This window comes from Myodes glareolus, chromosome 5 (assembly GCF_982192425.1).
Source record: "Myodes glareolus chromosome 5, mMyoGla1.1, whole genome shotgun sequence".
Taxonomy (NCBI): Eukaryota; Metazoa; Chordata; class Mammalia; order Rodentia; family Cricetidae; genus Myodes; species Myodes glareolus.
The window spans coordinates 79,308,255-79,380,343 of record NC_142030.1 but is presented as its reverse complement, the minus strand read 5'-3'; the positions used below and the strand labels follow the sequence as shown (position 1 = coordinate 79,380,343).

Below are 72,089 nucleotides of genomic sequence, written 5' to 3'. Positions count from 1 at the left end.
GATATTAGAAATTATGATTAGTGTTATTAAATTCTTAATTTTTATTACTAAGATTATTTGCCTGTCTATTCTTTTAATTGCTAATGTATGTGACATGGAGATTAGTGAATTTTTCTCCATATAAGCGTGATTACTATGTTAAGGATGATTTATGTTATACCAATCACCTTCTAAGTTATTTTTGAAATATCGTATATGCTGCAGCATTACTAAGTTATGTCTTTTGAGGTAGGTTTTCTGATTCCACGATGTAAGAAAGTACAACTTCAAATTGAAGTTTCTCTTAAATTTCTGTTTTAAAGTGATTTTAATTAATTAATTTATTCAATGTGTATGGGTGTTTTGCCTGTATGCATATCTGTGCACCTCATGCATGCTTCATGCTAATGGAGACCAGAAAACATCAGGGCCCCTGGAATTGGAGATACAATGGTTGTAAAACTCAATATATGTGCTGGGAATTGAACTCAGTTCTTTGGCAGAGCAGCAGGGGCTCTTAACACAGAATGATTTTTTTTTTACCATCTCCCAGTTATTCCAAACTTTCTAAGAACTTCAGTATTCTGCATAAAAAAAATAAAATCATGTAGATTAAACCACCTGGTTCCTCTCTAAGACACTGACATTTGTTAGAATACATATAACATTAATATTAGCAATGTGGGAGATTAAGATAATAAATCATTTCACATGATTTTTAAAACTCAGCAATTGTTTCTCATACTCATTAATTACCATTAGCTGACATATGCGTCCCATCTCAATCTCAGTTTTTCCAATAAAATCTTCAGCAAAGTAGAGATTTTGCATTAATATATCAATCTAAATATTTGCCGAATGGATTTTGTTTCAGTGCAACATCAGAAAAAATAACAGCATACTGTAGATAAAATAATAATTTTAATTAATGTACTTTAAAATATCTAAGCTGTCTATGTGAGTATAAAACAACTTGAAACTTTTCTTTTTTTAATTTCTTTTTTTATTTTTTCATTAAAAAATTTACACTTCCTCCCTCCTCCCAATTCCCTCCCACTACCCCACTCACCATCCTCCTTCCCCCTCCCTGCTTGAGAGAGGGCAGGGAACTCTGCCCTGTGGGAAGTCCAAGGCCCTCCCTCCTACATCCAGATCTAGGGAGCTATGCATCTATATAGACTAGGGTCCAAAAAAGCCAAAACATGAAATAAAAACAAATTCCAGTGCCTTTATCAATGGCTTCTCAGTCAGCCCCCATTGTCAGCCACAGAGTGGGGTTTGATCACATGGTCCGTCAGTCCCAGTACAACTGGATTTGGTGAGCTCCCATTAGAACAGGCACAGTCTCAGTGGGTGGACAAACCCCTCGTGGTCCTGACTACTTTGCTTGTCTTCTTCCTCTTTCTGCCCTTCAACTGGACCTTGGGAGCTCAGTCCATTGCTCTGATAAAGGTCTCTGTCTTTATCTTCATCCGTCTCCAGATGAAGATTCTATGGTGATATTCGAGATAATCATCAGTGTGATAGTGAGGTAAGGACAATTCAGGCACCCTCTCCTCTGCTGCCCAAAAACCAAGCTGGGGACATCCCCATGGACATCTGTGATCCCTTCTAGAGCCAAGTCTCTTGCCAACCCTAAAATGGCTCCCTTAATGTAGGTATCATCTTTCCTGCTCCTATATTCGCCCTCTTCCATCTCTACCTTCCCAATCCCCCAAGCTCTCTCCAGTCTTTCCCTTCTCCCTCTCCCCTTCCCCCAACATCACCCTCACCCCTACCTCCACCCCCATACTCCCAACTTTTGCCCGGCAATCTTGTTTGCTTCCAATATCCAGGAAGATCTATATGTTTTTCTTTGGGTTCACCTTGTTATTGGGCTTCTCTAGGCTTGTGAACTATAGGCTTAATGTCCTTGGTTTATGGCTAGAGTCCACATATGAGTGAGAACATACCATATTCATCTTTTTGGGTCTGGGTTATCTCACTCAGGATAGTGTTTTCTATTTCAATCCATTTGCATGCAAAATTCAAGATGTCATTTTTTTTTAACCACTGAGTAGTATTCTAATGAGTATATATTCCACAGTTTCTTTATCCATTCTTCCATTGCAGGACATCTAGGTAGTTTCCAGGTTCTGGCTATTACAAATAGTGCTGTTATGAACATAGTTGAACAAATGCTTTTGTAGTATGATTGGGCGTCTCTTGGGTATATTCCCAAGAGTGGTATTGCTGGATCCTGAGGTAGGTTGATTCCCAATTTCCTGAGAAACCGCCATACCAATTTCCAAAGTGGTGGCACAAGATTGCATTCGCACCAGCAATGGATGAGTGTTTCCCTTACTCCACATCCTGTTCAGCATAGGTTATCACTGATGTTTTTGAGTTTAGCCATTAAGACAGGTATAAGATGGATTCTCAAAGTTGATTTGATTTACATTTTCCTAATCACTAAAGAAATTAAACATGACCTTAAGTATCTTTTGCCCATTTGAACTTCTTCTGTTGAGAATTCTCTGTTCAGTTCAGTACCCCATTTTTTAACTGGGTTAATCATAATTTTAAAGTCTAGTTTCTTGAGTTCTTTATATATTTTGGAGATCAGACCTTTGTCTGATGCAGGGTTGGTGAAGATCTTCTCCTATTGAGTATGTTGCCTTTTTGTCTTACTGACAGTGTCCTTTGCTTTACAGAAGCTTCTAAGTTTCAGGAGGTCCCATTTATTCACTGTTGCTCTTGTTGTCTGTGCTACTGAGGTTATGCATAGGAAGTGATCTCCTGTACTAATGTGTTGCAGTCTACTTCCCACTTTCTCTTCTATCAGGTTCAGTATGGTCAGATTTATATTGAGGTCTTTAATCCATTTGGACTTGAGCTTTGTGCATGGTGATAGATATAGATCTATTTTCATTCTTCTGGGTTGACATTCAGTTATGCCAGCATCATTTGTTGAAGAAGCTTTTTTTCTTCCATTGTATTCTTTAACTCCTTTGTCAAAAATTAGGTGTTCATAGGTTTGTGGGTTAATATCCGTGTCTTCAATTCGCTTCCCATGGTCAATGTCTCTGTTTTTATACCAATATCAAGTTGGTTTCATTACTGTAGCTCTGTAATAGAGTTTGAAGTCAGGGATAGTAATGCCGACTGAAGTTCCTGTATTGTATAGGATTGTTTTGGCTATCTTGTTTTTCTTTTTTTGTTTTTGTTTTTCCATATAAAGTTGATTATTGTTCTCTCAAGGTCTGTGAAAAATTTTGTTGGGATTTTGATGGGGATTGCGTTTAATTTATAGATTGCCTTTGGTAGAATTGGCATTTTTACTATGTTGATCCTACCCATCCAAGAGCATGGGAGATCCTTCCATTTACTGGTATCCTCTTAAATTTCTTTCTTCAAAGCCTTAAAGTTCTTGTCAAATAGATCTTTCATTTCCTTGGTTAGTGTAACCCCAAGATACTTTATGCTATTTGTGGCTATCGTGAAAGGTGAAGTTTCTCTGATTTCCTCTCTGCTTCTCTATTCTTTGTGTATAGGAGGGCTATTGGATTTTTAAGAGTTTATCATGGATCCTGCCACATCACTAAAGGTTTTGATCAGCTGTAGGAGTTCTTTGGTAGAGTTTTTGGCGTCATTGATGTACACTATCATATCATCTGCAAATAATGAAAGTATGACTTCTTCCTTTCAGGTTTGAATCCCCTGGATCTCCTTATGTTGTCTTATTGCTATTGCTAGAACTTTAAGAACTATGTTGAAGAGATATGGTGAAAGTGGGCAGCCTGTCTCATTCCTGATTTTAGTGGAATGGCTTTGAGTTTCTCTCCATTTAATTTGATATTAGGTGTTGGTTTGCTGTATATTGCTTTTATAATACTTAGGTATGATCCTTGTATCCCTAACCTCTCCAAGACCTTTATCATAAAGGTGTGTTGAATTTATCCAAATGCTTCTTGAGCATCTAATGAGATGATCATATGGTTTTTTTTCCTTAAGTTTATTTATATGATGGATTATATTGATAGATTTTCTTATGTTGAACCAGCCCAGCATATCTGGGATGAAGCGTACTTGATCATAATGAATAATCTTTTTGATGTGTTCTTGGATTCTATTTGCTGGTATTTTATTGAGAATTTTTGCATCAATGTTCATGAGTGAGATTGGTCTGTAATTCTCTTTCTTGGTTGAGTTCTTGTGTGTACCTTTGAATCAGGGTAACTGTAGCCATAAAAAGAGTTTAGCAATGATTCTTCTGCTTCTATTATGTGAAACACATTAAGGAATATAGGTATTAGCTCTTCTTGGAAGTTCTGGTAAAAGTCTGCGTTAAAACCATTTTGTCCTGGGCTTTTTTTTTGGTAGGTTTTTTAGACAATTTCCATTTCCTCATGACTTATAGGTCTATTTAAATTGTTCACCTGGTCTTGATTTAATTTTGGTAAATGGTATTTATCTAAAAACAAGTCCATCTCTTTTACATTTTCCAACTTTGTGGCATATAGGCTTTTGTAGTAAGAAATAATGATTCTCTGAATTTCCTCAGTGTCTGTTGTTATGTCCCCCTTTTCATTTCTGATCATGTTAATTTGCGTTTTCTCTCTCTGCCTTTTGATTAGCTTGGATAGAGGTTTATCAATCTTGTTGACTTTTTCAAAGAACCAGCTCTTTGTTTCATTGATTCTTTGGATTATTTTCTGTGTTTCTATTTTGTTGATTTCAGCCCTCAGTTTGATTATTTCCAGTCTTCTACTCCTAATGAGGGAGTCTGCTTTTTTTTTTTAGAGCTTTCAGCTGTGCTGTTATGTCTCTAATGTGAACTTTCTCCTTTTTTTATGTGGGTACTTAGAGCTATAAACTTTCCTCTTAGCCATACTTTCATAGTGTCCCATAGGTTTGGGTATGTTGTGTCTTTATTTTCTTTGAATTCAAGGAACACTTTAATTCCTTTCTTTATTTCTTCCCTGACCCAGGGGTGGTTTAGTAGTTGACTGTTCAGTTTCCATGAATTTGTAGGTTTTATGGGGGTAGAATTGTTCTTAAATTCTAACTTTCTTCCATGGTGAGCCGATAAGACACAGGTGGTTACTAAGTTTTTTTTTTTGTATCTGTGGAAGTTTGCTTTGTCACTGAGTATGTGATCAGTTTTCAAGAAGGTTCCATGAGATGCCGGGTGGAATGCTCTATAGATGTCTATTAAGTCCATTTGATTCATTACCTTTGTCAGTTCTCTTATTTCTCTGTTAGGTTTCTATTTGGTTGACCTGTCCATTTGTGAGAGAGGAGTGTTGAAGTCTCCTACTATTAGTGTGTGGGGTTTGATGTGTGCTTTGAGTTCTCGTTACGTTTCTTTTACATAAGTGGGTACTTTTATATTAGGGGCATAGATATTCAGGAATGTGACTTCATCCTGGTGAATTGTTCATGTTATTCACATAAAGTGTCCTTCTCCATCTCTTCTGATTGATTTTAGTTTGAAGTCAATTATGCTAGATATTAGTATAGCCACACCTACTTGTTTCTTAGGTCCATTTGCTTGAAAAACCTTTTCCCAACCCTTTACTCTGAGTAAGTGTCTGTCTTTGTGGCTGATGTGTGTTTCTTGTAAACAGGAGAATGTTGGATCCTATTTTTACATCCATTCTCTTAACCTGTGCCTTTTTGTAAGTGATTTAAGTCCATTGATAATAAGTTATATTAATGACCAGTGGTTGTTAACTCCAGTTATTTTATTTTATTATTATGTTTTTCTTGGTGGTAGAGTTTGTGTGTTTCTCTTCTTTGAACTGTGCTGGTGGAGGGTTGTTAGATGCCTGAGTTATTTTGAGTGTTGTTGGTTTTCTTGGACTGTGATTTTTCTTCTATTACTTTCTGTAAGGCTGAATTTGTGGCTACATATTGTTCAAATTTCTTTTTATCCTGGAATAACTTGTTTTCTCCATTGATGGTAAAAGAAAGCTAGGCTGGGTATAGTAGTCTGGGCTTGCATCCATGTTCTCTTAGTTTCTGCTGCACCTCTATCCAAGACCTTCTGATTTTCATGGTTTCATAGAGAAGTCAGGTGTCATTCTGATAGGTTTACCATTATAAGTTACTTGACCTTTTTCCTTTGCAGCTCTTAATATTCTTTATTCTGTATGATTGTGTTTTGATTGTGAGGGTTTTTTTTTGGTTCAGTCTATTCAGTGTTCTATATGCTTCTTGTACATTCATAGGATTATCCTTCTTTAGATTGGGAAAGTTTTATTTTATAATTTTGTTGAATATATTTTCTGAGCCTTTGAGCTGTAATTCTTCTCCTTCTTCAACCCCTATTATTCTTAGGTTAGGTCTTTTTATGGTGTCCCAGTTTTCCTGAATGTTTTGTGATGAGAATTTGTTGGATTTGCTGTTTTCTTTGATCATTGTATTTCCTCTATAATGTCTTTAGCATCTTAGATTTTTTCTTCTATCTCTTGTATTCTGTTGGTTATGCTTGTCTCTGTAGTATCTGTTCATTTACCCAGATTTTCCATATCCTGCCATCTCTCAGTTTTTGTTTTCTTCATTACCTCCATTTCAGTTTTCAAGTCTTGAACTGCTTCCCTTACCTGTTTGATTGCTTTTTCTTGGTTTTCTTGTGTATCTTTGAGGGATTTATTATTTTCTTATAACTTTTTGTTAGTCTTCTCATTCATTTCTTTAAAGGATTTTCACATCCTGTTTAATGGTCTCTAACATTTTCATAATGTTAAGTCTAAAGTTAATTTCTTCTGTTTCTTCTAGATTAGGGTGTTCAAGTCTTCCTGTTGTATGTTTACTGGATTCTAGTGTTATCGTGTTGCTTTTCAGATTACTTGCGGAATTCTTGCATTGGCACCTGCCCATCTCTTCCTTCAAATACTGTTAGGAGAGTCTTGGTGGCTTGGCTCAATCTTTGCTGTGGCTACCTGTGTACTTGGGGGTTCTTCACGGTCTGCCCTCTTTTAGGTCCCCTCAGCACTGGAAATATCTCTCAAATCCTCTCCACCCTGAAGTAGGCACTCCAGATGGATCTTCTGGTATAGGATCAGGGCCACTTGCTGGCCAGGGACCTAGTAAACAAAAGGGCAAGCTTGCTGGGTACAGGCTCAGTATAACCAAAAAACTCCTGCAGCAGTTACACTCACCACTTTGTCCCAAGACCCTCAGCCCCAAAGCAGACTGAGTTGCGGGATCCTATGACCCTGCAAATGGGAGGGGGTACCTGGGGGCAAGCTGGGATGGGATAAGAGAGATAGGCAGTAGTCGGGGAGAGAAGTCCCTGCAGAATGACCAGAAAGTTTAAAGGATTTGAGGGTGCCTGTGCATCTGGCCAGCCGGTTGGGCACACACTCACCTCTCCGGATGGATCTTCTCACTAGTGAATTCTTGTCAAAATGTCATCCAAAAGAAAACATAAAATTTATAAGAAAAGGAATGTAATCAATTAAATTCTGAGCTTAACCTCAAAAAGATATTCTTGGGACTAAATTTGAGATCATTGTTTTCTACATGGTCATGCATGTTTACATTTATTCATTTATTTGTTAATTTTTAATAATACATTTTTACTGCAGGCATCACAATGTAAAAGTTTGAAAATAATATCAGTTCATAGAATTTTAAGATGTTCATCATGATTTTTCTAATGAGTTTATTTCAGAATTTTGTTATCATGTATGTGATTATTTAAACAATAATTGCTCACCACTTTATCTGAATGATATGGCTAAAGCCAATATGTTAAGTAAACTTCTTTGAATACAGTATAAATTCTAGGAATGTCTAATGAAAGGAATTTTATAATGAATCACATCATGTGAGTGATTCCAAAACCTCAACAAAAAATCTCCAGTCAATGACTTTGCTTAAAGTCTTTTAATTTGAGTTAGTCTTCGATGTGGTACTGGCTGACCACATATTTACTCTCCTTCTGACTCAGACATGAAATCCCTGGGGTGAGACCTTTCTGTTTTTTGATGCTTTAAAAAGCATAGTTCTGTGGACACGTAATGAGTCAGTAGTTATCACAGTACTTAGAGAAGTTACTGGACATATTCTGAAGCAGAAAATCATGAAGTTGGTACTTTACTACATTTTAGGAAGATGATTTTCTGTAATTTCATACAAAATTAAGGCAAGATATTTGCAAATTTTCATCATATGTTATTGAAATAAGTCATATATGTCTGTTCATATATGAAGGTCATTAGGCATGCTATCCTATGATAGATGGCCCTGTCTTATTCATCTTTGAAATTTAGCTATTTCATAGTGACTGAAACATTGGTGAAGTATGACAAATATAAAGGAACTTTGTTGTACTCTGTGACTAAATAAAAATGAATGAAAACAAATGTGTTCCGAAATATGATATTTAATATTTAGCTTATTCCATGTGTCATTGATGCTGGTTTTAGCCAAAAGTATCAATCAAATAAAATTGATCATTAAATATCTGTTCAATCATTCGTCATTTTACAGAAGATATGTTTCAGTCTTTTACCTTTTCTTTCTATTGTTGAAATTACTTCAGGTGATACAGTAATGCACATTTTGAATATGTATTTGATTAGTAATAATTAAGAAATTGAGGTGAATATAAGACAAAATAAGGTAATAAAAGAGAGAAAGAAAATTAGTACATTTAATTTTAGTAAGTTTCACAGGTAAGTGTAATCATTTTCATGAGACATATCTTCAGTATGTTGTTCTTCAGTTCTTAAGTAAAAATATAAGAAAATTTAAATAATTATTTTATTTTCAACTTTAGGAAATATTGATTCAAATGTTTTTATATCTTCTCATTTAAACAAAACATCATTATATATTTTTTATGTAATGTAAAATTATAAACAGCTTTGATATGAGCAGCATGTATACATTTTATTAATGAATAACTAATTATGCACACAGAATATTTGCTGATGTGTAGTCAGGGCCTCAGATTGTTGTGGCTAAAATTTGTTTTATATATCAAAGTCTATTTTTCCTTATTTGGTACTTTATAAATATTTCAAATCTTAATTATAGTTGGAACACTGAAAATGTTTTGTTCTAATTTGAAAATCAAAATAATGAATTTTTCTACACTAATTTGCTTATTTTACTCTGAAAAAGTGCCACAATCAGAGTCTAAATTTACATGTGCCTCATTGACAAATTTTCATTCTTTACAGAAACACTGTGCTGCCTTCTATATAAAGTACCTTTGATTCCATGTGGCTAGACAAAAATTGACCTATTATATATACAACTAACAGCCTCAGTATTAACTTTTGTTTATGAACTTAAAGAACTGAAAATTCTAGAATTAAACCAAATCTATGTACGTACTTACATTTAAAGGCAGTCTTCTGCTTAAATCAAGAGGCAAGTAAAAGCATGAACTTTATTATCAATACCTGCAAGTAGTTTCAGAAATAATTTGTATGTGAAACAAACAAAGCATAAAAAGCATTCCATCATTCATTTCACTTGTCAGAACATCTAATCTGTGTTTTCTGTGTTTTCCTACACTTCAAATATTCCTAAAATCTTCTTCCTTCCTTCCTTCCATCCGTCCTTCCTTCCTTCCTTCCTTCCTTCCTTCCTTCCTTCCTTCCTTCCTCCTTCTCCTCTTTCCTTCCTTCTTTTCTCTCACCCAATCTTTTCCCTTCCTCTTTCCCTCCTTTCCCTCCCTCCCTCCCTTTCTTCCTTCCTTCCTTCCTTCCTTCCTTCCTTCCTTCCTTCCTTCCTTCCTTCCCTTCCTTTCTTCCTTCCTTCCCTTTTTCTCTCACTCTATTTTTCTGTTGTGGGATATTTGATCACACTGTGAAACTCTGAGACTGGGATAATAAAATTAATCTTGCATCAGGGAGGAGAGTCTGCAATTAGTTGGCAAGAATTAGTCATAGAGTATATGGAGGACCCAGGGAGAAGGATAGAGACACACACAGGAAGTAATAGGCAGGGACTTAAGAGATTTCTTGGTCTTTTTCAACTTGGTTGTGTAGAGAGAGAAGCTCTCGTGCTGGGTCTCTGGGCAATAAAGAATAGTCACTTGGTTGCTTCTCAGCTTCTCTGAAATAGAAGGGTTTTACCCCAATACCTGACTCCCAAATCTTTGTTGATAAGTAGAACAATAGATACTTAGTTAAAATCTACAAGTTGAGGTCATGCAAAGCCAGTCTCTCCAGACCTCTGCCTGAGTGGCCAATGGGACACTATCTGTGGGATTGTGTGGCTGCAGATGGTAATGAAAATATCAATAGTTTCAGATACTGCTCCTAAGCTGATGGAAAACAACTTTCTCTCTTTGTCTCTGTTTATCATGCTAAGCATTATTAAATTTAGAGTCTCATACATGCTAGGCAAAAACTGCAGCACTCAGCTATATGCCAAGCCAATGAGTTTCCTATAAAAATTTTTCTATTATTAGACCAATGTACATTCCTAATAATAATCTGGTTTCTCTTCTTCATATTTATTTGTCTTTCACAGATAATTTTTTAAATATTTCTTTGTATTTCTTTTACTTTCATTGAAAATAGAAGTTTTTCTCTATACAATATATTCTAATTACAATTACTTCTCCCTTATCTCCTGCCATATCCTCCCCACATCCTCACCCATTTATCTTCAGGCTTATTTTTCTCTCTTGGAAAAAAATGGGGGGGGGAAGAGGAGGAAAAAGACTTAAAGCAAAGAAGAAAAAAATCATAAAAAATTCATACATAAACAGACATATTCTCTCTGTGTCTGTTTCTCTAAAAACACAAAATAGAAATCCATACTATACAAGCAAAGAATCAGGAAGATTTAAAAATAAAATCCCCCAAACAAAGCAATTTGAGACAAAAAAAAATTTTAAATCTAAATATACCATTGTGCTTCTTTTGCCTTGGTTGTCTGCTGATAGGCATGGGACCTACAATTAGGTGTGGTTTATGTGCCTAGTGAGACTCCAATGATGAAAACTAACTTTTCATTTGCAAGTGGTTATGAGTTGGATATACCTTCTTGCTTAGGAGTGGGAGCTCCTGGATAGTTCCCTCTCTCAGCACTAGGACTCTGGTTTGCAGCAGGCCCAGTGGATGCTATCATAGTCTCTGTGAATTCAAATGTGCATTGTATGAACTCTGTGAGTTTATATATCTCTGTGATTTCATATGTGCATTATAGTTTTATTAAAACCAAAGAACAGAAGTAACTAGAAACCCCAAGTTCTTGTCTACAAAACTTGAAGCTTGTAGATGTTTGAGTTTCTGGGGATTCAGAGTGTAATGGAGGGAACTCAGACAGGGACTTCTGAGATCCCATGTTAGTTTCCCCTCATTGTCATTCACTCAGTCAGAGTTCTGTGCTGGCTGTACATGTTTTCCTTCTACCATATGTCTAATTTTTCTTCATTTTTTTTGTGTTATTCCTGTCAGTGATTGTAAACCCTCTGAGTTCCAGACATACTGCTATGTTTTCAACACAACTCACCAAATATTTTATAATTTAATAAAAAGTGCTACAGTTTGAATATGACATGTTCTTTATATGTATGACTACTTAGTCTCCAGCTAGTGACGCTGTTTTGGGAGAGCGGGTCTTGCTGGAAGAAGTGGGCTCTGGAAGCATGCCTTTAAGTGTCAGAAGTTTTCCTTCTTTCTGCTCTCTGAATCCGTTCAGCATTGTGGGCACAGACTCTCCCACATGCTGCTACAAATATAACGACCCTACAATCTATTAAGCGGAGAACTAGGGACTGAAAACATGAGTCAAAAGAAGTAATTACCTTTTTCAATTTTGGGTGTGCTCACATGTAAGTGGATATGTGTACCTGTACGTGTGTATATCGAAGCCAGAGAGGATGTTCTATAGCTTTACATTCATTATTTTTATTTTTTATTTTTATATTTTATGTATAGCGGTATTCTACCTGCATGTATGATCGCACGCCAGAAGAGGGCACTATAAGATGGTTGTGAGCCATCACATGACTGCTGGGAATTGAATGCAAGAACTCTGGAACTTTATCAATGGCTTCTCAATCAGCCCCCCATTTCATCCACATTCAGAGAGTCTGGTTTGATCGCATGGTCATTCAGTCCCGGTTCAACTGGATTTGATGAGCTCCCATTAGAACAGGCACACAGTGGGTGGACCAACCCCTTGCCGTCCAGACTTCCTTGCAAATCTTCTCCCTCCTTTTGCTCTTTAATTGGGCATTGGGAGCTCAGTCTGTTGCTCTGATGAGGGACTTTGTCTCTATCTCCATCTGTTGCCAGGCAAAGATTCTATGGTGATATTCGAGATAATCATCAGTGTGTTAGTGGGACAAGGTCAATTCAGGCACCCTCTGCTCTGCCACACAAGGACCTAGCTGGGGACATTTCGTGGACACCTAGGATCCCCTCTAGAGTCAAGTCTCTTGCCAATCCTAAAATGACTCCCTTAATGTAGATTAACAACTTCCCTGCTCCTATACCTGCCTTTCCTCCATCTCCACCCTCTCACTCCCCCAAGATCTTTTCAGTCTTTCCCTTCTCCCTTCTCTCTCTCCCGCTCCCCTTCCCCCAAGCCTACCCTTACCCCATCCCCACCCCCATGCTCCCAAATTGTTTGCTTCCAATTTCCAAGAGGATCTATGTATGATTTTCCTTGGGTTTACCTTGTTATTTGGCTTCTCTAGGCTTAATGTCCTTTGTTTATGGCTAGAGTTTACTAATGAGTGAGTATATACCATATTCATCTTTTTGGGTCTGGGTTATCTCACTCAGGATAGTCTTTTCTATTTCCATCCATTTGCATACAAAATTCAAAATGTCATTATTTTTTATGGCTGAGTGGTACGGGAGAATTGACTGTATTCTGTCAATCATGTTTTAACTAAACGCTGATTGGCCAGGCAGGAGGTATAGGTGGGAAAACCAGACAGGAAATGGAAATGATGGAAGGAGAACAGGAGAATTCTGGGGAGGAGGAAGTTGATTCCTCCCACTCCTGCCCAGACCACCGAAGCAGCAGGATGAAGCTGCCCCACTGAAAAAGGTACTGTGCCACATGGCTAAAATAGATCAGAAAAATGGGTTAATCAAGATGTGAGAGTTAGCTAATAAGTAGCCTGACCTAATGGGCCAATCAGCTTTATAATTTATAGAGATCTCAGTGTGATTCTCCTCTGGGACTAAACAGCTGGGGGGCAGGGCAGGACAGAAAAACACAAACAAGTCGGCCCCCTCATGTTACAGCTGAGTAGTAGCGATGGATGGAGATAGAGACAGAGTCCCACATTGGAGAACTGGACTGAGCTCCCGAGGCCCAGATGAAGAGCAGAAGGAGGAAGAACATGAGCAAAGAAGTCAGGACCACAAGGGGTGCGCCCACCAACGGAGACAGTGGGACTGATCTAATGGGAGCTCACCAAGGCTAGCTGGAATGAGACTGAACGAGCATGTGATCAAATCCGTCTCTCTGAATGTGGCTGACAATGAGGTCAAACTGAGAAGTCAATGATAATGACATCGGATTTTGATTCTACTGCATGTATTGGCTTTTGGGAGCCTAGTCTGTTTGGATGCACACCTTCCTAGACCTGAATGGAAGGGGGACCTTGATCTTTCCACTGGGCACGGCACCCTGATTTCTCTTAGGACTGGAGGGAGAGGGGTAGTCGGGGGAGTAGGAGGGATATAGGAGGATGGGAGGAGGTGGAAATTTTTAGTAAATAAATAAATAAATGGAAAAAAAAAACTTCTGGAACTGAGTAACCAATGCTCTTAACTCTCCAGCCTTCATCCAGCAACCGATAGAAGCAGATACAGGGATCCACAGCTCGCACTGGGCCAAGTTCTCGGAGTTCAGTTGAAGAGAAGGAGGAATGATAATGTATATATTGATATTATATATACACACATATAATATATGATAATATAATATGAGCAAAGGGTTAAGACCATGACTGGGATACCCACAGAAACAGCTGAACCTGACCTGAGCTAATGGGAGCTCACTGACTCTGGACTGACAGCTGGGGTACCTCCATAGTCCAAAACCAGGCCCTTTGATTGTGGGTGACAATTGTGTGGCTGGGGCAGTCTGTGCTGTCACTGGCAGTGGGACCAGGATTTATCCCTAGTGCTTGAACTGAATTTGTAGCCCATTTTCTTTTGGAGGAATACTGTAACATGAGGGCCGCCTTGTTGGGGTTTCTGTCCAGCCTGGTACCCCACAGCAGGCAAGCCCCAAAGAAAAATGACACAGAGATCTCCATAAGTTATAAAACTGATTGGCCCATTAGCTCAGTCTTCTTATTAGCTCTTGTAGCTTATATTAACTTATTATTCTTATCTATGTTAGCCACATGGCTCGGTACCTTTCACAGAGGGGCAGGTCACATGTTTCTTCTTTGGTGATTGAGGCGCGCATCCTGACCAGCAGGAATGAACGCCACCGAAAACGAGAATTCCTTCCCTGGTCACATCTTTATTCGGAGCCCTTTGATTGAGGAAAATTGGGGGAAGGGAAGATAGAGCAGGGACGAGAGAAAGCTTAGAGAGAGAGAGTTGGGCCCAGAGGCAGCTGCTTTTAAACGGTGGAGAGGCTTGAATGCTGATTGGTTAATGCCATTCTGCTGTTCTGAGCATGTGCAAGCAAGGGTGCAGGCAAGGGTGCTCAGCCCCACATGGCTAAGCCAGGTATACATACCTCCAAACTGCAGGACCACCTGTGCCTCCAGGTGGCTCCCAACAGGTGATCTGGGCTGGACTGGGAGGAATGACCTTCCTCCTTCCTAGCATACTCCTGTTCTCATCGCCCTGCCTCTACTTCCTGTCTGGTTGACCCACCTATACTTCCTGCCTGGCCAATCAGCATTTATTCAAAATAAACAGATTGACAGAATACAGACAATTCTCTTGCTCCAGGATACTTTGCTGAGGCTAAATATATTGGGGAGGGCTTTTGTCCTTCCCTAAAGGGATGTGTCAGAGTTTGTTGACTCCCCATAGGAAGCCTTACCATCTCCATGGAGTGGATGGGTGGTGGGGTGTGAAGAAGGTGGGAGGAGTGGGAAGAGGGGAAAATGTGGGAACTAGAATAGGTATGTAAAATGCAAAAAGATCATTTTAAAAACATTAAAAATGACAACTTCTATATTTGTATTTATCAGGTATCTTATCTTGGTGAACTAAATATCTAACACAGACATTGAATCATTTTGAAAAAAAATATTACAAGTTATTATAACTGGCTTTCATGTCAAACTATCGCAGATTAGAATAACCTCAGTAGGGAGTCTCGTCTAAAGTATTACCCTGAATGATATAGGAAGGCCACCCCTATGAAGGCAACTCCTCTGTTAAGATGTCTGTGGGAAGCAGGGAGGTAAATAAAATATTTTAGAAGGCAGTTCTCTCCCTTGCTCTTTTCTCTCATGGCCTCTCCTATTGTCAGGGAGTTGGTTTACCCCATTTTTGCTTCTGCAGCTAATTCCTTCACTGATAGAAGAACTAGAGTTTCCAACTTTCATCCTGGAAAGGAAACCAGCAGTTTTCTAGGAACTTCAGAGCTTTGAGGCACAAGATTAGGACAACTGAGCATCCTGCCTTGTAGATTGGATAATTTCCAGTCCATTGATTGCATGCTAGTGATACCAGCTGTTCCTAGACTACTATTGAGGCTCTCAATCTAAAGGACAGAGTACCAGGTTCTCAGACTCAGGAATGATTTGGCTGTTGCGACTATTTTAAAATTTGCTTGGTAAAATCTGAATAAACAAATAAACAAATACATAAATTAGTAGTGTGGGTGTATTTTCCAAAATAAAGCTAGTAAAATCAAATCATAAATTTCATAATCAGAATAGAAAGCATGTGCCAACTTAGTTAAGTATATAGCACAATTATATTCTTTGGAAGAGACATACTTCTTATAAGAGATATAAATCCACCTAAGAAAATAATAAAAATCACCTTTCCAGAGGCTCTTTGAAATATATGGTAGTTTGTTTCTATATTTTAAAAAGTATAAATTATTAACATTAATATCAGTGACACTCTATAAATAAGATTTTCTATCTCAGTATCATTCAAAGATAAGTGCATGGAGATATTGGGAAAAACAAATGACATCAATAGACAAATTTGAGCAATTTTTTATTATTATAGATGCTAGAATTTGTTTACAAATTATCAACTAAAATGATAGCATTTAGTTATCTGAAAGTATACCATATTTAATACATGTACAGGTCCTGTAACACATTATAATTAAATATTTCTGTAATATGGATATATATGCCAATTACTGCATAATATAGTATTAGGCAAGAATTTTAAGAACATAATAGTGGGAAAACACAATTGGCTGATGCTGATGTTGTCAAGTTTGTAGATTTTTCTTATCATTGCTTCTCAATTTAAATTTCTAACCCAATTTTAAAATTCCCAATGTGAGACATAAAAAGTTTTGTGGAAGCATGTGGTCATCATCATCCAAGCACTGATTGGTGTTATTTCAGTGACACATTCATTTGCTGGGAAAGAATGTTGTCTTCTTAGTGGATATGTAGAGATATGCAACTATGAACATGCTCCAGTGACCAAGAATGTATCTCCATCTAATGGGGAATATTCATCAGTTAGAGTAAGTGTGAGTCCAGTCTCCCATATCTACCTGGGTTATGACTAATCTGTTTAATCTGTAGAGGGAAATGTGTTTCATGCAATTTTTGTTGCTGGTACCAATGCTGAAGTGATAGCTATTCTGGAGTCAGAATTAGTACACAACAACCTATGTCCATCCTTCCCCATGATAAGAAATAGACCATCTCTATATCCTGCAACCCATCATTAAATGCAATATCATATGGATATACAGTTATCTAAGTACATTTTCTATACCTAGAAAAAATGATCCAAACTAAACCTGATATAGCTGAAATGTTTACATTTTACTTCAACATGTTACAAAGCTCTTCTAGTGTCTTTTTACTGATGGTTAATGAAGAAATAAAGGCTTTTTTAATATTATGAATAGAATATCAAGATACATTTTTATAAAATATAGTGGAAGAAAGAGTGAATTATTTTAATGTAAAAATTATTACATTTTAAAAATACTATTGCCTGGTTATTTTAAAAGTATAATTTTTTTTACTGCACGCAAGCTGTGTTTTAGAAGCAGTTACACACATTTACCACCAAAATAAGGAATATTACTTCTACTTATAACCAAATGGCAACATCTGACTTTACATCTTGGAACTCATTGTAGGTAAATGACCGTGATCGTCTCCTAAGATTTGTTCGTCTCTGAGGTCTTCCTTCTATCAAATGTATGTAGATTTCGGATTTCAGAAAGCGTTTGTAACTGTCTTGTTCCATGAGCTGGTAGATTCTGCTTTGTGCCGCATCAAAACTTTGGAGAGTAGGCTGTGTGATGCTCTTAGCAATTACTTCTTTGGTATGAAAGTCAAGGTTAACCTGCATAAATAGGAAGAAGGTATAATTATAGGCTATCTAATACAACGTTTTTGAGAACATCTCATTGTCTTACAGTGTTGGAGGGGATATGGTATGTTTGGATATGGGGTTCATCCTCCGACTGTCTAGGAATATAGTCATACACTCTAGGTTTCTTACCTGGCTCTCCTATCTCTTTATTAATATTCATGCTTATTCCAACTCTGCACAATTGAATAATGGAATGGTAGCTTTCATATGATCATTATTTTAACTCACTCATTTTCACAGTGGGGAGCTAAAGTCTCAGAAGTTAAAGAGTTTAAGTTATAGGGAATGAGAAGCTTGGGGCTTGGTTGATCCTTCTGTTCAAGCTGCTACTTTTTTAAAATCATGTTATTTTTTTCTACAAGCAAAAATGTGTTGACAGATGAATAAGTATTTAACATACAATCTCCTATAATTAATTTTATTATATTCCTGTTGATGTATTTGGAATTAATACTATATTTTCAGGAAGCTATCCTGTTTTCCACTTATGGGTAACCATATAACTGGCTATATTTTTACATAATTAAGCAAACATCCTTTCTTAGATCAATATCTTTATATAGAGAGTATTGCTTTATGGAGTATGTAATAGTATTAAAGATTTTCCAGAAATTTGTTAATATAAGTATAATAATCAGGGTTTTGTTGCCACCCTGTAGCACTATTGGACAGTGATGGAATCTTTAGGAGGGAGGACTAGCTCAAAGAAGTTAGGTTCTTGAAGTCCTGCTTTGAGAAGGTGCTGGGATTCTGGTCTCTCTCTCAGTTTCTTTCTACTTCTTCCTATCCCCTGCTACCCCTCTCTACTTCCAGACATCATAAAGAGAGCAAGTTACTCTACCATGCATTTCTGCCATTACATTTAGATTTGTCACAGTGCCCAAACCAACAAAACTACATGTCCTTTGAAATGGGAGACAAAATATTTTCTTTTCTTTTTCTTTCATTTGAATGATCTTAGGTATTTGTCTAGTAAGCAAAATGTAGCATGATAGTGATAATTTGTAGTTGAATATTGAGAGCATTGGTTCCACTCTTTGATGTAGAAATACTGCTATACTGTTTATTCAATATAGTTAGAAACATCAAATCATTTAATATTTAATGACACCCAACATCTGCTAAACTTATAGTCAACTTATGGACTGTACTCATTTAGTTGTAATCAAAAGAAAGGACAATTGTTTTTCACTCAAAACACTGCCCAAGTTGAGTTACATCATTTTTCTATTAAATACTTTCCTTTGTGCTGTCCTAAGATGACAAAATAACTTCTTTGGGCAAGCAAAATATTACATAGGTAGATAAAATTATTTTTAAATTATATTTATTAATTTGAGGATATGAATGCTATAGAATAGTGTGAAGATCAGAGAACATATTAGGAGAGTTGGTTCCCTTTTTCCACAATGTGGGGTCTGGGCATTGAATTTGGGTCTTCAGTCTTGTAGATGAAAACCTTTAACTACTTTTAATGGTGCTGACTTAGTATAACCTTATAAAGTATTACATGATTTATAAACAGTGTTCAACATATTTATGTTAGTGTATCCTGTCTTTATCACCTTCAGAAATCTTTAGTTTCTAATTAGGAGTTCTTTCTACTAATGTAGTTAATAAGGATTATAGAAAGAATCAAAATGTCGCAACTTTATTTACTCTTTGTCTAACTCTGAAGATTGATTTTTATAGTTTTAATCCACAATAATGTTATATTCTGTCAATAAGTAAAAATCTGCAATTAACCAGTTTAACTTTAAACAATCTTGAGCTCTCTGGTAGAATGAATGGGGTGAAAACAGAACCCATGAATATGTTAAGGAGTCACATGTGTTTTAATTTATCACTGTACCTCTTTTGGAGCATCGTTCTGAATGAATTTCTCATATATTGCTTTGGCCTTTAGGATGACTTGTTGAGGTTCCTTGCATTTCTTGAAATCTTCACAGGCTACCCAAAATTCAATGTTTTCCTCACTGAATTCAGTTTTAAGAAATCTAGTAAAAGAATTCAGTCCATCTGCCGAAACCAAATAATATTTTGTTACTATGAAACAGTCATACTACTTGATATTAAAACATAGGCAAGTACTAACAGTAGAAGTTAGTCTCCTCATTCTACATGGCCCTGCACCTTTACTCAGTATGTGTGAGGTGCTTCATATAAAATAACTTTTTGAACAAATGAAGGAGGGCACTGTTTTTATGAAATAGGGCTAAACTACACGTACATCTAAAGCTTCAGGAGTAAAAGGAATTCTTCTACACAGCCCAATTTACATCTCTTCTATTTATGACACAGAAGGATTGTTCTATAGACTTCCGAAGTCTTTTCTCTTGGATTCTGTTCTTCCCACCATCAGACCATGCTTCTGGTACTGGAGACCCTCAACTTCTGTTTCCATTGTCTCTACATTTCCAAATTCTACACTGTCTATCTCTTTTTCCAAGTTTTTCCATCAAATTTACACTGCTTGCCAGTTCCGAATATGAACAGGCTCAAATTCTCAGGCCTTACATATTCCATGAGACTTCTCACATGCTTTGAAGGAAATAATTCATGATGGAAAGAGAATGAAATAAAGCATAATTTAGTATATGTATTTGTGAAAATTCGGAGGAATATAAAATCAAATACTATTTTCTAAATATTTTATGAAGTATATATTTTAAAACTAAAAAAATAAGATACATATGTAAAGCAGCAACTAGACATTTACCATTTAAACATTTAAATACATACTGTTTCTGTCCTTTTGTCTTATATACCATAAGTGCTTGAGACAGTTAATAAGTTCTAAAAAAATTACCTGGACTCAAAATTATGATTGCCTACCTCCTATGTGTCTTTGAGTGGATTTTTTCTTGACACAGTCAAGTTTCTGAATATTTAAAATTAAGAAAATGATCTCCACCGGACAGAGCTAACTGGTAAATTGGATGTGCTGACCTTTGCAAAGTGCTCAAAAAGTGACTGGTACGTGATAGCTACTCCATCGTGGTGGTGGTGGAAATGACGAGGATGGTAATATTTGTGGTCATTACAAATAACTTATGTTTAACCATGAAAAGCTTCTTTAGGTAAAATGTAACAACCTTCAAATTCAACTATAAGACATTCTGACTTTAAGCTTGTGTTTTTTCAACTGCTTTGGCTATCTTTTCTTTTTCTGGTTATGAGACTTTTTCAAATTGAGATTATAGGCTGAAATGGGAAAATCTAATGAAAAGACAGTATTGTTGAAGAAAAGAACTACACAACATACTGAACATGGAAAAATTCAGTCAGTGCCTCCATAGTACTTTACCTCCACAAGCTAGTATTCTTGGCTATATGATCATACTGTGAACCCTAAGTTTGTATTAATCAAATACAACCTGGGGACAAGAGGTGGAGCCAACAACTAGCTGACAAGAAGCATTCATAGAGATAGGGAGTCTGGAAAATGGATAGAAAAATGCACAGGAAGTAGTAGGGAGGGACTTTTGAGTGTGGGTTGTTCGCTGAAAAGGAAGGTCAGCTGGCTGCTTTTAGCCCTGTCAGAGCCGGACAGTTTTTACCCCAGTATCTGACTTGCAAGGCTTTATTGGTAAAATAAAACAATTAGGGGCTTAATTAAAAACTGTATTTGGCTGCAGAGGTGGTTCTTTCAGGACTTGCCTCCACCTGAGCAGTGGGGAAGTGATTGCAGGGTCCCAGGCAGTAGCTGAAATAGCAGTAGATTCGGGTGTAGCTGCTTTGCTGAGGACAAAGCAGAATGCTACCAAAGTAGAAATGCAAACACAAAGCCAGCCACAAAACTCTTTGATCTACAACGATGTTCTGCCTGCAAGATATGCTAGTACAAAGATGGCACAGAGCTTGTAAGAGAAATCAATCAATAATTGATTTGACTTAAGATCACTCTATGATATGAAAACAGTACTCAACACTGCTTGGGTGACCAAGAACCTGAGACTAGAGAGCCCAGAGATCTAGAGTAAAAAGAAATACTACTGTCTACAAATGAGGAATGTAGCAATAAAATGACTCATGAAGACATTCTGCTATACCCCTAGATCAGCGCCTTGCTCAGCCATCATCAGAGAAGCATTTTCCTGCAGCAGATGAGAACAAATAGAGGGACCCACAGCCAGACATGCCGAGAGTGAGGGATCCTAGAACACTCAGTCCTAAATGGGATGTCTCCCTCAATTCCTCCACTCAGGGACAAGAGAATTTGGTGGAAAAGTACAAGAGCCCGAGAGACTGGAAGACACCAAGGAAACAAGGCCCCCTAGATCAACAGGACTGATGCAAATGTGAACTCACAGAGACCAAGGCAACATGCACAGGGACTACATTGGACACTTTGGAGAGGGTCCAAAGTTAAAAGAGGAATTGAAGAGATGCCTCCATCCCTAGTACAGAAAACCATCTTCAGTTGACAACCACTTGCAGAAGGATATTTAGTTTCTCCAAGAATGCCTTACTGGGAAACAAACCACTCTTAAGGGTGGGTTTCATACCCAGCAACAGTCAACAGAAAACAACTTCTTTAACATCTTTGGAAGTTTCTTGTTTCATAATGTGTCAGGGCCTTTTCTTTTTCCTTTTAAATTTTATCTTTTAGTTTAAATTTTTTCTCCCTTTCTAAATTCCCTTTTAATTTTTTTTTTAAATTTCAGGCCCTTTCTGTGTATATAATGGCTTCTGGTTTTGTGTTTTTATAGGATTCCTGTGAGGTAAAACAAGTAAGATTTTGCATCTAATCTGTTTCTTGTACTTTTTTTCTTGGGATATTTTTTGTCTGTTTTCTATATTTATCTAATTCCTATGTGTTTGTTTTAGTTTTTTCTTATTATATTTTATTTTATTATTATCCTTTAGAAGTCTGTTTCTAGTGAGAGAAAGAAAGGGCATGGATATGGGTTTATGTGTGAAGAGTAGAGGGAGGGAAAACATAATCAGGATATATTATTTGAGAAAAAAATCTATTTTTGTTAAAAGGAAAAATATGCAATAAGTATTTTTATGCATTTTTATGACGAAAGAAAATATCTATTAGAGAATTGTAATTAGTAAGACAATTCAGTCTATATTATCCTGTACGACTCTTTTTATCTTTCTGTCCTCAATTATCACCTCATTTTATCTTTTCTTGGTCTCCTTTTTAGACAGTAGGATATGCTGGATGACATGGAGACAAGAGAATCATAAGTTAGAGTTCATAGATTTTTTAAAATTATGTGAAAAGTTACATGTACTATATCTTGATAATTTATCTTTTAAACATAGGTTTTCATTTGTAATTAGCGCAAAAATTTGAAACTGCTTGCTTGTATTGGAGTGGTGTTGTAGAAAAAGCATCGAGAGAAGGGAAATATACTTCATGCGGACTTTTAGATAAACTTCCTTAGAGGAAATGACTTTTGAGTTGGAATGAAAGTATTTTTACATACTGTCTTTGGATTTTGTTTCACTTTCTAGTTATAAAATGGTTCAACTATGTTTATAACAGCATTGTTTGTTCTAGCCAGAACCTGGAAACAATCCAAATGCCCCTCGACCAAAGAATGGATAAGGAAAATGTAGTACATTTACACAATGGAGTACTACACAGCAGAAAAAATAATGACATCTTGAAATTGCAGGCAAATGGATTGAACTAGAAAACATCATGGTGAGGTAACCCAGACCCAGAAAGACAATTGTCATATGTACTCATGCATTGCTAGTTTTTAAACAAAAAGCAAAGAAAACCAGCCTACAAATCACAATCCCAGAGAACCTAGATAACAATAAGGACTCTAAGAGAGACATACATGGATCTAATCTACATGGGAAGTAGAAAAAGACAAGATCTCCTGAGTAAATTGGAAGAATAGGGACCATGGCAGAAGTTTGAAAGGGAGGGGAGCAGAGAAAAATGTATAGCTCAATAAAATCAATACAAAAAAGAAAAAAATCTTTTTTTTTTCTGTTGCTACAGGTAAGTTGTTACGTGGGGAAGATTTGTCAGCCATATTTGAACATTTAGACAGATGTATAATACTGAACTAACTTTTCCTTTAAAATATTTCTTTTTCAAATTCAAAGTCTTTTTTTCTCTTCTTTCTCACACTCATGCTCAAGTCCACACATACTGTGGTGGTTAGATTAAAAATGAATCATATAGGTACATAGCAAGTTGCGCTTCTAGGAGATGTGGCCTTGTTGGTGTAGGTGTGGCTTTGTTAGGGGCGAGTGTCACTGGGGACAGGCTTTGAGGTCTCAGATGCTCAAGGCCTGCTGCCTGCCTATCCAGATATAGAACTCTCAGTTCCTTGAAAGGTGCCTTGTCTGCCTGCATGCCACCATGTTTCTTATCATAACAGTAATGGACTAAGCCTCTGAAACTGTATGCCAGTTCCATTAAATGTTTTCCTTTATATGAGTTGTCATGGTCATGGTGTCTCTTTATATCAATATAAACCCAAACGGTGGTTTGAATAAAATGATGCCCATCGGTGCATCGGGAATGGCACCATTCGGAGATGTGGCTTTGTTGGTGGAAGTGCATCACTGCCGGGTGGTCTTTGAGGTCTCAGGAGCTCAGGCTTGTCTAGTGTGGCATTGTCACTTCCTGCAACCTGCAGAATCGGATGTAGAACTCTCAGCTACCTCTTCAGCACTGTGTTTGTCTACACACCACTTTGCTTCCTAACATTATGATAACGAACTAAACCTCTGAACTGCTAGCCAGCCCCAATTAAGTGTTTTTCTTTATAAGAGTTGTCATGGTCATGGTGTCTCTTCACAGCAATAGAAATCTTAACTAAGACACCAAGAAAGACACATAGTTGTGGCAGAGTTTCCTGCTGGCCTGGCACCAAAGAGTTGACAACCAGCACCAACCCCTGTTGGGCCAAACTGGTCTAGTTCTGGAGTTAGCACCCAGCCCTAATCCATCCTTTATGTTACAGATACCTTTGTTGTCCTATGTGAACCTTGTCTGAGTGCTTCCCATGGATTCAAAGCTGTGCAAAACTTGGTTAGAGGGCAACCCAGAAAGCTGTGGTACCTCCTGAATCAGATATTTGCACCAGGCATTGTATTTAGGTTGTTATGGGCATATGGGATATACTGGCTAAAATGTAAATATAGGAAAACATAAAATTGCCCTGGGCTACATGAAAGGGTTTCAGTCCAACGGGGGTGAGATCTTTGCAGTTGTAAAGTTTAAGTTCATTCTCAAACTGTCTCTGAGTCTTCATTCACAAACCCGTGTGAACCCATACACACTTCAATATTACACACACACACACACACACACACACACACAAGCAAACTATCCATATAGTCCTCAAAATACAAATGTAACATATTAAATCTTCATGACGACACTTGTATTTATATTTTCAGGATGAACCTTTGATATTGGATAATTAGGGGCACCTGGGAGGGTTTTGAGAAAGTAGAGAAAGCGAAAGACAAATGATGTAATTATAATTCCCTCAAATAAAAAATTATTTGTAAGATATAATTCACTTTAATAAGGTTTTAAAACATCTTATCTCCATGTCCAGTGTCTGAGCTATTCTCTGAATCTGTCTGTCATGTTTTAACTTTCTCTGTTCTTCAGTAAGCTTCAACTTAAGAATTCAGAAGGTTGTATTGTTCTACTTTCTCTTCAGTGCTGCCTGCTCCTTTTTCTTAGACTCTTCCTCCGTGTCAACATTTTTTTCCCTGAAACTTCTCTTTCTTGTTGTACTTTTTATACTTTTTTTGAACTTGAAGGAGAGAAAAAACTTCAGAAACAATGAAACTTTTCTGAACTAAAAGATTTATTGGGGGGGGTTGTTGAGACAGGGTTTCTCAGTAGTGTTGGAGCTGTCCTGGAACTTTCTCATATCAAATCACAAGAAATTATCAAAAGAAAAAAATCTCCTGACATCAAATATTCCTCTAGCTAATAAAGTCTGTTTTCTCTTAGAAAATATAAAATTTTTGATTAATATTGATGAGTTTTAAACATTAAAAGATTACAATTGTTTCTTCAATACTATCAGTCATAATTAATCATACTAGAAACACATTCAAAGATAAAAGGAGGCTAAAGGAACTTTTGACCACCAGGCCATCACTACAAAAGAAACGAGAAGAAATGTGTCAGTCTAAAGAAAAAATATATAAACAACTAAAGAGACTACAAGAAGGAAAGAAATTATGGTATGACAAAAGAAAGGCTAATTAAACAAAAGCAGGTCTATGCTATAGGACAATGACAAATACATATCTTTCAACAATAACTCTAAATATCAATGGACTCATATTACCCATCAAAAGAGACAAAATAGTACATTGAGTTTGAAAACAAATTCCTTCTTTTTGTGACCTTTAAGAAACATACCTTAGCACAACAGAGAATCAAGGACTTACTTGAAATAAAAATATGGAAGAAAATATTCCAAGAAAATGCAACCAGGAATCAAGCAGGTATTTGTAGTGATACTTCATTTATATTTTAATAAATAAAGTTTGCTTGAAGTTCAAAGAGTAAAAGAACCACACTGATCAGGCAGTGTTGACACAGACTGTTAATCTAAGTAGCCACATTAGTTTGCCATAGAAACCAGGTGGTAGTGGTGCACATGTTTAATCTCAGCACTAGAGAGGAATATAAGACAAGAGGAGACACCTCTCACTCACAATCTCATTCTGAGATTCTTGGAAGCAGGATCAGCATTTTAGACCGAGGTAGAAGTAAGAGCTAGTGGCTGGCTGTTTTGCTTTTCTGACATTCAGGTTGAACCCCAATTTCTGTCTCTGGGTTTTTATTAATTGTGCTACAGGTATTGTTCATTTAATATCTGACATAATAGACTCGAAACCAATTTTTGTCAGATGTCATATTTACTTAGATGGTGGTTACTTCATATTGATCAGAGTAACAATCCATAATGAAGAAATTACACTTGTAAAGATATATTTTATAAATTAAATCCATACAGTTTTCTTAAGGATACACTGCTAGTTCTAAAGTCATAAAACAGTCCCAGCTTAGTGTGTAATTTAATTACCATGTTCTAACCATTTAGTAGAAAAACTACACAAAACATGAATAAAAATAATAACTCCTGGTTTCAAAAACATCTAAAGTAAAATAGACCTAAACAAATGATTATAGAATATTCCACCCAAATATCAAAGCATATAGTTTCTTCTCAGGACCCTATGGAATCTTCTTTAAAAGATAGGGCATATTAAAACACTATGGAATAAAAAAATAAACATAAGAAATTGAAATGGCACTCTGTTTTCTATTTGACCAAAATGGAATAGAACTTTAAATCAACAGCATGAGAAACTACACAAAATACTCATACCTATAAAGATTAGAAAATATACTAGTGAGTGATTAATAGGTATTACAGAAATCAAGAAGAGAATGAGATATATTCTACAATTAAATAACAATAAAACCACAGAACACTTAAATATATGGGAAATAATGAATATAGTTTACAAAGGAAGTTTATAGCACTAAGTGTGTACAATGAAAAGAAATATCAGAGATATTAAATAAATGGACATGTGGTAAATTTTTATGCATTAAAATAAGAAATAAATACAAACAAAAAAATGAGAACAAGACAATCCCAAAACAATGGATAGAGAGAAATAACAAAGTTTGGAACAAAATTAACAAAATAGAAATAAAAATTCTAATCAAAGAAATCACTAAAATGAAGAGTTTACTTTTTAAATGTAAATAAAATCGAAAAACTCCTACTTAAGTTACCAAAAGAAAGAGAAAAAGTGACCCAAATTAGCTAATTAGAAATGAATAGGGAGACATTAGAACACATACTAAGGAAATCTGATGTATCACAGAAAAATATTTTAAAGTTTTTATTTCAATACATTGTAAAATCAAAAAGAAATGGATTCACTTCTAGCTGCATGTGACCTACCAAAATTAGACCAACATAACGTAATTATTTAAACACATCAATGACCGTCAATGAAATAGAAAAAGCAATTAAATATGTTCAAACTAAAGAAATTTTAGGGACAGATGAATTCAGCTTTAAATTCTACAATAACTAATACTGGTGTCACTGAAATGATATAAAGTAGAGAAGGAAGAACACTTCTGTACTGGCTGGTTGTGTGTATAAACTTAACACAAGCTATATTCATCAGAGCGGAAGGAGTCTCAGTTTAGAAAATGTCTCCATGAGATACCAGCAGTAAGGTCTTTCCTCAATTAGTGATCAATGGGGGAAGGTCCAACCAATTGTGGGTGGGACATCTCTGGACTAGTGGTGCTAGGTTCTGTAAAAATACAGGCTGAGCAACCCATATGAAGCAAGCCAGTAAGGAGTTTCCCCTTCATGACCTCTGCATCAGCTCCTGCCTCCAGGTTTCAGCCCTTCTTGAGTTCCTGTTCTAATTTCCTCCAATGATGGACTATGGTCCAGAAGTGTAAGCCCAACAAGCCCTTTTCCTCCCAGTTTGCTTTTCCATTGTGCTTGTTTGTTGCAGCAATAGAAACTCTAACTAAGGCAACTTTTAAATTCTTTTTACAAATCAAATATTACCTGGATATGAATAAACCAGATAAAGACAGAGCCATGAAGAACCAGATAAAGACATAGGCATTTGAACACAGAAAAAAGACAGGACCATATGAAAACCAACAAATCACTGAGCTTTATAGACTAATCTTCCTGATGAACATAGATGCAAGAATTGTTTAAAAAAAAAGCAAGTGAAAACCAAGTCAAGAACCATCCAAGCAATCATGCACCATGATCAAGTTGTCTTTATTCCAATGAAGCAGCAATGGTTTAAAATATGTAAATCAATATTCAACTTGATGCAGCAAAGTCATTTGCCAAAATTCAACCTCCATGGTAAAAGTCTGGAGGTACTAAATATGGAAGGGAAATATCTTAATATAATGAAGTCTGTCTATAACAAAATAATAAACATCATCATTTAAAATAGAAAATTATTGTATCATTTCTCTTAAGGGTGCCCACTTATAACATTATTATTCAATATACGGCCAAAGTTCTACCTAAAGGAATAAGACAAGAGAAGGATATAAAAGGCATAAAAATAGGAAAAGAAGATGTCAAAAAATCTCTAAAAATCACATGATTCTATAAATGAGATATCTCAATATTTTCAACTAATGTTTTTGAAAATAATAAGCTCTTTTTATCAAAGAGACTATGTGGCAAAACTGATTGACCCAAATCAGTATTCCTCATTTATGCCAATGACTAATACAATGAGAAACAATTAATGAAATTAATTTCAACCTTAATAGCCTAAACACATGTAGAAATAAACCTAACAAAGTAAATAAAAGACCTATTCAATTAAGATTTCAAATATATAAGGAAATAAATTGATGAAGACAATAGGAGATTGAGAAACCTCTAGTGCTTATGGACTGATATAATATTGTGAAATGACCACCATTCTCAGAGAAGTCTATACTCAGTGCAATTAGAATCAAAATTCCAATGCAGTTCTTTAGGGCAGTTAACAATAAAAACAGTCTTACCCATGAAATGACACTAGATAAGAAAAATATCCCTGAAAAATAAAAATACTGACAAAGGTATCATGCATGATTTTTATACCAGAGAGCCATAGTAGTGAAAATAACACAATATTATGGGAAATAAGACATGTTGACCAGCTGAATGCAATAGATGGCCCAGATATAAGTCTGTGTGCATTGCTTGATTTTTAACAAATTTGTCAAAATTTATACTGAAGAACAGATAGCACCTTCTAAGAAATGGTATAGGGAAATCTGGTATCTCCATGTAGATGAATGAAAAGTTGACCCTTTTTTTAAAGCTGAACAAATATCAATTTCAAATGATCAAATATCTCATTGTTAGACCTTAAAAATTCTAGAAAAAAGAGTAGGATGTATATTATAAGTCACAGATAAGTACTTTGTGACTAGACTCAGTCCCAGTGGAATAGGACCAGTAATCAGCATTTGATAGGATATTATATTAAAAATTTGCTATACTGCACAATAAACTGTTCATTGAATTAAGAGGTGGCCTACAGAATGGGGGAAAATCTTTGTATCACATCAGTACATCTGACAGAGGGTTAGTTTTCAGCTCAGTCCTTAGAATGGTACTTGTGTGTGTGTGATTGCAGCACTGACCCCTTGGTATTTGATAACCAATGAAGAGGAATTTTCCTTTGGAAAGACTACTTCTCTTGCTCTCAACATTTCTTAGTTGCTTCTAATTATTTTTTTAAGGATAGGACCCCATTTAGATACCCTCTTTTTATCTTAGCATGTTTAATGGTGTCCATGTTCAAACACGATTCGAGTTTTGCTCTGCGGTAAAAAAAAAAAAAATGACATCTTGAATTTTGCATGCAAATGGATGGAAATAGAAAACGCTTTACTGAGTGAGGTAACGCAGACCCCAAAAGAGGAATATGGTATGTACTCACTCATAAGTGGATTCTAGCCATAATTAAAGGACTTTGAGCCTATAATTCGTGATCCTAGAGAAGCTAAATAAAAAGGTGAACCTAAAGAAAATCATATTGTTATCCTCATGGATATTGGAAGTAGACAAGATTGCCAAGCAAAACTTGGGTGCATAGGGGGGTGGGGGTGGATGTAAGGGGAGATGGGTAGAGAGAAGGGAGAAGGGGAGGATTTGGGAAAGTTTGGGGGAGTGGGATGGGTGGGATGGAGGAAGGGTGGATATGGGAGCAGGGAAGTAAATATCTTAATTAAGGGAGCCATTTTAGGGTTTGCAAGAGACTTGATTCTAGAGGGGTTGCCAGGTCCAAGGAGAGGTCCCCAGATTGTTCCTTGGGCAGCAGAGGAGAAGGTGCCTGAACTGGCCTTGTCCAATAACCACACTGATGAATATCTTGCATATCACCATAGAACCTTCATCTGGCAATGGATGGAGATAGAGACAGAGACCCACATGGGAGCACTGGACTTAGTTCCCAAGGTCCAAATGAGGAGCACAAGGAATAAAAGCATGAGCAAGAAAGTCAGGGCCACGAGGGGTGCGTCCACCCACTGAGAAGGTGGGACTGATCTAATGGGAGCTCACCAAGGCCAGCTGGACTGGGAGTGATGGAGCATGTGATCAAACTGGACACTCTGAATATGGTTGGCAGTGAAGGTGGACTGAGAAGCCAAGGACAATGGCACTGGGTTTCGATTCTACTGCATGAACTGACTTTGTGGGAGCCTGGTTTGTTTAGATGCTTACCTTTATAGACCTGGATGGAGGGGGGAGGACCTTGGACTTCCCACTGGGCAGGGAAACCTGACTGCTCTTAGGACTAGAGGGGGGGTGGGGAGGGGGAGGGAAAAGGGAGGTGGGGAGGAATTGGAAATTTTTAATAAATATGTAAATAAATTAAAATAAGAAAAAATAAATAAAAAACAAAAATAAACAAGGACTTAAACCAAAGTCATGTAGCATAAAAAACCATAAAACAAAATAGATTGGTTTTTGTACCATGGATGGATGTAATAGTCAAATATGCTAGTTTCTCTTTGAGAAATTAAGCTTTACCATAATCTGATGTTACTAAACATTTATTTTATGTTTCAATTTCCTGCTTGAGTATCAAAATTTTTACTTTATCTTGACATCTGTTTGCATATATGAAAAAAGTTGAGAGTTTTCTGTGACATCATTATTCTAAATCTGTTAGGTTAGAATTGATTTAATGAATTTTCTACTAATATCTGGATCCATTTTATTCTAACACAATGACAGAGTCATCTTTGAGAGTATCCATGCTTTTTGCTTTAAACATTTGGAAGATTTCTTCAGAAGCATACCAATTCCTCTAGCCTGTCTCTGGGACCTACTTAAGCATGTTCTTAATTCTATAAGATATTCTGAACATGATCAATTTACCTATTAAAAATACTTCTTTATGTTCAAGTGAGAAATTATCTTGCTGACATTTTATTTTTTGTATTTCTTTCTTTTTTAAATTTATTTACTTATTTATTTTATATGCCTGCCACAGTTTCCCTTCCCTCCTCTGCTCTGAGTCCCTCCACCTATCTGCTCCTCTGTTCTCACCACCTAATCCACTCCTTCTCCGTCTCTTTTTTGGAAAAGCAGGATTCTCATGAGTATGAAGAAAACATGACATGTCCAGTTGCAGTAAGACTAACTACATCTTCATGTATTAAAGCTGGTCAAAGCAATCCAATATGAGGAGTAGGGTCTTAAAAGTCAGTAAAAGTTGAAGACAACTCCTGTTCCCTCTGTTCAAAATCCCATAAGAATATCAAGCTACATTGGAGCACTGGACTGAGCCCGGAAAGTCCAAATGAGGAGCAGAAGGAGGGAGAACATGAACAAGGAAGTCAGGACCGCAAGGGGTGGCTTTACCCACTGATACAAGGGGACTGATCTAATGAGAACTCACCAAGGCCAGCTGGACTGGGACTGAATGAGCATGTGATCAAACCAGATTCTCTGAATGTGGCTGACATGGGGGCTGACTGAGAAGCCAGTAATATTGGCACTGGGACTTGTTTTGTCTGCATGGACTGGCTTTTTGGGATCCTAGTCTGTCTGGATGCTCACCTTCCTAGACCTAGAGGGAGGGGGGAGGAACTTGAACTTCCCACAGGGCAGGAAACTCTCACTGATCTTAGGACTGGAGAGGGAGGAGGAGAGGGAGTGCGGGGAGTGGGAGGGTAGTGGGAGGAGGGGAAGAAGTGGAAATTTTTATAAATTAATATCAAAAAAGAAAAAAATATAAAAATAGACTATGTTTAGAAAAAAAAGAATATCAAGCTACACAACTATGATATATGTGAATTGTGCCTAGGTCAGTCCCATGCAGGATTTCTGCTTGTCAGTTCAGTCTCTGTGAGCCTCTGTGAGCTCAGGTTAGCTGATTTCAATTTTGTAAGTTTTCTTGTAGTGTACTTTATCCCTCTGACTCCTAAAACCCTTTCTCCTCCTCTTCTGCAGGATTCCCGAAACTCTACCTGATATTTTTCTGTGGGTCTGCATCTGTTTCCATATTAATTATATACTAGATTACAAGTGTTCTAGGTCTTAGAATTCTACAGTTTAGTGTGTTAAAGATCACCCATACATAGAAAGAAATATAAAAACTGTTATCTAACTGTGTGTAAAAGCGGGGCTTTGTTTTACTAACACATTGCAGAGTGAAGATAAATAGCAACATATGAGATAAATTTTGTCTCTATCAATGATATTATATTTAAATGGACTAAAGAGAACCACTGTATACAAATCAAGAAAATAAAGATAAGAGATGTTTACAAGGTAGACGTTAAGCTGAGGAAAGTTGATCAAATACCATTACTGTCAATTAAAATGACTTCAAAATCAAGAATATTTCCATCTCATAATAATATATTATTAAATACTCAGTCATCACAAATATAAAAATATACACAGATATATTTTTAGTTAAGAATAAGTAGACAATGATAATAGACAAAACTTACACATATAAATTGTTTACCAAATCAAAATAATTGGCAGTTATAGAGCAACCTACCAAATATATTCCAAGTGTGTAAGGCAGATTAATCCGAACTATAAGATGAGTATAATAGTTTTCAAAAGGTTTGTATTTAAGGACTGGTTAGCTTAGTGATAGAGCTCTGCTTGGAATATAAAAGTCCATGGGCTTCATCTCCAGTGACACAAAAATTCTATTATCCAGAGATATGTAATCTGACATAAATAAAGGAACCCTGAATGTGTGACTTCAGGATGTGATGTGAGGTGGGAAGAGTAACCAGGTAGATCAAGCTTGTCAAGAGTCTTTAAAGGTGGAAGAGACAGGAGAAAGAGTAGATTGTATCTCTATTTTTTGCCTTTAAACTTTGAGGATGGAAGGTAAGAACTAAGAAATGTCTTGAATTCTCAAAGGTTAGGTTTTCCTTTGTTTTGGAAAAAGAACAAATATCTTCGTGACCCAAACGAGTGATAAAGAGATTTTCCCTTAGATCCTCCAGGAAGAATGAGCGCCTAATGACACTTTGATTTTATTGTCATGGCACCTATACTAGACTTCTCGACTACACACCTGTTAGATTGGATTTGGGATTAAGTTACCACCAGTTTAGAAAGTTGCTATAGCAACTATACGAAACACAAACCCCTGAACTACATTTTGTGTATACACATTTATTTCTCCAACACATAGAAGTCATCTGTATTGTCATGATGCATTATGTTGTAATTAGATTTTATGTTGTAATTAGTCCTTTTAATATATTAGAATTATAAGGACTCAGAAGTCAGAAAAGAGCCAGAAAAACTGAAATATCACGAAGCATTAGAACAATGAAAGGCTTCCCACACTTATGACAAAAATGTTACATTGTCTCTGTACTCCTTGCACTGGGATTTCTCTGGTCAAGCAAGGCTCTGCTTTTCTGTAACAAAAGGACCCGGAACAACAAATGTTGGTAATTATATGTTAGTGAGGAGAGTATGGAGGAGATGAAAGGCCGTACGAGTATACCTTGAGGAGACAACTTGAAACTACTAGCAAGTTGTAGAAGGCGCATGCAGTCCTTACATACTGTGAGACTTTTCAGCTCAAAAACAACTTCTATTTGCGGACTTGACTGTTCAGCATTGGCTGAATGAGTCAGCGAACTGACCGCAGAGAAGCAGGGTCAAGTGAGTGATATTTAGTTGTTCCTTTCGCTTTGTTAGCTCAGTCAGTGTATTATTTACAGGCTTATTTTTCATACTGAGCAATGTGCTTTTCTCAGAATCTTCAAGGGAAAAATAAATGGACAAGATTTTCGGATGAACTTTTATGAACAGTATATGACGTCCAAATATGGGAAAACACACAAGTTTCCATAGCAAAACTAATTGATCTCTGGCCTTAATACTTTTAAATCTTAAAAGCTATCGAAATAAACTAACAGAATTGCAATCAGAGGTCCCGCTTTTACTGCAGTTGACTAGCAATTTGGGCCTACTGGCATGATTTTCTTCAGTGTGTTCTTGCTTGAATACCTCCATTGCCTGAATCTTAGTTCCTGGACTTTTATGTAAAAGTTTGTGTCACTACTACTGTCCACGGGTTTCTTCCTCTATTTGGTAAATAGCCAACTGCAACCCTCTTTTAGTACTTCATATGACAGAGGAAAGCGAGGTGATAACTTTAAGTGACATATGCGTTGTTTGGCTACTGGTTGCTGACAGAGGGAAACGTCCTCCTTTTCTGTCTGTATGACTAAAACCTTAGATTCGCAGCCTATTCTTCTGTTCCACTTCTTTGTCCTTGCTTTGTCTCCATATTCTGCTATAATGAATTTGAAAGGAAATAAGAAGTGAAAGGAAAGAACTCTTTATAACTGCAAAGTTAAAGCTGATTTTGAAATGTGGAGCATGTTTCTCCAGTGAAAGAAAAATCACTTCGAAAGAAGAAGCTGAGACTCAAATGGTTAGAATTGAGGTCAAGGCCTTTACCTCAGCTCTAATCAGAGTTAAAATATAACCAACCAACCAATCAATCAACCAACCAATGAATGAAAAAACATATGCTGGACCGAATTACAAATATTTGACTGTATGGAAAGAAACTGGGCTTATTTATTTATTTTTACCCCATAGTTCCTTCTTTTTTTTTCAAATTTTGAAAATATTGAGATGTTTCTTCCAAATCAATTTCGATTTTTCTTAGATTTAATTCTTAAAGCAGTTTATCATTTTCATTTGTCTCTCATATGTACTGTCAGAGCATCTAGGGTCTTGGTATTTTCTAAATTAATTCATATTTCTTACTGAAGTTCAATGTGGTGATACACTTAACTGAAAGTTTTGATAAAATCATTTTTGTAGGAGCTTTTCAAATATATGTTAGAAAATAATTGGAGTTGAGACCAAAAATGATTTTGAGAACATTTCCAGATAATTTTAAATATAAAATCTACAGAATATTCATATGGAAATGTATCCTCCATAGTTACTAAAAATATATCACTGGAGATTATTCTGTTTATGTCACATTCTCCTGTTTATTCTCTTGTGTCATAAAAAGGATTTTCTGGTCCTCCTCACTTATTCTTTTCTTATTATTTGAATACAAATAGAAGGAGAGCAAGTTAAAAATCGAGTGTCTCTTATATTGTACCAATAAAAAATTTTTATTCCAGTCATATTTAGTTTATAAAGAAGAAACCAAATGTTTCATTCATTTGGTTTTTGAGTAGTTACACTGACCTCAGTAAATGGTTAACACATTTCTTTTCAAATTATACTTCTATTCCTTTGTCATGTGAAAACAGACTGAACATGTGAAGCACTGATGATATCTGTTAGTGAATAATTGTCTTCACTTCAGAACATAGTCATTACTTTTCTTATTAATAGTTTTCATTTACAGCAGCATATTTGTAAAGACAGCTAAAACAAATTGTCACAGATCATATATCTAAACCTTTTATTATGTGGAAAATAATCTTTAGTCTGTTTTAATTGAGAATCACTTTGTATGAGGTGTGTGTTAGGAATTCAAATACAGTAATATTAATATTATAGTTAATATTAATTATAGCAAAAGTTCTGAGTATTTTCAGAGGACTTGTATCACTATTATATTCCCTTGGTTATTATGATTTTATTTACTTTATATAGAAATCATACACGATTAAACCCAATGTGTTTATAAATGAAGTGCATGTCAGATACCTAATTCTCTCAGAAGGAAGAGCACATGGGAGATCGAACTCAAGCTTATTTTATATAATATATGCAGCTTTAGCCAATAAGTGGCCATGAAGACAATGAAAGACTACCAGTTGATTAATATGGACATTAGATGATAGGACAGACTTATGTGTACCAAGGATAATAACAAAAAAGAATAACTGAAGAGTCATTATTTCTGTTTGGAATAGTAGGAGAATCAGCTTGCATTCCCTTTAAGCATAGGTGGTTTAGAAAAAGCTCCTAACTGTTATTTCATAGATAGTCCTTCTCTCGATTATAACAAAGGCAGTTTGCCTCATCTGTGGTTGTATTCTGTTACAATGAACAACAATTTTTGGTCCCCTTGACTAGTCTTGGGTTGGTTTACATATTAATAATTAAGCAACAGTAATATCAAGGAAAGTTCTTGCTGGGTGTGCTATGAGATCTCATTACATGATCACTTAAGTGAATGACATTTGATGATACAGTTATACATCAGTGGCAAATATTAACTCAGGGAAGGAGTGAATAAAGTAAAAAAAACACACATTTGTTTTAAATTTCAGGAAATTTTGTTTAAAAATTATGTGCAAGCAAAGTTAGTAACTTTAAACATCCTCTTCCTCTTATTCTGGATGGCAGTGCTAGGTTAGACCACACACACAAAAAAAAACCTTCCTGAGAGGCAGCAACATCCTAAGCAGGCAGAAGCCGTGAGTGTAATTTCCACAAGTGTTTGATGGAACCCCGGACCAGAATTCACACTGGAAGACACTTGCTACATGTGTCATACAAACATGAAATACTTATAATTTGATGTTTCTAAATTGAACATCTTGCATCTGTTGCAGTATTGTTCAGATGCCAAGAAACCAAAGGAAACAAATCAAGAAACTCTAAAGCTAGAAGTTTAGGTACAGTATAAAATCTTAAGTATAATATTAGATAATTTCTCCTTTAATATTTGACTTCATAGGTCTGAGATGCCATAGGGTGCATGGTTTCCTTTGCAATAATGATTTAAGCATTAAATTTAATCCCACTTTTAATTTAGACTTTTAAAATTTCTGATTTTTGGCTAGATTATATAGCTGTTGACATGGGTCATTTGGGGTCAGAAACTTAAATTTGTGAGACATTAAAACCCCTTATTGTATAGAAAACTGGTAGAAATAGAAATTTAAAGAATGACTTCAAAAAAACAAATTGGAAAATATAAGGAGAAATACACATTTCCTTTTCCAAAAGTGAAGCGTGGATTTCCTTGTGGCTCATACTCAAATTTTGCAACTAATATTTCCCACAGTTTACCCAATTCATATCTTTAAAACCAAGGAAATTCTATTCTTATCCTATTCTATTCTAGGATTCTAGGATATTCTATTCTTATCCTTACATATTACAAGTGATCTTCAGAAAAAATATTTTAGAGCCATAATTAAAGGTATAAAAGCCTCTAATGAACTAATCGTAATGAAAATATTTTGAATATTTGTGATGACTAGGCAAGGACAATCAAAATGAGCAGTGAAATATTTCCTAATTGATAGAGAATCCTCTTGCAGAAGGTACTATTCTCTTCCAAAGCCCTCTGTGACAGTTTCCAACTTGTCTATCTATGTGCCAGAGTCACTTAATATTCTAGGTCTGAGTCTAGGAAACACTGAAAAACTGCTGATAAGGTTTTATGTCAACTAAGGAGTCTCTAATAGTAACCTGTTTCTCTCCTTATGCCTTTTCTTACACTTCTCATGTAAAACAGGAACATTATCTTCCACTTAACAGAGAGAAAACCAAGATATTGTTGGCTCATCCTTTTCTTTAAACCTCTTCCCTCTAAAGGAGGTGCACACAATCAGTTTCTCAGCAAGATCGTTGAATTTCTTCCAACATGGACTTTACTCAGTATACAGGACTTTATTTAAAAAGTTCTTGTAGGTGTTCCACTGGCCATCAGAGGAGGTTTGCAGTGTAAGAGTTCCCCAAAGTTTGGCTTTAAATTGATTTCATATTATGCCAAGACAGTCTCTCTCTCTCTCTCTCTCTCTCTCTCTCTATATATATATATATATATATATATATATGTGTGTGTGTGTGTGTGTGTGTGTGTGTGTGTGTGTGTATAATATACAAAGCATTTCACTTGCATTATATGGCATTCAATATTTATATTCATGGTGATAAGTCTCACTTCTATAAAGGTGATCAATGTAATTTGAAATTAATGACTATGAATGGCAGACTACACTATGATATTATTTTTTGATTCATGAGTTCATTTTGATTTACTAAACAGAATTTGTAAATTACTAAATACATACATTTTAATTACAGTTTTTTAGGACTCATTTTCAACTACATATAAATTTCCAATAAATAAAGATTTAGAATAAAAGTAACTGAAAATTGTCATAGAAATACATAAGGAACAAAAGTTGGATTCTGGTGTATTAAAATTTGCCATGTATCACTGAACTCATTTAGTCAAATATTCATTTTAGAACATACTTGTTTTATGGAAGATTTTGATGCTCGCACATTGTTTTCATATTATCTGCTTTTGATTTTTTTCTAGCACTAATACCTTATATTAATATGATTCATAATAATATTAATTAAACCATTTTTATCTATTAACTAAAGCTCTTGCTATATACACATTTCATTGGATTTAACCTTTCTATGTGTTTCAAATTATTTTAAAAATTAAACTATGATTAAGAAAACCATCGAAGTTGGGCTGTACAGTTAGTTGAGCGTTTCAGAAAACTGGCAGCACTTGCAGAGGACCCAGGTTTAGTTCAGCTCCGAGTACCTACATGGAGGCTCACAATCATGTTTAACTCCAGTCCCAGCCCAGGGAATGACAGCCCTGTTCTTATACATGTGGCATATATTTGTGCACAGCGAAACTCTCATATGCACAAACAATAAAATAAATAAATATAAACAAATCTTAAAATGGTAACTATCCAAACACCTCTTATCTTTCTTTCATTGGAATATAGGGAATCCCAGCTACTCTTCTATTTCACTCTGCTGGGTACTGTTTGTCATTTTTTTAAACTCTTCCCATTCTAAGGTACATACTTCAATAAAGAAGCTCTTTTCTGATTTCCTGAATCAGTCAAACAATGGAAGTCTCAAACCTAGATAGCTTGACGCTTGGAACATCTCTTTCATTTTGTACAGCTAGTAAATTTCCATGACTCCTTTGGAGCTAGAGTCAACACTACTTATTCTCTAGTTCTATTGATAAAGCTACTACTTCCAGTGAGTCTACTGGTTTTTATAGGAGCCATTTTATGAAACAATGCAACCAGATTTCTATTGCACCTCGTTTGATATATAACTTAAATCCCTTGTTAGATTTGTAACTAAATTTAATGTTTCATTACCTTTATAGAGATAATGGCATACTGAACTTGAGTAACCATTCCATATAATCCCAGGGAATTTATATATAATTTAAAGGATTAGGAACTTTTTTGAAATGTCTGTTTATGTGTGCATGTATTTTTACAATAGGTTCACTTTTCAACTATTCATCTAATTTTATTTTATACTGCAGTGCCAAATTACTAAAAATAGATTGAGTTTCATATTGTAGTCCAGAATATTTTTGACAATTATTGATATTTCATGATTTAGTGTTACAATTATCATTGCAATGAAAAATAATTGAATCAATAAAGTAATACTAGTAGCATAATTTGTGAATTTATTTAACTGTTTAGCACATTGGCCATAAGATGTGATTTTAATATGCAAGTAAGTGAGATAACTGTTTAAATTCACATTGCTTTCTCTTAACTTGTGAGTAGTTTACAGTTCATTACTATTTCCACCACTAGGGAAAAATAGTGTCAAATTCACTTTTACCCATTTGCTTTTCAGTACTCGTAAATGGAAATTACAGAATGTGAGGTAGGACTTATCTATGTCCTAATATTTCTTCACGTTGGATGTCAAGAGCATGATGAAATTACTATATAGTAATTTAACTGGGGTAAAAAATCCAGATCATACACCACTTCCAATTGAAATTCCAACTCTTCTTCTCTTGGTTGTCTAGTTTATAACTTACTGGAAATAGAAAAAGATTTTTTTAATGTGATAATTATTATAATTCATTATAGCAGCAGTCATTTGTATTTATGTAGATGCTACTCTTTGTTAGCTTCTTATTCGCCATTTGAATCTGTGGCATCGGAAATAAAAAATTCCTGGTTTACAGTTGTAAGAACTGAAACCCGACATGATTATAGAGCGTAACTAAGATTATACAGACATTTCTGTTACAGAAACTTCTCACATCTCAGGGGGGCTCCTTCATAACTTTTCTAGAATGAATTTAGTTTTACTATGTATGCACTTAATATTTTTTAGAGTTCAAGTTCCTGTGAGGCCCTACAAATGAACCATATATCTCTATCTCTAACAAATCATCACTCAGTTTTAAAGAAGAATCTCCCTTTAAACATAATATTTATTAATTGAGACTGAAGAGAAGTGTGCACAAAGTGTTAACTGACAAAAAATTCTAAAAATAAATTCTTTATAAGTTGGAATTAAGAAGGAAATTGTATCTAACTGATGTAAAATAGCAAATAGTTAAGCTGAACTTACAGGCAATGTGTAATGTACAGAGTTTACTTAAGTATGCATCAACAGGTGAATTCATAAGAATATTCAGAATATTGTATGCATCCACAAACAGGATGTAGTTTTCTAATATGTGGCAATATGCGTAAGTGAAAATACATCATACTGAATAATTCGGGTCTAAAGACAGAGGCTCCTGTGGAATATAAACAAGTTCATCTTATAGAAGTAGAAGACAGAGTTATGGTCACCACACACTAATAGAAATTGAAAGTAGAATATAGAGTATAAAAAGACTAAAGGGGATTAAAGGAAGTAGGAGATTCAGACAGGTTAGGGATTGAGTGTAAATTTATTTATGCTGGAAGAGAATTGACTTGTATGTTCTATACATATAGTGAAGTGATGATGAACAAAAACTTATTGTAGTTGTAAAGTATTAGGAGAAAATATTTTAATAGTTTGAATCAGAGTGTCAGAGCCCAGACTGACTTCAATCCTATTATGCAAATGAGGCTAGTCATAAATCTGTTCCTCCTGTTCCCAACTCCAGAGTACTGGGATTATAGAATGCAACACAGCGTTTGGCACAGAACAAATCATATTAAATGTGCCCAATATGCAATGAAAATATTTAGCATTTCGCATATGCTAGTAAATGAGGAAACACAAGGGCAATTGCTTGTTCCTAGTGCTGAAAGGAGCATAGTTCCTAGTGTTCCTCTCCAAGTTTCCCTGGTCATGAGAAACATTTTTAGCCTGCTGGGTCTGCTATGCTCAAGGGTAAAGTGGTTTCCTGTCCTGTTCTTGGAATAGTCTGGGGAAGGAGCATAAAAGTAAGGGTGCTTCAAAAATAAACTACGATGCAGTAAGTGGAGAGTGCAAAGAGAAGCTGTGACCGAGAATGCGGGTGTGTCTAGTAAGTTAAGGAAGTAAGAATTTTTAAAGTTAAGGAAGTAAGAATTTTTAAGTAAAGAAAATAAACTGTATTTTTCTTTTAAGTAGTAAGTGCAAATTTTTGAATTTCAAACTTGAGAAAATTGATAAACTGAGTTCAGAAAAGAAAAGTTTGCATGCCTGGTACTGGAGGTCAAAATCCTGACTGCCTGACTGACCCAAGCTTAAGGCTGAAGAATCAAGTCTGTTCTACTTTGGCCTCTTCTCCCAAATAGCACACAAGGCTCAGCATTAACAAACACCTGATTCTTAACTTCCCTATAAGATTCAGCCTTAAAAATACATCAACATATATGTTTATAACAATAATTAGTGAAAATATAGGTCATGAAATCGAAAATGAGCAATGAAGACTACATGGGAGTTTATGTAAAGAGGCAAGGGAAGGGGAAATACTGTAATTATAATATCAAAAATAAAAGAAATAATTTTTAAAAATGGATCTGTTATAGAACTACCTAAAGGATTTTATATCAGTTTTCTTAACAAGCTATCTTCATGAGAGTTCTCTAAATGTCTATCAAAGAGACTACTTCAAGTTTGATTATTAAGAACAAAATAATGTGGTTACTGTATTTAGTATACTTTTAATAAAACTAATTCTCTTTCAAATACAGGAAATTTAAAATAAAAATTTAAAATTTAAATGTTATAGTTGTTAGCTAGAGAATAAAGAAATTATTAAGATTTCACCAATAATAAATACTTCTGAATAAGTAAAAAAATTAAAAATATTTTTTCCTTTAAAAGCCTACTTTTTTCCTTAGTTATTCCTGTTGACTAGAACTCATATTACGGCAAATTCCTTACTGCTATATAAACACCTGGTACCTGTTTGCCTTTCATAACTGCAGGCATCTTATTTTATTAAGAAATGAGGGCTAGAAACAAATACCACTAACCTCTATGAGAAAGCAGTTTGTCAAATGATTCAGCCCATTTCTGTGCTTCTTGAGGGGAGATTCTGCAGAAAACAGAAGGTTTGTTGTTGGAGTGAGCAGCACTCTGAATCTGTCTGCAGGGACTCTGAAGCCTATGCTTTCCACTGATACCTCCGAAGCTCTCTGCTTTTATAAGCCAAGTCAAGTGGACAGTAAGATCTTCAACATGAGTCTGCTTTCTTTTGGATTTCCCCATTGAACAATGAAATATTGTAGGTTCACCCAAAGTGTCACAATTGTAGTTTTTAAGTAAAAGTAGTCATATAGTAAAGTAAAAGTACAAATATTAGGAGAAATCAGTTTGAGAGAGAAAGTGAGACAAAGAGAGAGAGAGAAAGAGAGAGAGAGAGAGAGAGAGAGAGATCACATTCAAAAATCACATTTTAAAAAATTTAGCAAATAAGGAAGCATAAACTGTATCTTTCCTTAAAAAATGCAGTTTCCTTCAATTTGTAACCACAAGGTGTTCGATTTTGTTCATTTGTTTCTTTTTCTTTTTTTGAAAATGCATGAAGTTTGGTGAAGTTTCAAGGGGATAAGACAAAAGCTGTTTTTGACATGGTTGGAGATGCTATAACAAAGCAAAATGTAAAATATTTTTTCTCTTTAACTAGACATACTAAAATTTTGAATAAAAGTAAGATAATATATAAGAAAAAACTTTTCCTTTTAGTTAAGATAATGCTTAACCAAACTACAAAATTTCCTTTGTTTGGTATTCTTTGCTATCATACATAAGGTATTTTCTTGAAAACTTCTGAGGAAAGAGATTAATAACCTTTCATGGTGACAATTTTACAGTATTTAAACAAATTAATATTTATCAATTTATGAACTATAAGGTATATCATTAAAATGGACAGATCTATTAATCATGAGAGAATACTTTTAAAAGTTCTTGTAATTATTTGATTTGAGTAATGAAAGTGGTTGAACCTTAGAACTATTCTTTGGGGAACTAAAATGTTGAACTATGTTCACTTTACAATCGATTTTTAATAGCATATTGATTTTTACTTCCTTTTTCTAATTATTAATTATAGAACCAGAACACTGTGCTCACAAGGAATTGTTGATTCCCCACCTTGTTTCTTTGGCCAAGAACGCAGATCTGCTGGTCTCAGTCTCCCCATGGAAATCAGGCCTCTGCAGGAGAAGACTTAATCTGTTCCTTTTCTCTTTAGCTCTGTAAAAACAATAATACTTTCAGGATAATTCATATGTCATAGAAGTTCTATTGACCTACCCAATAAGTTTGGAATTGATACACACCCACACCAATTCAGAAATACACCTTTTACTTACCAGTAAATAGAGGAATTAGCATAGCGTGTACCACATATCTTTTTTACTTCAATAATTATTAGAGAGTCTGCTTCATTATTTATTATTTTAACGCTTTGATGTGACTAAAATTATCAACCTCTTAAAAATAAAACTAAATTAGACTAAACATTTTATTCTCAAAATTTAAAAATTAAGAAAGTTTTCCCTTTATTTGCAGCACTACAATCAGTATATTTTCAACAAAGTATTTAAAAAGTCAGAGCTAACAAGAGTTATTCAGTCATGCTTTTTAAAGTACAAAGCTGACTTAAACATCTCTAATTTTACCTGATTTTGGACTCAGTGCTTGCTTCTTCTTTTCCTGACCCTTGCATTAGCTTGAAAAAGGTTTTCTCTTTTGATTCACACATATTTAATTGAGAAAAGAAAAGTAGTGACATTTCCATATTCTGTCCTGATGATCAAGAGACGTCAGGTTCACTCAATCTGTCTCTCTTCCACGGAAGAATGCTATTTCATAGTTATACATGGTGGATAAAAGCCTTCACACGGGGCTTGCAGAGGAGAACGACCAGGCAAGACTGTGAGCTGTGTTTCTGCTTTTGCAATGTAGAAATGAGGAACTCAAGATTGTTTCTGTCCTGAGTTGTTAAAGGAAATGATACCACACATTCTCAAAACCACTTTTGGCCCTTAAGATAAGAACCAGTTTTACCACAGCGCAGCTTCCCTTTCAAGCTTGCAGGAAGAAGCTTCAGTGAATGTCAGTGGCATTGTCATCTCCCACTGAACCCAAAACGTCCTGTGGCAAGGCTTGTTATCAAACTTTCGCAGCTCATTTCTGCTATCCTGAAAAGTGTAATTTTATTTAGCTTTAGTAAATTTCCTTAAATTACATTTGTTCACATAATGCTGTGTAGTGTTGATTAACTAAATTTGTTTAATACATTGCATCAATGTAAGACAATAGGTCACCATTTGTAAATGAAAGGGAAAATAGAATACATCATTGAATACATTAAAAGCATCGCTCCATAAAATGATTTGAGACAAATTAGATGATTTGGATAAGTATGGGAAATGAAATGAGAAATGTAACACAGAAAGTTTAACACCACAGTCTTGTACTTGCAATATAGAATATCTTTTTTTTTTTTTTTGGAATTTGACACCTTGACTTTTATTACTAAAGTGTTCTTAATGAAATGTTTCAACTAGTAATGACAATTTGCATGTTGGCTTATTTTAAATCCTTTTTCCAAAAGAAAATTCACAACCCTAATTGATTTAGTCATTTTTTAAATCTTTTATGAATCTAACCATGTTTTATAGAAAAAGAATCCAGGACTCAATGACCGATAGACGCCTATATGTTATCAGTGTTTGATCAACAGCTCATCTGTAATATTTAAAAGTTTGTGATTAAGTACCGAATTCTATACTTTATATGAATTGCATGTAGTAAATCAAACTACACAAATGTCAAAGAAAATTTATTTTCGGTGAATTTTTTATTTAACAAGACAATATTTAGTAAGAATGCTAGTTTGGAGTTCAAAACACTTATTTGAAACTAAGGAACAGTTTGTGTGTATTTAAAGATAAAACTTCCAAATCTATGACTTTAATATCAGAAACATTTCTAAAGTTCTTTACATTGACTTAAAAGCTATTGCTGAAAATATTACATACGATATGATTTTACATCAGCTAGATGCTAAGTATGTTTGTAGTTCCCACCCTGATCTCTACTGATGTTCATGAGCATTTATTGTAATTAGATGAGGCTAAGAGTTGAGGAAAATGAATTCAGGTTATCATTTTATTATCAGCCCATATTTCATCTACTATAACCAGAGAGTTAGAGATAAGCTTGAATCTCTCTCTCTCTCTCTCTCTCTCTCTCTCTCTCTGTGTGTGTGTGTGTGTGTGTGTGTGTATGTGTGTGTGTGTGTGTGTGTGTGTGTGTGTGTGTATGTGTCTTTCTTGTTCTCTGTGAGTGTGTAGAAGGAAGGCTGCTTGTTAGTTCCCAGCTGCCAGGCTAGGTTAAACCCAAAGTAATCACAAAGAAACTGTATTAATTAAATCACTGCTTGGACTATTAGCTCTAGCATCTCATCGACTAACTTTTCATATTAATTTAATCCATTTCCATTAGTCTATGTATCGCCAAGTGGCTGTAGCTTACCAGGTAAAGTTCCCAGCATCTGTCTCTGGTGGCCCCATGGCTTCTCTCTAACTCTACTTTACTCCTCCCATTCAATATGCCAAGGCAGTTTCTTTATTCATTAAACAATAAAAGCAACACACAGAGAAAAGGACCTTTCACACCATTTCCTTTTTTTCAAAACAGGTCAGGTAATTCTTGATGCAAGAATTACAGTTACTACAGTTACAATATTTATGTTATCATAACTAAGGAAAACTATAACTATAAATTCAACTCCAATAAAGACAACAGAAGGATATAATATTACGAAAGTAAACAGGAAGTACATTGTAAGCAACTTCCTAAATTCTAGAATTGACAGAGACATCTTGCTGCCTGGACAGTCACCCAAAATTCTTCTGTACTGTTTGGGTACCCATCTTCAGACTACAGGCCCATAATACCCAGCAGGCTTTTCCATGAAGCAGGAAATTTTAACAACAATTCCACCTATATTGGTAGTTTGTCAGCCATTTTTTCTGTGTCCTGCAAAATGTTTTCAGACTCTTTCATGAAGCAGAAACCCTGAAGGATTGTTTCCCCTTTAGGCAAGTTCAGCAGTAATTTTTCTATGCATCCTGCATATCCAGTTCAGCAGTCCAGGCAGGAGCAGGTTCTTGCCCAAATTGCTAGCAAACTCCATATGGAGCCTCTTCGATGCCCATCTTCCTCTTGAATTAGTTGGTGCTACCAGGAGCAGTATGTCCCATGATCATGAAAAGTCTTAAGCTCTTAAAACATTTTAAATGCCAGATTCTCTAGTCTTTGAAAGGTTTGAAGAATGCCTATTCATCTGAAATATATCTTTGTACATCTAGAAAAATTTAACTAACATGACTACAAGCTTGACTATTATAGGTGATTATCTATTACCTTATATTTCTTAGTTACATATTACATTTTAAATAAGCAGCACAAACACAATACTTTAATCAAGAACAGAAATATACATATAACAAAATTGATCTTAAATTTGTATCAATAAACCAAAATCCATACCAATGCAAATCTCTATAGAATATTCCCCTTTAAATGTAAAGAATCATTTACAAACAGTATTTGGGAATATGGGTGTAGTTTTGTCCAAACTTCTTCCCACTGTTTGGGGACACTGTTAAATAGGACTTTCATGGGCATCCTGTGTGTTAGGTTCATCTCAGTCAGCAGTTGTATGAAGTAATCTTTTGGGGGTGTTCATGGTAACCTTTCAGAGGATTGTGATCCATAAAACCATATTAATCTGGAGTCAATTCAAAGGTTCTGATACTCTGTGGAAACAAAAGAAGAACTTATTTTCCAAAGCAACATATCCTTAGACTCAAATTTTGAAGACAAAATGCCTTTAAAGTATATATGTTGGTTACTTAGCTCCTTCAAGGTCAAAAATGAAAAGAAAACACAATAATATTTATGATTCAGACTCTCTGTGAATTTTCCATCTTTACATAGCTCATTTTTCTATACTCAGTTAAATCTGCAATTGTCTGTACTTTGCCTCTTTAAATACTATATATTTTTATAAACCATTTACTTTATTTTATAGCTCTCTATACTCATTTTATTCTTTCTTTTAAGCCTATGTACATTTATCCATCCCTGTGAATTCAGTTAAACTTTGTTTTTTAGTGTCTAGAATTCATTTCCAAACCCTCTCAGATTTTATGTGTACTTAATTCAACACATTGGCACCAATTTGTAAGAAGAAAGCTGCTTGTTATTTTCCTACTGCCCAAATAGCTTAGAGCCAAAATAATCACACAGAAACTGTATTAATTAAATCACTGCTTGGACTATTAGCTCTAACTTCTTATTATCTAACTCTTATATATTAAGAGTTAGATAAATTTAATCCATTTATATTAGTCTGTATATCGCAATGTGACTGTAGCTTACTGGGTAATGTTCCTAGCATCTGCCTCTGGCAGCTCCATGGCTTCTCTTTAACTCTGCCTTCCTCCTCCCATGCAATAGGTCAAGCTAAATTATTTATTTATTAACCAATAAAAGTAACACATAGACAGAAGGACCTCCCACATCATGAATTAGTGTGCGTGTGTGCATGAGTATGTGTGTGTGTGTGTGTGTGTGTGTGTGTGTGTGTGTGTGTGTATGTGTGAGTATGAGTGCAAGATAAGCTCTCCATTATCTGGTACAACTATGAAAATGAAATTGTGTAATTATCAGGGTAAGTACATTGCTTCAAAAGAGGATTTATGTTCACTCTCTGTGGCTAAACAATTGGAGCCAGTGCTGGTGAAAAAAGAAAAGGTGGGTACTGACTGATAATGACTCTACCTACTCCTCTATCTATATACAGAGTCTTCTAAATTGTTAGAAAGGATAAGGAATAGCCAGTTTTTATTTCCCCACATTTCATTTTCTTGCTTTCTTCATGTCCTCATGTAGATAAGAATTTCCCATCTGGCATCACCTTATGATAAAAGTCTTCTTGAACATTTTCCTTACATAATGTCCTCTGATAGCACATTTTCTCAGATTCAGAATTTCCAAAGTTCTTTGTATGTCTGCATTGTGGTGTGGCAAAATTGAGCTATTTAGCATATCTATTACCACACATGCATAATTTTTCTTTTAGGAAGTAACACTATGTAAAATTTATTCTTTTATCATTTTTTACATATAAGATTTGTAAAAACTAATGATATGTCTTTTCCTCATGTTCATTTAGAAAGGCCTTATTTTTTAGGATAGAGGTACAAATTGCCATCTTTTTTCTCCTTTAGTACTATTAAAGAGGTTACACATTCATCCTTTATGCTATTTGGATAATCATTTATACTCCAGATGTCATTTGCTCTTATAGGTGCTTTTCAAAATTTATTTTTATATTTGTTTTAAAAGTTTGATTGAAAAATCTATACATAAAAGATAATAAGTAACACTACAGAATGTGCAAGTTGTATTTATATATTTAGGAATATATATGGAAAGGTTTGGAGGAAGGTAAGGAAAGAGGTAAATGATGTAAGTGTAGTTTCAAAATTAATAGTAATTAAAAAAGGAAACATGCAAAATGAACCTGCAATTTTTGTCATATACAACAGGATATGTGTGATCAAAAACTGGTAATGTCAATTCAATTTGGGGAATTTAACTCAATCCAACTCGATTTTGAGAATCTTTTAGTGAGCAAAATCAGTTTATTTGAGCATCAGTAAACTTAGTAAGTATAATAGATTGAACAGATCAAGCCTTTATATTCCTGAATTCAGTATGATAGCAAAATAGAATTATCTATAAGGGTAGATTGCATAATAAATCTATTATCATTAAATGTGGTTAATACTCAGAGAAATTACTCTGCAGTAGCTCACTCTATCATTGTTAAAAATATAATAGTCAGAAGGAAATGTTCTCATAAAAGTGTCCTTAAATGCAAATAGAAACAGGAAAAAGTGCTAGAAACTTACTTTTTTAAAAAAATTGATAGCATATTATTTCCTAAAGGTAAGAAATTGTCTTAGTTTTTATGATCACTAGAAGATATTTAAACACAATGATATTTCTATAACCTTGCCATATACTACCTAGAGTTTGCTAAATAGTCAAATCTAATTTAGACTAATTCTCTGGACCTATTCATCAGCTATCAGTAGGAGGGGTAAGATAAAGGAAAATGTTGAACTTCAGGATGAATGAATAATGTCTAAGATCCAGACTGTGGGCGAACTTTAGACCAGTCCTTCAGTTCTTTAACCATAATGGGTGGGAAGAGAAGGTAACTGAAATAAACAGAACTCTCAGCTAACCTTGTGGATTTAATGAAAGATATGTTGATAATACAAATTTGTATTTGGAAATGCAGGACAAAATTCTGCCTAAAAGATTTTACCTGAAAATTGAATGTTTATAGCTTTCTCTCAAATTCATCTTCTGCTTTGGAAAATTAGTCAAATTTAACATAACATTTAACATCTATTTTGAAAGCTAATTGTGTAAAGAGTATTAACAAGAGGAACTTGAAAGATAATCACCCACAAAAAGAGGTAACTAAGTTTTCCTTTGAATAATTGCTTGAATACTATCCTTATTCATAACACTTTAGCTACTTTTCAACCCAAAACGACAGTTCAAATATGTTATACTTGGCCTTCATGATGTACAGTATGCCCAAATAACAAAGATAATTATGAATTTTTCTGAATTATAATTCTGATTTTAAAATCAAAGTTTATTGCTCCTTGTATTAATACAAAAACTCAAGAACTCAAACAGTAACAAAAGTATTGATATTAATACAAATGTAAAAATATTAACATCACATAGTGAGTATGTTAAATTTGGTTTATTAAGGAACTTCGAAGACAGATAAGTAAAAATCCACGTAGCATTATATACATGTATACATACAGTTTTGGGCTCCAAGAGAGAGTCCTTTCTCTTATATAGTTAAAGTGTATAAAAACCATTAGAATTTATTTAATGATGGGAGGGCTTTGGTTGAAGAAAGACCATTATTAGAAATAAGGAATCTTCAAGGTTGATTAGATCCTTTTGCAGAGCAAAATTAAAAATGTTTCCAACAGTCTCCTTATGCTGCAGAAGTGGAAGTGGAAATTACTATTGTCTCATTCAAATATATTGCTGCTCATTTGTTCCCTAATGCCAACGAAAGCTAAATAAATTTTCATGAGGTAGTCCCTATACATCTATTCTACTTCAGCCTGTCTCTTCTATCCCCTGAGCTCCAACAACATATTGTTCTTTGCATTCATATAGTGAGCCATTCTATTTTATATTGTATGGTCTTCATTCTGTTGCAAAAGGTTTTTGGAGTCTTTGAAAGAGCGAAATGATTACTGAGTGTCCCTGTCTAGTGCATCCTTGGAAGCCATTTTGCTCTTTCACAGCTTCTTGGGTGCTGGAGAATCTATAAATTGTCAAACAGTTACAAGCTTTTTTTTACATAAATTCAGATTCATCTAATGAGAATTTATTTGATTTCTGTCTTAGTGATACTGAAACATTTTTGTGACATTTATAGATCCATTACAGAAATCCTAATGGTTAGCATGTATGTCTATTGAGGTTTTCTTTGGAATCTCACAAAGCATCTTACTTGTTATTGCCTCAATTTGTTATTTAAAATTGTAGCTACATATTTTATTTACATGTTTAGAAGAGTTATGATTTTACCTATTAAAGTGCAAAGTAACAGTAGCTAAAATTGTCATTCTAGATTGTTTATTATCTTGTTCATTTGGAGACAATGATTAATCTTTAAGCTGTGACTTAGATATTAGCGCATCTCTTTTTCAATGACACCCATTGGCTTAGCTAGACAAAACTGAATATACTACCTCTCTTAGATTAATTCCATCTTGCTATCTATCTATCTATCTATCTATCTATCTGTCTGTCTGTCAATCTATAATTTCATATAGTTTATATATATTTATATATAGTTTTAATACACATTTATTAATATATATTTAATAAATAAATATATATTTATATATATAGGTATATAGATAGGTAGATACATAGATAGATACATAGGTAGATGCTCTAATAAAAATTCAACGAGAAAGGCAACTTAAAGAAGAAAGGATTTATTAGTTCACACTTTCAAGTCATAGCCAATCATTTTAGGGAGTGGGATTGGAGCTTGAAAGCAGCCAGTCACATTAATAGCTTGTGGAAAGAGAATAATAGCAGGCATGGATACACACAGCATACTTTCTCTTTTCTCTATATATTCCAGGTTCAAAGAAGGAAATGATATTGTCTTTATTTATGCTGGATCTTCCACATTAACTAATGTCATGAAGATAATGCCCCACAGACATGACAGGCAAACATAAACTAACTACTCAGTCAATGAGAATTGTAGAGAGCATTTGGAGGAACCGCACCCTTAAGATGGCGCCGGTTTCCTTTTCTGCTCTCCCTGCAGCGGTATGCTCGGAGATAAACAACTCCTTATTTGGCTTCCTTTTGGCTTGTGACTTCATCATAAGTCTATCGTATGATGATCGTACGGTGCTGACGCTTGCGTGGCCCTATTGGCAATGCCCACGTGGCAGCTTTGGGTTGGCAGGCCTTGCCAGATCTCATATAAGAGATCTGGGACGGGGCTGCAAAGGGGTGAGAAGTAAAAGTAGAGGCCATGCTCAGCTTGCTGTAAAAAATGTCCTGAATAAACTGTTTGTGAGAAGAATTCCGGCGTTGTGTCTTCCTTGCTGGTCGAGGTCGAACGCGACAGTTGGTGGCCCGTACGGTGAACTTCTCTTCCTCTTGGAACTCAGAACTCACAGCAGTCAGGGGGTGCACCAGAAAAGTCCTCAGATAAGATTGGGGATCCGCGTCAAAAGTGGATTATTTGCTCTCACCTGTAGCAAAAGGGAGAGCGGGATATTAGAGCCACGACAAAAGCGGACGGGATAAAAGTGAAATTAGGAGAGCTTTAATAGCTATGGGCGCTTCTCCTTCGCACCCAATTTTTGTAGCTCTTAATGAGCCACTTCAATCTAAGAATTTGAAGTTAAAAAGGAGTACCCTTAAACAGTTTTTAGGAGAGGTGGATATAGCTGCTCCTTGGTTTGCAACCTCTAGCCATCTTAACTTGCCCTCATGGGAAAAAATTGGGCCGGGATTTAGACTTTGCATTTGAACAGGGGACACTGAAAGGTGGAGTCAGACCAGTCTGGAAATTAGTACAAAGCTGCCTGAGTGATCAGAGATGTGGTGAAGCAGTAGAGAATGGCCAGGCTGCATTAGAAATGTTGCAAGAAGAGAGGTCTGAAAAGGAGGCTTCCGAGAAAGCACAGTCAGGCAGGAGTAAAAGGAATGAACAAACAAAATTGTACCCCGCTCTCTCCGAGCTCGGTGAGTCTGATCGCCCTGACTCTAGTCAGTCGGGAAGGGATAGTGGTAGTGAGGACTATAAGGAAGCTATAGAAGCGGCTTGGAGAGCTTTTGAAAGGGTGAAATTACGCGGAAAAGAGAGAATACAGAAAGATCAAAATCAGAGAAGGAATCTTACTCCAACGGCTCCTCCTCCTTATTTGGAGGCTAGAGAGGCTACAGCCGGAAGCTTGTTCAGCCATCCCGGAGGAAGTTCCTTTAATCCTGCCTTATGGAGGGAGGTCAGAACCGAGATGATCACTCAAGGAGGAGTAAGGGTGATGGCGGCTTTTCCAGTCTTCCAGGATCAACAGGGAAATAGATACCATGAACTCTTGGATTTTAAAACAGTTAAAAATCTAGCTGAGTCTGTCCGGACATACGGCATTACAGCCTCTTTTACAGTGGCCCAGGTGGAATCCTTAACTACATTTGTTATGACACCAACTGATTGGGCAAACGTTGCCAAGGCTTGTTTGTCTCCTGGACAGTATTTAGAATGGAAGGCTTTCCTATTTGAATTTGCGCACGCACAGGCCACTGTAAATCAGGCTGCTGGAGGACCCCAGGCTGTCTGGGATGCGGATATGTTGCTAAGACAAGGCAGATTTGCAAACAATCAAAATGGATATCCAAATCAAGTGTATGAACAGATTAATACTATCGCCATCCGAGCCTGGAAGGCCTTGCCTAACAAAGGAGAGGTGAGAGGAAATTTAACAAAAATTATTCAAGGCCCTACCAAACCTTTTTCTGATTTTGTGGCACGGATAGTGGAGGCGGCGGGTAAGATATTTGAGGATCTGGACTCTGCCTTACTCATGCTTAAACAATTGATCTATGAACAATGTACTAAGGAGTGCAGAGCCGCCATTACCCGCATAAACATAGAAAACTAGAGCATTGGATGAGGGTATGTAGAGAGCTGGGAGGGCCGCTGACGAATGCAGGCCTTGCTGCGGCAGTGCTGAGACTGACTAGAGGCGGAGGTTCCGCTAATGGGGACTGTTTCCACTGTGGCGAACAAGAACATTTAAAACGCAATTGCCCTCAGTGGGGAGGAGCATCACCTAGCGGCATGCCAGCAGTAGCACAGGAATCACTACCTAGCCCCAGGGTATGCCCCAGATGCAAGAAAGAACAGCATTGGGCAAATGAGTGCAGGTCCATGAAAGATAGTGGGCAGCCTCTGGTGAATGTTACTAAGCCAAAAAATGGACAGCAGGCCCCCGGCCTCAGGGCCCACAAATATATGGGGCGATGGAGAATCTAAATCAAGAGGGAAATCTCGAGCAGTGGCCGACCTTCCAACACCCCAGGGACCGTGGAGAGCCACTGCAGGTTCAGCAGGATTAGACCTCTGTGCCACCACCAGACTCATATTAACCCTTTAGATGAGAGTCCAGGCAATAGACTCTGACTTTAAGGGCCCCCTTCAACCTGGCACTGTAGGGTTGCTGTTAGGGAGGTCGTCCACTACTTTAAAAGGCTTGAGAGTTCACCCCGCAGTAATTGATCAGGACTATACTGGAGTTGTTAAAATCATGGTAGAGTCACCTAAAGGCATTTCTGCTATTTCCCCAGGTGGTAGAATAGCACAACTTGTGATACTACCGAGCTTATATAATCGACACCCAGCACAAAAAGTATTAAGAGGAGATGGAGTTCAGCTCATCCAGCACAGATTGAATATTTTTATCACTGGAACTTGATCAGAGGTCTATCCTGCCATTAACCATTAATGGTATACAGATAATGGGCCTTTTAGATACCGGAGCAGACAAAAGAATAATAGCCAGTAAAGACTAGCCAAAAGGATGGCCTATTCAGTCGTCTACCCACATGTTACAAGGGTTAGGGTAATCCAACACCCCTAATATGAGTGCTAGCTGTTTACAATGGCATGATAATGAGGGCCATTCCGGTACCATTCAACCCTATATCTTGGAGCTCCTGTTGTCATTATGGGGTCGAGATCTGTTAAAGGATATGGGATTTAACCTGAGTAATGAATATTCCACTAAGGTGCAAAGCATGATGAGAGGAATGGGGTGTCACCCTAATTATGGATTGGGAAAATTTCTTCAAGGTCGCACGGAGCCTGTCCGTGCAGAGCCATGGAAAAAAAAGACGGGGCCTGGGTTTTCCCTAGGGGCCACTGGGGATGGAATCCCCATTTCTTGGAAGACGGAAGAACCAGTATAGGTTCCTCAGTGGCCTCTTTCTCCCAAAAAATTACAAGCAGCACATCAATTAGTACAAGAACAATTGAAGGAAGGACATATAAAACCATCTCTTTCCCCATGGAATACCCCTATTTTTATTATTAAGAAGAATTCAGGAAAATGGAGGCTCTTGTATGATCTGAGGGCCATTAATGAACAGATGAAAATCATGGGACCTGTCCAACGTGGCCTCCCACTTTTATCAGCTTTACCAGCAGACTGGCCCATTATTGTTATAGATATAAACGATTGTTTTTTTCTCCATTCCATTAAATACCCTGGATAGCGATAGATTTGCATTTACTTTGCCTTCCATCAACCATGAGGAGCCAGATAAAAGGTACCAGTGGACTGTATTGCTACAAGGTATGGCCAATAGCCCTACTATGTGTCAGATTTTTGTGTCTGTTGCCCTAGAACCAGTTAGAAGTCAAATTCCCAAAATAAAATGCCTTCATTATATGGATGACGTTCTTTTAGCCACTAAGAAGGAGCCTGTGCTGCAGGAATCTTATGCTGCTTTAGTGGATAACCTAAAGAAAAGGGGATTATTTGTAGCCCCTGAAAAGTTACAACATGGTGAAATAGTAAACTATTTGGTATCAAAAATAACACATGACCATGTTGTACCACAAAAGGTGGAGCTATGCAAAGATCATCTGCGTACCCTAAATGATATTCAATGGCTTATGGGCAGTATAAATTGGATTAGAGGAAGTTTAAAAATGACAAATTATGAATTAAGACCTTTGTATGATATTTTGAGTGGTGATGCAGCCTTGGATTTCCCCAGGGAATTAACAGATGAAGCTCGATTAACGCTGTCTATATTAGAGGAACAATTAGCGCAGACATTCTTAAAATGGGTATACATAACAAAAGAGGTTATATTATTCATTTTACCCACTAAATTGCAGCCCACTGGTTTATTATGGCAGGATGGACCCTTACTATGGATTCATCCATGGATTTCCCCTGGAAATCTATAGAATATTATCCTACTGCCATTGCTGCACTTGCTTTGCAGGGCATTCAAACTTGCTTACAACATGTTGGAGCCTCGCCAGATAAATTAATTACTCCATATGATGCAAATCAAGTGAAAACATTATGTGCTGTCATAGATGATTGGGCCATTTTACATTGTACCTATGTGGGACCCATAGATTGTCACTTCCCCAAGCATCCATTAATGACCTTTTTTTAAGGAACATCCGGTGATTTTTTCCCAGAATCACTGCCTCCCATCCCATTCCCTGTGCTAGTGTCATATTTACCAATAGGTCAAAAACGGTGTGGAGCATCTATGATAGACTCCAGTGATCCTGTTAAACATCAGTTTTCTCCTAGAGCTCCTCAACAAGTAAAGTTATTGATTGTAGTAGAGGTTTTTAAGTCTTGCCCTTTTCCGTTCAATTTGGTTTCTGATTCCTGTTATATGGTAAACGCTCTGAAACATCTTGAGTGTGCTGGACCTATTAAAGCCTCCAGCCCTGTACATTCTTTATTTGTTCAGCTGCAGTTGTTAATTTGTCAATGCAAGCATCTTTTTTTTTTGCACAGCATATACGTGCCAATGCAGGTTTACCCGGCCCGATGGCTGAAGGAAATAATACGGTGGATTTGTGCACCAAACAGGAATGGATGTTTCTTGTCTCTGCTTGGCAAAAGGTATATGAATTTCATAAAGAATATATTGTCAATGCCAAAACCTTACAACATAAATTTGCTCTCTCTCGTGCTGATGCACGAAAGATAGTTGTTGATTGTCCAAGCTGTGTTGTACATCACCATCCTCCTGCGCTTGGAGTAAATCCCTGAGGTCTTTCACCTCAAAAGGTTTGGCAGATGGATGTTACTCATATTTCTGAATTTGGAACTTTAAAATATGTACATGTTTCAGTTGATACCTGTTCTGGCATTATCCATGCCACACCTATGACTGGGGAAAAGGCCACCCATGTTATTGTCCACTGCCTAGAGGCTTGGGCGGCATGGGGCAAACCTTCTCCACTTAAAACAGATAATGGACCTGCCTATACGGGACAAAAGTTTACATTGTTCTCGCATGGGTGTACAACTCGTATATGGCCTACCCTACAATCCACAAGGACAAGGCATCATAGAGCGTGCCCACCATTCCATAAAAGAGATGCTTTTAAAAGAAAAAGGGGGAATAGCACATGCACAATCCTCTAAGAATAGACTTTCCCTAACTCTATCTACCTTAAATTTTTAAAATTTGGATTGCTCCACCCAATCAGCTGTGAACAGGCATTCCAATTGGTCTGGTCCCTCCAAAGGTTTGGTGCTTTGGAAGGATGATCTGACAGGGGTCTGTCATGGCCCTGATCCCTTGCTGACATGGGCACGAGGCTCTGTCTGTGTTTTTTCACAGGATCATTTGGACCCTATTTGGGTACCGGAGCGCTTGGTGAGAAAAGTACAAGTGCAGAGGAACGACAAGCAAGATGAAGCCTCCGACTGTGATCCCATTGATGATGATGGTTCTGATGTCCCCGTTGCTGGTCCAGGCCAATGAACGAATCTTGTGGGCCATAGCAAAAGCATGGTCAATTCCTATACCTGTTCATTCTACGTCAAAAGTTTTACCTGTCTTTTTATCCACTAGTTGTGAATTAGGCTTCCCCTGTGTAAATTTAGACCCTAGCATGGCTATGTATAATGCAACTGATGTTCCTCTTCAAGGAGCCTTATGTTTTTTTTTTAAAATAATTCTAACCCATGTATATGGTTGAAAAATGACTCAGTGGGTAATTGGCTTGACCCACTGACCAATAATCATGTTCCTCTCGCCATGCTCATGGAAGCACTGTGAACAATAAATACGGGTGCTTCCTCAGGCACAGGCAGCGGTAAAAACGGTAGTAATGCCACAAGTATTACTAGCTTATTGATGTTGATGGAAGGGCTTCGGCCTTCAAGTTCATGCTTTGGATTAGGGAATTCCACCATTCGACAAGTATTACCTTATTGGGCCCCTAATTTAGGGTACCCCCCTCATTGGACACCTTGTCAAAGCCCAGATCATAGGTCAATGCAGATTGCACCAGGTTTTGAATTTACCCCTCCTTTAGGAAGATATTCCTTTAATCTTGCTAATCAGACTAATCACAAAACTAATAAGAAAAATACCTGGTCCTGGTTTCATTCCTAGAGCCTTTTGCTGCCCTTTGTGATATGACTGTTCGGCTACTTAACATCTCTGCCAGCAGAGATGTGAAGAGCATTCTTTCAAATGTTACTATAAATAAAATGATGAACAATGTTACTGTTTCTGCCAGTCCAGTGTGCTTAAAGGCACCCTTCTTCTTTTTGCTGACTAATATTACGAATGCCACAGAGGATGTGATCTATTGTAATTCCTCTAAGGCAACTTGCCTTGTAAGTCAATGCTGAAATGGTACTTATAACACAGCTGTGGTGATGAGAGTTCCCACGTATGTTCCCATCCCGGTCAGAGTTGATACTGGTACCTTCCCAATCGCTCATTTGCTTAGAACAAAACAAGACTTTGGGATAACAGCAGCCCTAGTCCCCACAATTGCTGCATCTGCTGCAGCTGCCACGACAGCTGCTGTTGCCATGGCTGCAACAACTCAGATTGCAGAGACAGTTAATGAAATCGTGGAAAAGATTTCCTCCATTCCTCCTCCACAATGACCACTTTGAAATCCATAGATGGTCAATTAAAAGCTGGCGTTTTGACAATAAACCAAAGAGTAAATCTCGTGCAAGAGCAAGTAGATGATTTAGTAACTTTAACCAGTATAGGATGTATTCATTTTCTCTCCTCTTTATGTATTACTTCCAGATCGGCTGAGAATTTTACAAAGAATGGTGACCTGAGCTGGCAGTTGAGTGCCTACCTCCAAGGAAACTGGAGCAAGGAGTTCGAGAACTTGACAGATGTCTTGACCAACCAGATTATTTCCCTGAATGCCACACGGCTGGAATTGCCTACTACTAATGCTTTTCTTAATATGCTGAAACGGACTTTTAGTTATTTTAAGGAGTGGGCGGGAATAGGAGCCCTAACAGGCCTAATGATTCTTGCATCCCTGGTATGTCTGTGGTGCATTTGTCACATGAGACCATTACAACGTCGTAAGGCAGCCATGATTATACAAGCGTTCACGGCCATTGAAGCAGGACAGTCCCCGCAAATACGGTTAGCCACCCAAAAACAATGAGCACAGGATGCGAGGCTGTTGCACTACACTCGAGATTAAGGGTGATAATCTTGAGAAGAGCATGTCTGATTGCATGTGGGTTGGTGCTATGTTCCCTCCTCTGCACAAAAGGCACCGGGCAGGTCTATTGTCCTCTGGGTGGATGACACCCGGATAGACATTAGCACAGGTCCCATTTTCTCTGGCAGAGATCAGACCTGTACTCTTGCCTGCTGCTTTTAAAACAAAAACGGGGGAACTGTAGAGAGCATTTGGAGGAACCGCACCCTTAAGATGGCACCGGTTTCCTTTTCCCCGCTCCCTGTGGTGGTACACTCAGAGATAAACAGCTCCTTATTTGGCTTCCTTTTGGCTTGTGACTTCATCATAAGTCTATCGTATGATGATCGTATGGTTCTGACGCTTGCGTGGCCCTATTGGCGATGCCCATGTGGCAGCTTTGGGTTGGCAGGCCTTGCCTATAAGAGATCTGGGACGGGGCTGCAAAGGGGTGAGAAGTAAAAGTAGAGGCCACGCTCAGCTTGCTGTAAAAAAGGTCCTGAATAAACTGCTTGTGAGAAGAGGTTCGGCGTTGCGTCTTCCTTGATGGTCGAGGTTGGACACGACAGAGAATTACTTCCCAGATGGTTTTGTGTCGAGTTGAAAATTAAAACCAACTATCATAATAACATCTTCATCATTAAGAGGGCAGTGTACTCCAGTGAATAAGAGCCTAGAAGCAAATACAACAAAGAGTAAATAAATTACAGCAAAGTTTGGCAATTAGTATGATAGAATCACATATTCCATATAATATTGCCTAATAGATAATGTTATAAGTTGTTTAATTTTTGATATTATAATGAATTTAAATCAATTTCCTTCCCTTTCATTCTTCCAAATCATTAATACTCTTCCTTGCTATTTTTAAATTTTATGGCCTCCATTTTAACAACTCTATATGTATATTTGTATATACATTTATGTTCCTAAACATAACTTGCTCAGTCTAAATAATGTCACTCATATGTCTTTTTTAACGGCAGAACATTTTGTACTGGAAAACTAGTTGGTTTGCTTTGCCTTGAAAACTATTTCTTTCTTCTACAGGTTGACATCCATTTATGCCAGTATCATTTGTTGAAGATGTTTTCTTTCTTCCATTGTATACTTTTAGCTCCCTTGTCAAAAATCAGCTATTCATAGGTTTGTGGGTTAATATCTGGGTCTTCGATTTGATTCCATTGGTCAACATCTCTGTTTTTTATTCCAATACCAAGCTGTTTCCATTACTGTAGCTCTGAAATAGAATTTGAAGACAGAGATGGTAATGCCTCCCAGAGGTCCCTTTATTGTATAGGATTGTATTGGCTATCCTGGGTTTTTTGTTTTTCTGTATAAAATTGATTATTGTTCTCTCAAGGTCTGTGAAGAATTTTGTTGGGATTTTGATGGGAATTGCATTGAATCTATAGATTGCTTTTGGTAGAATTGCCATTTTTACTATGTTGATCCAACCCATTCAAGAGCATGGGAGATCCTTCAGTTTTCTGGTGTCCTTTTCAATTTCTTCAAAGCCTTAAAGTTCTTGTCAAATAGAACTTTCACTTCCTTGGTTAGTGTAACCCCAAGATACTTTATGTTATTTGTGGCTATCGTAAAATGTGAAAGTTCTCTGATTTTCCTCTCTGCTTCTCTATCCTTTGTATACAGAAGGGCTACTGATTTTTTTGAGTTGATCTTGTATCCTGCCATATTACTGAAGGTGTTTATCAGCAGTAGGAGTTCTTTGGAAGAGTTTTTTGGGTAACTGATGTACACAATCATATCACCTGCAAATAATTAAAGTTTGACTTCTTCCTTTCCAATTCAAATCTCCTTGATCTCTTTATGTTGTCTTATTGCTATTGCTAGGACTTCAAGCACTATGTTGAAGAGATATGGTGAGAGTGGACAGCCTATCTATCACCATGCACAAAACTCAAGTCCAAATAGATGAAAGACCTCAATATAAATCCAACCACACTGAACCTGATAGAAGTGGATGTAGAATGCAACACTTAAGCACAGGAGGCCACCTCCAATGTATAACCCCAGTAGCATAGACAACAAGAGCAACAGTGAATAAATGGGACCTCCTGAAATTGAGAAGCTTCTGTAAAGCAAAGGACACTGTCATTAAGACACAAAGGCATCCTACTGAATGGGATAAGATTTTAATCAACCCTGCATGAGACAAAGGTCTGATCTTCAAAATGTATAAAGAACCCAAGAAACTGGACATAAAAATCCTAATTAACCAAATTTAAAAAATGGGGTAATGAACTGAAAAGAGAATTCTCAGTAGAAGTTCAAATGGCCAAAAGACACTTAAGGTCATGTTCAACCTTCTTAACCATCAGGGAAATGCAAATCAAAACAACTTTGAGATACCATCTTACACCTGTCAGAATGGCTAAAATCAAAAACACCAATGATAGCCTATGCTAGAGAGTATGTGAAGTAAAGGGGACCCAAACACTCATCCATTGCTGGTGCTGGTGCAAATGCAAACTTGTGCAACCACTTTGGAAATCAGTATGGTGGTTTCTCAGGAAATTGGGAATCAATCTACCTCAGGATCCACCAATTCCATTCTTGGGAATATACCCAAGATATGCCCAATCATACTACAAAAGCATTTGTTCAACTATGTTCACAGCAGCATTATTTGTAATCTCCAGATCCTGGAAACTACTTAGATACCCCTCAATGGAAGAATGGATAAAGAAAGTGTAGAATATATACACATTTGAGTATTACATTTTGAATTTTGCATGCAAATGGATGGAATTAGAAAACACTATCCAGAGTGAGATAACCCAGATCCAAAAAGATGAATATGGTATATACTCACTCATTAGTGGACTTTAGCCATAAACAAAGGATATTAAACCTAGAGAAGCCAAATAAAAAGGTGAAACCAAAGAAAAACATATATAGATCCTCTTGGACATTGGAAGCAAACAAGATTGCCGGGCAAAAGTTGGAAGCATGGGTGAGTGGGGAGGGATGGGTGAGGGCTTGGTGGAAGGGGAGAGGGGGAGAGAGAAGGGAGAAGGGAAACACTGGAGAGAGCTTGGGGGAGTGGGAGGGTGGACATGGAGAAAGGGCAGATATAGGAGCAGGGAAGAAGTTATCTACATTAAGAGAGTCATTTTAGGGTTGGCAAGAGACTTGTCTCTAGAGGGGATCCCCGGTGTCCACCAGGATGTCGCCAGTTATGTCTTTGGGCAGCAGAGTAGAGGGTGCCTGAATTGAACTTGCCCTACTAACACACTGATGATTATCTCAAATATCACCATGGAATCTTTTCCCGGCGACAGATGGATATAGAGACAAAGTCCTTCATCAGAGCAACAGACTGAGCTCCCAGTGTCCAGTTGAAGAGCAGAAGGAGCGTGAAGATGAGCAAGGAAGTCTGGACTGCAAGGGGTTTGTCCACCCACTGAGACAGTGTGCATGTTCTAATGGGAGCTCACCAAATCCAGCTGGACCGGGGCTGAATGACCATGCAACGAAACCGGACTCTCTGAATGTGGCTGAAATGGTGGCGCGGGGCGGGGGGGGGGGGGGCTGATTGAGGAGCCATTGATAAAAAAACTTCAGAGACCCACATTGGAGCACTGGACTGAGCTCCCAGCGAGGCCCAGATTAAGAACAGAAGGAGGGAGAACAAGAGCAGAAGAGCAAGGAAGTCAGTACAGCGAGGAGTGTGCCCACCTACAGAGACAGTGGGATTGATCTAATGAGAGCTCACCAAGGCCAGCTGGAATGGGACTGAACGAGCATGTGATCAAATCGGACTCTCTGAATGTGGCTGACAATGAGGTCAGACTGAGAAGCCAATGATAATGACACCGGATTTTGATTGTACTGCATGTACTGTCTTTTTGGGAGCCTAGTCTGTTTGGATGCACACCTTCCTAGACCTGGGTGGAGGGGTGGGGCTTGGACTTTCCACGGAGCAGGGCACCCTGACTTCTCTTAGGACTGGAGAGTGAGGGGGAGTGGGAGTGGGGGAAAGGGAGGGAAATTGGAGGATGGGAGGAGGTGGAAATTTTTAATAAATAAGTAAAAAAGAAAACTATTCCTTTGTTTTCAGAATTCCTTGGTTGCCTACACGTGTGTGTGTGTGTCTGTGCGTGCGTGCGTGCGTGCATGCGTGCGTGTGTGTGTGTGTGTAGAGTTGAGGCCTATTGGGCTTTACTCAATCCACTTTGGAATGTCTGTTGTCCCTTTTAGCTCATTTTTAGACAACCACATTGGTGAGACTTTATGGGTTAATCTTCTGCCATTTCTAGAAGATACACTCTCACAGAAAACTCCCCAATCTTCTGCTCTTACAATCTTTCTGTTCCTTCTTTCACAATCTTCTCTGAGCCTTAAATGTAGGAGTGTTCTGGTGATGTATCTACTGGGATTGGCTACACAACTGTGCATTTTGATTGTTTGTAATTTTTATTAATGGTCTGTTGCAAAGAGAATAAGTCCCCTTGGTGAGGAGGAAGACTGCACTTACCTGTGTGTATAATGATAAATGTTTAGAATATGGTTAGGGATTATGGTGCTGTAGTAAAGTGGTAGTTGAAGGTTCTCCAATATCCTTGAGTTAGTGGCTAGGATTCCAGTAATAGACATAGTTTCCCTCTTGCTGAGATGATCTTTTGTCAAATTAAAAAGCTATTGGCTACTTCCAAGATATGCATGCCAGTACTGCACCCTTAATAACATCCTGTCATGCTGGTCATGCTTAGAGTTCACAGGTATCCTGTGCAAGTTGGATTGTTTGTTGATTCCATCCTTTGGAAGCTTCCAGGGATCTTTTTGGTATCATTAAAGCTAGTCATCGTAGAGGAAACATTCAGGTAAAATACAATTCAGGGTCCTCTGTGTCTTGTGTCTGAAATGCATGGTATCTTCAAATGCATGCTTCTATCTTTGGGAGGCAACAAAGTTCAATAACAATAGTCTTTAAGGCTTTGGAAGTTCTTGGAGAGCCAAGCACAACATCTCAAAAGAGTGCTGCACATACTTGGCATCAGGGTTTTGTCAGGTGGTATTTGGCATTTGGATGGAGTATTGTCAGCCCAGATCATAAAAATTCATTTAATTATATATCCATACTTATTAATTGTTAGCTTTACACAGCCTAGAATTATCTGAGAGAGAGTCTCAAGGAATGATTTGTAGATCAGTTTGCCCTGTAATTCTGTATGTATGGGACTGTCTTGATTGCCTTAAATGGCATGGAAAGATACCTAGTAGTGGGCAATACCATTCTCTTGTTGAAAGCTCTGGAGTACATAAGAATAGAGAAAGATAGTTGAGCACAAGCATGAATGTTTCATTTATCTCTGTTGCTGACTATGAATGTCTGTGACTAGCTTCTTCAAGGTTTAGAAATCTTCCCTTCAATGATAGACCTTGTTTTGGAATTGTGAATTGAAATGAACCATTTCTACTCTACATCATTTTTTTTGGTCAGGATATTTTATTATAACGACAGAAATAAAGCAATGCCAGTACTATATATTAAAATGAAAAGGAAATATTAACAAGCACACAAAAAATCAAAAAGTAAAGATTTATTATTAGGTTAAAAGTTGTGTAATTGTTATTCAAGTCAGCAATGATTATTTTGTCAGCTACTCCCAGATGCCACTATAATGAGAAATACTGCATTTCTCTGTACCATTTAGCAATCAACTTCTTTTTATAGTCTTATAACCTATACATATATGTATATATATATCTTTTGAAACTATATATATTTATAATTTTAAAACTACATATACATAACTTTTATATATTTTTAATTTCACTCTTTTCAACTTAATATGACTTTTAAGTTTGTTTTAATGACATCAATTTCCTACATTTGTTCACATTTAATTGTTGAACTGATTGTTCTTTCACAGAGCAGCTCAATATGTTCTATTGCTTCTGATGGGTGCTTACAAAAATTTTTTCAAGTATTTAAGAGATCACTAACTGTAGTGATAGAATTGAAAATAAACAGGCTATAGTTTTTTGATGAATGGTTTCTTTTGAAATCTAATAGTTGGCCAAAAGAAGTATTTTATTTACAGCATTCTAATGCATCTGAAATGCCATTTTCTTTAAATATTGTATAATATGCTTTTGTCTTAAACTCTATCATATCCAAAGACAATGAAAAGGTTATGTTTGTAAAGTACATCAAATTAAGAAAGAATGAGTTGAAGCTCACAGGCAAAAGAGTCTACAATAAGAAATGTTAATAACTTTCTAATGGTCTATATAGGTAATGCATACTTAAACATACCAGTGTCTATGCTTTGTTTGAGAAAATGTGCTGTGCTCATATCATCATATCTTAGCTCTTTGCCATTTATTTTTAACCTTGATTAAAAAGTTTTCAATTTCCTTTTTTTCCTCAACATGTTCTGGCAGTTACAATAAAGTATCAGACATCGTGTCATGGTCTCATGTTGGAATGACATCTGTTGGGGTCCAGTCTCAATGGGATTATATGTTCCAGGGTAGTGGCATGTGAATTAGAAATGTCAGGAAGGAAAAAACAGACATACAAAAGAAAAAGACAGAGACATAGAATAGAGTTGGGAGAGTAACCCAGTGAATACTGAATTTGCCTGTGTTTATTTTCTGCATGCTTTATAAATTCCAACCCTAAAGGGAGAAAAAAAAGCAAAAGACTGCTTTAACATGATACAAAAAACAAACAGAGCAATTACCTCTTCAGTGTCCTAAACATCAAGTATCTATATTCTGACTCAAGTATTCTGTTGTTTAGGCAGGGTATACAGTGACCACACCTTAGGCCAAACATGTAGTCGGCCACATCCTGGGCCAGACCTCCTGTTATAACCTTCAAGGAGCAGGAATAAGCCTGAATTTTCTGACCTTTGGTTAAGGTGAAATGGATCCACATCTATAGGCTCCAAAAACATTGGATATTTAATAAATGCTAAATTTTCATTGCAAAATTCTGGAGACTTTGAACTCTAAGCTAATGAGGCCTGTGTAAAAAAATTTCTGGATCTGGTAAAAAGTTACGTTCTAAAAGTCTGTCATTAAATATCCTCATATGAAGAAGCCATGAGAGAGAACATGGTCCTCTTTCATTAGGTCATCTTGATCACCTGGTGACCTGTCAAAGGCTCTTGGAAATAATACCATCACATTGAGCATTAAGTTGATCTAAAACTTTGAGATAACACAACAATTAAGTTGATAGCATCTTTTTACTTTTTGAGAATTCTAGATTTTTTTAAATTGCAAAGATAGTAGAGAGTTTTCCAATACTGTTAAGTCAAATACCAACATGATTACCATTCAATGTAGTCATGGTACATTTGTCTAATTAAGAAACCAACACTGACACATTACTATAACTGAATTAAACACAATTTGGACTTTACTAATTTTTCAAGTAATTTCATTTCTTCAGGACTATCTGATTTTACATTATACATAGTAGCATGTCTTTCCTGTAAGTCTTCAGTTTTTGACAAAGTCTTAATATGTCCTTGTGTTTTCTGACCTCAATTATTTCAATGATGAGTAATACAATGCACTATAGAATATTTCTCAAATTGTCTTTGTTGGAACTATTTATCATTGACTTGGGAGAAAAGTACTGCAGATAAGAAGTACCCATATCCATGGTCCACCCTACAATGTGACAGATCTTTGATGACATGAACTTGAATCAACCTTCTAAAGAAGTAATATATTATATTTATATGTATTATATCCTCATTTAAATATGTTTCTAAAAGTTATATTTGTTTTATTGGTCTAAAATAAAACATACAAGACTTATATTGCAAATTTTGGAAATTATGATAAGTATTTTGCAAAAATGAATTGTCATTGTATCATGTTACTGTTTTAATGGCCCTTTGTTCTTTTTCTGAATTGTTTTATGTCTGATATAGGTTTTAGAATTAGAGACTTTGTGCATTTGCTTACATTTCATTTTTGTCTAATTTTAAAATTAAAGTTTACTGTCTTTATATGTATTTCAAGATTATTCTGAAGTTTATTTCAAGATAAGGTTTTAACAGTTATTTATATTATATTTTGAAGAAGAATAAATAAGAAACTTTCTTTTAATTTTTGTGTATGTGAATTTTAGAAATTATAGAAATTGTAGTTTATATATACATATATACATACTTTATGGCCTCCATATTCTTGTCCAATAAGAATTTGGAAACCCTGTTTTTTTTCTAACAGTTTTATATTTTTAAGGTTTAAAATTGAGAGCTTTGAGCCACTCAAATCTATTTTTCTTCAGGGTAATAAATACTTGTCAAACTCCATTCTTTTGATAATGGCCTTCCAGCTTTCCCAGTTGTATTTGTTGAAGATGTTGTCTTTTCTGCAGGGCAGTTTTTTGTTTGTTTGTTTGTTTGTTTGTTTATTATTTGTCTCATTGTCAAATGTCAAATAGCAACAGTAGTTCTCAGTACTCATGTTTGGCTTTTCTATTTCATTCCCTAGGTCTATATGTCTGTTTTAGTGCTGGTACCATATCTTAAAGTATAGAATAACAATATTCCAATATTCTTCCTTTTTCTTAAGATTGCTTCAGAACTCTGGGGTCTTTACCAATTCCATACAAAATTTTGGTAGTCTTTTTCTATTTCTGTGAAGAATGTTGTAGATATTTTATTTAGTATTGAATTTGAATCTGTACATTACTTTTGGTAGCATGATCATTTTCATTTTAATAATTCTACCAACCCACAAACAATGTTTTTTATATATATTTTAGTATCTCTCTCATCTCTTACTACAAAGATTTTAAGTTTTCATTGTAGCCATCTTTCCCCTCCTTGATTAGGTTCTTTCTAAGATATTTTATTGTCTTTGACATACTGTAAATGAAAATGTGTCCATGATTTCTATTTTAGTTTGTTATTGTTATAGAAAAGCTACTGATCTTTGTAGGATGATTTTGTATCCTGCTACTTTGTTGAAATTATTAACCTTTTCTTGACATTTTCTGATAGAATTTTTTTTGGTGTTTCTTATATATACTAGTACATCATCTGAAAATGGGGATGATTTGACTTCTCTTTGAATTTCCTTCTTTTACTGTCCTAACTAGTGCTTCTAACTACACTAAAAGGGACCAAATGTATGGATATCCCTCTCTCATTTTTGATTTTAAGTTTAATGCTTCAAGTTTTTCTTCATTTAACATAAGGCTGGTTCTGTATATTTTACATGTAGCTTTTATTATAATGAGATGTGTTCCCTCCAGTTCAATATTTTTTCTAGAACATTTATTATGAAAGAATTTTGAATTTTGTCAAAGGCATTTTTTTGCAACTGTTGAGATGACCACATAATTTTTGTCTTTATGTTCAATTAATTTTTAAATATTCATTGACTTAGATATTTAATTATCCATATATATTATTTGTGATGGATAATCTTCTTGATATATGCTCACATTTAATTTGCTAGTATTTTATTGAGAATTTTTACATCTGTGTTCATCAGGGGTATTGATGTGTAGTTTTTGTTTCAAGTATTTCCATGAGAAAAGGAAATAGAAATCTCCTGTGTAAACTGGGGTGGGTGCGGTTGGGAACATGAGGGATCAGGTTGGGGTGGGATGATGGAGAGAGTATTAAAAGATATGTCTTGATGGAAGGAGGCCTTTTGAGGTCAGGTAGAAATCTGATGCAAAGGAAACACCCATGAATCTACAAAGGCAGCCCCAGCTAAGACCCCTAGCAATACTATATAGGTAGCCTGAACCGGTCATCTCTTGTAATTGGATTGGTGACTATTTTAAGAGTCAAGAGAGGCTTCATCCAGTAACTGATGGAAGCAAAAGCAGAGATCAATAGCCAAACACTGAACTGCGATCCAATAATCCTGTTAAAGAGAGTGGGGAGGGGAAGTATTGTATGCATGAGAGTTGAAAGGATTATGATTATCACAAGGTTACCCACAAAGACAACTAACCTGGGTTCACAAGGGTTCACAGATACTGGACCAACTAAGGAGCCCTCATGAGACCAACCTAGTCCCTCTACACATATATGACAGTTTTTTAGCTTGATCTACTTGTGGGACTCCTAGAAGTGGAAGCAGTGCCTGTCCCTGATTTTGGGAACCTGTTCCTCATGCTGTATTGCTTTACTAAGCCTTAATATGAAGGGAGAAGCTTAGGCCTACCTAAACTAAATATACCATGATTTGATAACAACCACATGTGGCCTGCCCATTTCTTAACCCAAAACGGAGGACGAATGGGTTTGGGGGTGGGAAGAGTGGGGAATATGAGGAAGGAGATAAGGGAAACTGTAGTGGGGATGTAAAATAAATGAGTACACTTAATAACAAACCATTATAAAATAAAATTTTAAAGATCTGAAACACATCCCACTCATCTTAAAAATAATGACACTAGGCTGGGTGGTGGTAGCACATGCCTTTAATCCCAGCACTTGGGAGGCAGAGGCAGGTGAATCCCTGTGAGTTCGAGGCAAACCTGGTCTACAAGAGCTAGTTCCAGGACAGTTAGGACTGTTACACAGGGAAATCCTGTCTCGAAAAACCATAATAATAATAATAATAATAACAATAATAATAATAATATTAAGGACACTAAACCATGGTGTCTGATATTGATTAAAAGTAAGTCACAGGGAAACCATAATCACCAAATCCACATAACTGGGGAGAGAAAGAGAGAGAAAGAGAGAGAGAGAGAGAGAGAGAGAGAGAGAGAGACCCACTCTAATGTGCTTACCAAGAACAATAGTTTCTGGAGGCATGTGCTGGCTAAGTCGTATATTTTTAGAATTTTAATATATTTCTGGACACTGAGTAGACACTAGTATGTGAATGAGAAACTCCTGGAGACTTCAGTGTTAGGGCCCCTACAGCTTTGCACCTTGTCTTCTAGGACTAGCACCTGATTTTTATGGTGGAAGCCCAAAAAGATCTCCTTTGGATATGGTTAGGAAAGTAAAGAACAATGGTTATGGATTGTGATGGAGCCTTCAACATAATATATGCATAATTTCTAGGACAAAGCCAAGTTCTGAAACTGAACTGTAGGTGAGGAACCTTCGTTGTCTTCCTCTACCACCTATGGTGTAGAAAACATGTGCATCACTGATCCTGTGTACAAAATTGTTGGAAAATGAATGTCGCACCCAAATGTAGGAGGAGGAAGTTAAAAGAAAAAAAGTTTTAACTGCAGAGACTGTTATGATAATAATAGCCCTATGGTAGAGACCTAAAGACACTATGATTTACTCAGAAGTTAAAGGTTGTTGCTCTTTCTTTATGCCTTATCCCTATAGCAACTGGATATGGTAATGATAGTAGCTTATTGCCAAAAGGACTGCCAAGTGCAGAGTATGTCCAAAGTAGTCATGGAAGCCTGGAATTAAAAGAGGAAACAAAAGCAATATACTGGAGGAATTTTCATTGAGAATCTGTGACTGGTCTCATCCTATTAGATATTGGATTTGGCTTTCATCTGTAAAGAAGGAATGAAAAAACACTCTTCATGAGCAGGGATCATATGAAATTGTCATGTTCTGTTCAGAGCAATAACAAGCTGCCATCCTAATGCTGATGAATGTGGATATCTGCAAATAGAGTACTTACAATTTCATATCATGAGATAATGTATAGTAACTATAGAAAACCCATGAAATCCTATCATAACCCATTATACCACTAAAATGTGTATTTATTAATGTTAATACTTTCTCATAAGCCCACAGCTCACATTTTTTTAGATGAGTGGTAAATCAGGACTCCAGAAATGACAAACCTCATACTGTGATTGCAGGCATTGCTTTGGAAATTTTGCATAATTTGTTATTTTTTTATTTTACAAACATTACACACAGAGTACTGCAGTGTTTTATTATGAGCCCTCCTCCAAGCTCCACATGTGAATATTCACACTGCTCTGTTTTTAAATGTAACAATGGCTGCTGTTTAGTGATGTTTTTACATTTCCTTTATGTTCTTGATTGAATGTGCTGATGGTTAGCATAATTACCTGTGATTTGGAGTTTTCTTTTGGTTTGAAACATGATTTTTCTTAGGGAGTTTTAGAAAGAAATGACCTTGAGGAAAAGACATTAGAAAGCCTCTGTGGTCACAGTTTTATACTGTTAGTTGAATATTTCAACTTTCAGATCAATATTCCTTAAGTAATAATAAAAATGTGTCTGTTTTCTATGTTTCAGCGGTCTATGCACTTTGTGTTTGTTTGTGTATATTTCTCCGTGTTATTGTATGTGTACATGTCTCTGTGTGTGTGAGAGTGAGTGTGGGCACATGTTTTTCTTACGTGGACGTCAGAGAACAATCTTTAATGTCAGTCTTTGTCTTCAGTTTGTTTTAGGCGATGTTTCTTTTATTATTATTATTAAATTAATATTTATTTCTTATACATATACTGCATTTATCTAATTTCATGTCTTCCACTCATCCCTAGAGTCTCTCCTAAAGTCTCTCACATCCGTGCCCTTACTTCTTTAAACACACAAATCCACACACCTACACTCACATATATGTGTGTGGATAAATGCATAACTA

General features: G+C 36.3%; 1 protein-coding gene across 2 annotated transcripts; it reads right to left on the bottom strand.

Annotated features, from left to right (window-relative positions):
- Positions 1-16,084: 16,084 nt before the first annotated feature.
- Rgs18 (regulator of G protein signaling 18) lies at positions 16,085-44,607 on the bottom strand. Of its 2 annotated transcripts, XM_048431004.3 has the most exons (5): positions 44,290-44,605; positions 43,760-43,861; positions 42,637-42,698; positions 19,312-19,478; positions 16,085-17,429 (listed from the first exon to the last, which is right to left on the bottom strand). In XM_048431004.3, the coding sequence occupies exons 1-5, from the start codon at positions 44,406-44,408 to the stop codon at positions 17,172-17,174; spliced, it is 708 nt and encodes a 235-aa protein (XP_048286961.1). In that variant the 5' UTR covers positions 44,409-44,605; the 3' UTR covers positions 16,085-17,171. The 2 variants fall into 2 exon arrangements, with proteins under 2 accessions (XP_048286961.1, XP_085544270.1); XM_085688144.1 differs by lacking the exon at positions 42,637-42,698 and having other exon boundaries at positions 44,290-44,607.
- Between the last annotated feature and the right edge of the window lie 27,482 nt (positions 44,608-72,089).

Bases quoted from the DNA above. Each gene is read 5' to 3' on its own strand.
- Rgs18 (XM_048431004.3), bottom strand. From the start codon at position 44,408: ATGGAAATGTCACTACTTTTCTTTTCTCAATTAAATATGTGTGAATCA. The intron at 42,699-43,759 runs GTGGGGAATCAA...TGTTTTCTGCAG, and splicing joins TTCTTGGCCAAAGAAACAAG to AATCTCCCCTCAAGAAGCAC. The intron at 17,430-19,311 runs GTACAGTGATAA...CTATTTATGCAG, and splicing joins AGAACGATGCTCCAAAAGAG to GTTAACCTTGACTTTCATAC.